Source organism: Pelophylax lessonae (assembly GCF_965119305.1).
Source record: "Pelophylax lessonae genome assembly, chromosome: 1".
Taxonomy (NCBI): Eukaryota; Metazoa; Chordata; class Amphibia; order Anura; family Ranidae; genus Pelophylax; species Pelophylax lessonae.
Genome location: NC_138768.1, coordinates 446681808 through 446753896, shown reverse-complemented (window position 1 = coordinate 446753896; position 72089 = coordinate 446681808). Strand labels below are relative to the sequence as shown.

At 43.2% G+C, this 72089-nt stretch overlaps 1 protein-coding gene across 1 annotated transcript; it reads right to left on the bottom strand.

The window, feature by feature from the left end:
• Positions 1–21053: 21053 nt before the first annotated feature.
• LOC309546507 (ciliary microtubule inner protein 2B-like) lies at positions 21054–53770 on the bottom strand. Its single transcript, XM_082246247.1, has 5 exons — positions 53645–53770; positions 37081–37298; positions 32702–32925; positions 24386–24572; positions 21054–21271 (listed from the first exon to the last, which is right to left on the bottom strand). The coding sequence occupies exons 1-5, from the start codon at positions 53710–53712 to the stop codon at positions 21174–21176; spliced, it is 795 nt and encodes a 264-aa protein (XP_082102373.1). The 5' UTR covers positions 53713–53770; the 3' UTR covers positions 21054–21173.
• Positions 53771–72089: the final 18319 nt, after the last annotated feature.

Sequence of the window (72089 nt, the reverse complement as noted above, 5' to 3'; positions counted from 1 at the left end):
TCCTGAGTTAGCTACTTGTACACTTTTGCTGCACTGCTGAACGATTCAGGGCCCACACTGGTGCCCCCTTTCACTCCCTTATCTTCAGGGCTTAACACTTGGCACCTCCTTTCTATGCCACAACTAGCTGGCTCCTGGATCCCTTTGACCTTCTGGAGTGGCCCCCTCTCTTAGGCAGACCCCTAGGCAGATTTAGAGTACTCACAACACTGTCTTTCCTGGAAGTTCCTACCCTGCAGCTCCACTCTGTCAGCAACACTCTGGATCCCTCTCTGCAGCCCAGCTCAACCTCCGGTCCTTCAGGCCGACTGCCCAGGACACCTTCATTTGCTCTGACAGGAGGAGATACAGCCGTCAGCCTCCTCCTGGGACTTTGCTTCCCGCCAAAGATGCTCTGTCACATGTTCCCCTCAGGTTTATACCCAATCCCAGGGTGCATTGCGGCGGACTCCGCCCACTGGGACAGCCATAAACCCTGGTGCGTTATTGGCCAGGTTTCCTCCACTGTCCAACTGATACAGTGGGGACACTCCCCAGACTCAACAGACTCTACCTGGAAACACATGACAGCCTAACTAACTGATCAGGCCCCCCTGATAAGCAGACAGGGCCACACACATACTTTTCCTAGCACCTACCTAGGAGGGTGCTACAAACGGAAAGCTCTATACAGAACAATCCCTGTCCTTTTATTCTGTACAGCTGAGGCTGCAGAGAAGATTGAGGGCTGTGTCCTTAATTTCCTTTCTCTGTCTCAAGGTGTTTAGTTTCCTGATATCTCACCAAAGCCCCCCAACAGGGCTCCTAAAAATTGTAAAAAACAATAAAAAAAATTGTACCAAAAAAATAAATAAATAAAATGGTAAACCAGTGGCGAAACTACTAGGGTCGCATTTGCGACCAGGCCCTGGAGCTCCGCCGCCACTGGGAGGCCCCCGGCTGGGGGTCAGAAAGGTCTTCTATGGTTTCTTCATTCAGGGCCCTGAATGCTCTAGTTACGCCTCTGGGTTGAAATATAGCAGACGTACTTCCTCAAAGAACATAGCCAGGTAATAGCCAGACCGTTGATCCTATTTTTCATGGACAGCTTAAGGACTGGAATGGTACCAACTAATTGGTGAAATGCAAATGTGGTACCAATAGTTTAAAAAGGACAAAGATATATACCTGGAAACTACAGGCCAGTCAGTCTAACACCAATAGTTTGTAAATTATTACAGGGGATGATAAGGAACTACAGTATATCCAAGAATTTGCACACGAAAACAGTATCATTAGTAGTAATCAGCATAGATCTAATACAGACCATTCATGCTAGACAAATTTACTAACATTCTACTAGGAAGTGAGCTGGCTTTTAGATATGGGAAGGCCTGTGGATGTGGTATACCTGGATATTGGAAAAGCATTCAAAACAGCTCCCCATAAATGCTTATTTTACAAATTGAGGTCTGTTGGCTTAGACCATAGTGTATATACCTGGATACAAAACTGGTTACAGGGGCGCATACAAAAGGCATGTACTCAGAATGGTCTGGAGTGGTAAGTGAGGTAACCCAAGGCTCTGTCCTGGGACCAATTCTGTGCAATTTATTCATTAATGATATAGAGGTTGGTATAAATACCTCAATCTCAGTATTTGCTGATAATACAAAGCTAAGCAGGGCAAAAACTTCACAGCAGGATATAGAAACCTTACAGGAGGACCTCAGTAAAATGAAGGGGTTGGCCAATACATGGCAATTTGGCAAATAAGGTTTAATGTTGAAAATTTTAAAGTAATGCACTTGGCGGCCAAAAATATGAATGGAAGAAGAGTCATTGGGGGATTCCAGGATGGAAAAACATCTGGGGGTCCTAGTAGATCACAGGCTCAGAAATAGAGATGAGCTCAGGCGTGTTTGAGTCTGTACGTGCCTGATCCCGCCAGGAAGCCAATACTGCATTCCACTAATCACAGGCAGTGATACATTTCCCGATCTGTGCAGCTGCAGATTGGGAAATTGCTCACTGCCTGTGAATAGCATCCCTTCTCAGCAATGGCATGCAATGCCAATCTGCAGTAAGCAAAGCTAGCAGAGTATTAGCATACAATAAAAAAGGGTATTTTACTCAAGAAATAAAAACTACAATTCTACCATTTTACAAGACTCAGGAAGGATGTACTGGAACTGGTGAGAGTCTGGAGAAGGGTGACAAAGCTAAAATGGGGGCTGGAGGACGTCAGTTATAAGAAATGACTACAAACGCTAAACTTATTCTCCCTGGAGAAAAGACACTTGGGAGCGATATACAAATCCCTCAATGATAATTCTAGCATAGCGAGAAAACTATACAGTTTCAGGGAAAAAGTCACGCAACCACTCAATGAAATTGGAGGAGAAGCGGTTTAACCTTAAACTGCGTTGGGGGTTCTTTACTGTTAGAGCAGTAAGGATGTGGAACTTCCTTCCACAATCAGTGATGTTAGCAGGAAATGCTATTAGTTTAAAAAAACTCTAGATGGGCATCTTAGCAAACGCAATATACAGAGATATGGGAAATTATTTTGACATAAACACACACATATACACACACAGGTTGAACTAGATGGACTGGTTTATTTTCTTTACTCAATCTAACCAACTATGTAACTATGTTCTGGCTGGACCACCAAGTGAAAGAGTGTCACAGCTAATCAGAACAAAACACACTGAATGAATCAGTTTCATTCAGTAAAAATGGTTAAAAGTAATATAAGTGGAGCGATAAAATAACTATTATAAGTATTAAAGTGAATCAAATGCAACTGTGAAAAAAAATCCTATATTGGGTTCAGTGCTCCCAGGACAGCCAAAAGTGGTGTTCAGAAGAGCAACCAATTTACAGGATAATCTGACACCTAATGTGGTTGAACCCCCAGTTAGAACTACCCTGTTTACTGACCTAAAAGGTTTTTTTCACATGCAACAAATGTCTTGCTTGTAGGGAAATTCACATAAGGTAAAGTAAAATATTCAATTTTATTTCCAATTCTACAGGGAGGGATTATGTCGTCAATTCCTTTATAACATGCGATACTACATCTGTAGTATACCTTTTGGAATGTCCCTGTCAAAAACAATATATTGGGAGAACCACCAGACGTTGAAGGGACCCACACAGGAATGCGTATATAATATCAAAAGGCGTTTTAGGGAACATAACCTATCAGCCCATTTTAGGAAATAGCATCATTAAGATTCCAGCTTATTGAAATTTGTAGGTATTGATGTTGCCAACCCACACAGGCTCTAATCAGAAAAGAGAGGTGTCAAAATTAGAAACCTGTTGGATCTATGAAATGGACACTTTTTTTTCTAGGATTGAACATCGATTTGGATATAAACTGTTTTATTTATAATAGCTAGTTGGATGTTCATGACTATTTTACTTTTCATTTTTGTACTTTTTTTTGTTTTGTTTTTTACTTTGGTTATCCTTTTATATTATTTGCCTATTACATTTTTGTATCTCCCACAAATGATCAGCTCCAATTATTATCACACTGAATATTTTAAATTCATCCATTTAGGTTTGATAGTTATATTTTCACATTTTTATATTAAGGACTATATATGCATGCTTTTTGATTGTCCACATCTGTCCCGAATATGTTTGGTACCTTATGCTCTTCACTAAATGGCGGTGTTGCTATTTCCGATTTTTGGTAGTAATACTTTTGACCTTTTTCAAAATAGAGGTATTGGGACTTCCACTTATGCTGCCCTTTACTAAAATGGTGACATTAACACTTCCAGTTACTGGTTTCCCAGTTTCCACCGGCAGAGCTGGCTATTTTGGGAGAAAGATACTGACGTCGGGTCCATGTGTTCGGAGCAGCGGCCGCCATTGTAAAGGGCCATACACACTATAAGATTTTCTGAAGACTTTTTCCTTTAGATTTACCTTTTCTATGTAGTGCAGGGGGTCTGCCAGATTGCATACAAATTGAAAGTGTTTAGGTTTGACCTCATATTATATGGTGTTGGTAAATCTAAAGGAAAAAGTCTTCAGAAAATCTTATAGTGTGTATGGCCCATTAGTCTAACTGACTTGCTTTTTAAGTGCTGCAGCATTTATGTATGTGTTTTAAAATGTTTATAATAAATACTACACCATATAAGCTTTCTTGGGCTCCTGGTTGGTGAGCTTTTTGTACTTAGTTCGTTGTTTCCTGGGAGAAGGAATCCACGTTGCCAACAGGAAAAGCTGAGGAGCACTTGGTAAGAAGTACTTATTGGAGCTTTTGTATGTCCTATTTCTGATGATTGCAGGATTTAGGTGAAGGCTTATGGCCCGTACACACGCACCGATTGTCGGCCGTAAATGTTCGGCCAACTTCCGTTCGGTGCAATTGTCGGCTTGTTAGTATGATGTTTCCGACAACCGACTGCGACTTTTCGGCCGAAAAAAATCTGGTGTGCAGGCTTTAAAATTTTTGTTGGCCAACAAAGAACGGCCGATTGTTCCTCAGTCAGTACAGATTTCGGCCGACAAAAATGTGATGATCAAGACTGGGCATGCTCAGCGAAGAAAAAACACACGGAAAGTAGACCAGAACATGACATCACTTCTGCAGTTGGTTGTTGTTGGTCGACAAAATTCGTGTGCAGTCTTGAGCACTTTTCAACCAACAAAACAGCACCGGACAAAAGACGGCCGAACGGTCGGCCGACAATCGGTACGTGTGTACGGGGCTTTACTTACACTGGAGTGCCTCACAGTTTTTGGTGAAATTCATTGGATATCACTCTCTGCCTGATACTTTGATGTCTTTGGTGAGCGCGTAGTACACCTAGAGTTTACATATCAGATGAACTCTTTACACATTGTAAACACTTTTTTCACAGTTGCATTTCATTCACGTTAATACTATTTGGACTTTTTATTAACTTACTACTTTTGGTATATAGTTAATTTATTACTTCTGTCAAGCACTGCACTTATATTACTTTTATCTATTTACAAAGTTTTATACAGTCACCTTGTGTGCCAGCTGCTATACTGATTGGTGCGCTCACTACAGCAATTTTTTTAGTAAAAAATGGTTGCTTATACCAATGAAATTCACTGGTATGAGCGATCATAGTGTATAAAAACGTGTTTAAAAAAAAAATAATCCTGGTCACATTTCTAGAGTAGTAGAGTGTTACTATGGTAATACTTTATTGTTCTGGTCCCAGTGTGTTAACCACTTTACCTCCGCTCACATGGAGGCTACTGCGGCAAAGTGCCGCGATCCCGTCCAGCGACGTAGACCTACGTCGCTGGACTCCGCCCCTTGTGGGCGGCGCTCGCGCGCCGCCAGTGGCTCGCTCCCGCTGTGTTCATTCACAGCGGGAGTCGGGCCAGCGGAGGAGCAGCGGCGATTGCCGCTGCTCTGCCCCGATCGTCGGGGATCTCCATAGTGACAGGGACTGACAGATCGGAGTGTTCAGCATAGCTGGACATCCGATCTGTCCTTCTGTCACACAGTCACCTCCCCCCCACACGTCAGTAAGCACCAGGCATACATTAACCCCTCCCTCTCCAATAAAATTAACCCCTTCCCTGCCAGTGTCATTTTTACAGTAACAGTGCATATATATAGCACTGATTACTGTAGAAATGTCACTGGTACCCCCAAAAGTGTCAAAAATGTCAGTCAAGGGTCCGATCTGTCCGCCGCAATGTCGCAGTCCCGCAAAAAAAATCGCAGATCACCGCCATTACGCGTTAAAAAAAAAACACCAAAAATGACAGAAATCTTTCCCTTAGTTAGTAAACGCAATAACTTTTGCGCAAACCAATCAAAATACGCTTATTGAAATTTTTTTTACTAAACATAGGTAGCAGAAAACAAATTGGCCAAAAATTTTAAAAAATTTGATTTTTACTTTTTTTGGGGGGGAATTTCATATAAAAAAATGTGAAAAATATTGTTATTTTTTCAAAATAAACGCTCTTTTTTTGTTTATAGCGCAAAAAGTAAAAATCGCACAGGTGATCAAATACCACCAGAAGAAAGCTCTGTTTGTGGGAAAAAAAGGACGTAAATTTCGTTTGGGTACGGCATCGCACGACCGCGCAATTGTCAGTTAAAGTCGCACAGCGCCGAATCGCAAAAAGTGGCCTGGACGGAAGACAGCAAAATCCTCCGGTGGTAAAGTGGTTAAAAATTAAAAAAAAAAAAAAAATGTTTTACAAAAGAGAAAAAAAAATGATATAGATTTATTTTGTTCTTTTTGTTACATTGTGTCCCTGATCACTGCCACACCCGTTATATGATATCGCTGTACTGCACTGTAAACATTTTAAAATTAAAATTGTGACAAGCAATTATAACTCAGTCACAAGGGAAAGAACAAGGGCTACATGAAGGCACTCCCTGTACAAGGTCTAAATTAAGGAAGGGCAACAGTCTCCTATACAAGATAGAATGGGCAGAAACCTGACCTTTAAGATCGCTGAAAACGAAACGCTGGTCCATACCCACCTGCAGCACTGAGGAATCGTCCCACAGAGAGAACGCCAAGGGTGTAAACACATTAGATGATAGACCATACAGAAGTAGCCCTCCAAGCTGCTAACATAGATTTAGATGCCCTTACTAAAGAAGAAAAAAACTGTCCCAGATCCAGGTGCTGCAGGCTGGGGAAGTCCTTAATTAAGGCCAAAAACTGAAAAATAAGGGAGTACTGCACACAAAAATTATAGAAAAAAGCTTAAAAAAAATTTTATTTGAAAAATTTTTCCATAAGACTTATTACATAGTTACATAGTAGGTGAGGTTGAATAAAGACAATAGTCCATCCAGTTCAACCTGTGTAGGTGTGTGTGGCTGTAATCATCTCACATAGCCCTGAATGTCCTGATCCTTGAGATGTACGTCTAAGAGTCTTTTGTAAGCCACCATACTTCCTGCAGAAACCACCTCTTGTGGTAGAGAATTCCACAATCTTGTAGCCCTAACAGTAAAGAACCCCCCACGTTGCCTGAGGTTAAAACGCTTCTCCTCCAATCGCATTGTATGCCCTCTTGTCCTCATGCAATCTCTTCGACTGAACAGCTTTTTTTCTAAGCTGAGATCCCCATTGAGATATTTATAAATTGCTATCATGTCCCTCCTCAGGCGTCTCTTCTCCAGGGAGAATAAACCGAGCGCTTGCAGACACTCTTCATAATTAAGGTCCTCCAATCCCCTAATCAGTTTAGTTGCCCTTCTCTGGACTCTCTCCAGCTCCAACACATCCCTCCTGAGGACTGGCGACCAGAACTGGACAGAATACTCCAGATGCGGTCGGACCAGAGTTTTATAAAGTGGCAGGATTATAGTTTTATCTCTGGAATACATCCCTTTCTTTATGCATGCTAATATTCTGCTGGCTTTGGCAGCTGCCGCTTGACATTGCATGCTGTTGCCTAATCTATCATCAACCAAGACTCCCAGATCTTTCTCCATTTTTGATTCCCCCAATGGTTCCCCTCCGAACGTGTATTGTGTTTTTATGTTTTTAGTCCCCAAGTGCAAAACCTTACACTTCTCCACATTAAACCTCATTTGCCATGTCATTGCCCACTCCGTTATTTTGTCCAGGTCATTCTGTAGGATATCTGCTTCATGCTGTGCAGTTATTGCCCTGGCCAATTTTGTGTCATCTGCAAAAACTGATAACGAACTACTGATCCCATCCTCAATGCTGTTTATGAATACATTGAACAAGGTTGGTCCCAGGACTGAGCCCTGGGGCACCACGCTTACTACCTCAGACCAGTCTGAGTATGCGCTGTTTATTACCACCCTTTGGACACGCCCTTTTAGCCAGTTCCGTATCTAAGAGCAAACCCTGCTGTCGATACCTGCAGACCTTAATTTATAAATTAAGCGCTTGTGGGGAACTGTATCAAACTCCTTAGCGAAATCTAAGTACACCACATCTACTGGTCTGCCCCTATCTAGCTCACAGCTCACCTCCTCGTAGAATGTTAGGAGATTGGTTTGACAAGAACGCCCATTTGTAAACCCGTGCTGATTACTGCTGATGATGTTGTTGTCTTTAGCAAACTTTACGATATAGTCCCTTATCATCCCCTCCAGAAGTTTGTATACTATTGATGTCAAACTGACAGGCCTATAATTTCCCGGGACATGCCTCTGACCCTTTTTTGAATATCGGAATCACGTTAGCTTTCCTCCAATCCCCTGGTACATCTCCTGTCCTAATACTCTCGGCAAAGATCAGGAACAGTGGTCTGGATATAACCTTACTGACTTCCCTGAGTACTCTCGGATGTACGCCTTCCGGGCCTGGTGATTTGTTTGTGTTAAGTTTATCCAGCCTTTCCTTGATTTCACCCTCTGTTAGCCATAGTGGCAAGTCCTGTGTATTACTACTAACCATACAGTCATGGTCAGTGTACTCCTCCGTTTCCTGTATAAAGACTGACGAGAAAAAAGCATTCAGCACGGTTGCTTTTTCAGTGTCCTCTGTAACCATCCTCCCATCATCGTTAATTATGTGTGCAATATGCTCTGCCCTAGTTTTTTTGCTGTTGATATATTTAAAGAATTTCTTTGTTTTTTTTTTACTATCCTCTGCTATTTGTCTCTCAAAGTTGATTTTAGCCATCTTGATTTTGTGTTTACTTTTCTTATTTGCCTCCTTGTATTGCTCAAAAGCCGATACTGTGCCCTCTGATTTATATTTCTTGAAGGCCAATTTTTTTCTCCTAATACGTTTTTTAACGCTACGGTTTAGCCAGCCAGGTTTGGCTTTGTCTCTTCTAAATTTATTTCCTATAGGAATGCACTGCAAGATGCATTTGCTTAATATGTTCCTAAAGCATTCCCATTTTTCCTCTGTGGTCAGTGATCCCAGGGTTTGGTCCCAGTTTACCTTTCCATCAAGGAGTATAATTTTGGAAAGTTTGCTCTTCTGAAGTTTAGGGTTCTTATGTTCCCCACTTGCTTTGTTATATTGTTATTTACACTAAATGTGATCATCCTGTGATCGCTAGAGCCCAGGTAGTCCTGGACTTCTACCTCCGAGATTATGTCTGGGTCATTAGTGATCAATAGATCCAGGACTGCGTTTTCCCTAGTCGGAGAGTCCACCAACTGTAACATGTAATTATCCTGTAAGGTTTCCGTGAATAGATGGGCCTTCTGTGAGTGTGTAGTCCCCTGTTCCCAGTCAATGTCAGGATAATTGAAGTCCCCCAATATGATGACTGATCCCAGTTTTGCCACTTTACCCAGTAGTGCTAAAAATTCCAGCTCTACCTCCTCTCCTTGTTTAGGTGGCCTATAGCAAACCCCCACAATTAATTCACCATTAAATAATGAGAGATCTGTAATTTAAAGCCACCCATTGAGTACCCCACATTCATACTGAAACCATATGCTACTAGGCTGTGATACTATTGCTATCTAGAATATTACAACTCACAATGGGCTATAAGATGCTTGTATCCTACAAGACAAAATCTTCCATAACACTATATCGATTTGTTGGATTTTACTTTTTTTGTCATTTGTGCACCACAATATCTCTTAAAGGGGACAGAACCCTAAAAAAGGGAAACAACCCTTCAATCAACACAAGCCTAACAGTTCTTATAACAATCAGGGTTATAACACCAACTGGCAGCATGGTAGTCGAGATCAACACAACGCTTCGAATTATCATCAGGGCGAATACACACAACCATCAGGCTATCCCAATACCCCACAGTGGAGAAGGGGACCTTATAATTATCCAGAGCCACCTTACTATTATCAAATGGATCAAGGTTCTGATTATGGCCATCAACGCCCAGTACATGGAAGATATGACCATAGTCCCTCCAGACCTGGCACACACTGGTATGATCCGCCTACAGGACCAATTAGAGGCCCTGATAGAGATCAACGTTGGCAAGGCAGACCAGATAGCAGACAAGAAAATCATCAATATAATGTTCCGGTAGAAAATAGATTTTATCCTCTAAAAGATAACGAGGGCCCTAATAATATCCAACCTCCTCCTAACCAAACTGTCTCTCAACGGTCTAGGGAGATAGTGTCTGAAAATACCATACCTCAAAATCCTAACAATCAAAGTTACCCAGGTTGGGGTTTTCCCAGGGCCACGCAAGGAACCAAACGTCCTGCCGAACCTCAAGGGGAAACAGAGGAGGTAGGCGCATCAAATTTAAAAAAAGTAAAAACTTAGCAGGGGCAGGTGTGTTCAATTTAAATAAGGTAACATTGACAGAACCTGAAAAACTTATCCTAGATAAAGGTTTGAAGTATGCTCCCCCCCAAACGTTTGGACAAATTCCAAACATATATGGATGTCCATAAGTTTGTAAGAAAACAAAATATCAAGAGATATATATTAAGCAATCCCATCAAAGAGAATCGCATTGTCAGCTCAGAAATTCAACACTCTGGACTTTCTAATGCGTCTTTATTTAATCCGCCAGGATCCCTAGCTCCATCGTTAAAAGTGTTTAGGGATGTGTTGCTTAGAGATCTGGATAAGATCAAACCACATAAAACCTCCTTGTCTGCTGATCTACAAAAGGGATTAGATTCCCTATGTGACAACAAAGATCTGGTCGTTAGGCCAGCAGACAAGGGGGGTGGCATTGTTGTACTTGACCGCAGCGACTACAACAATGAAATGCAACGTATTCTTGGGGACAACCAGACCTATGTCCCTCTGTCCAAGGACCCTAAATTTTCCTATAAAAGGACTTTGGAGGGTATAGTGGAAAGAGGATTTAACCAGAATATTATAATCAAAAAAGAAAAGGCATTTTTAATTCCTAAGTGCCCCCGCACTCCTGTCATTTATTATCTCCCTAAACTGCATAAGAGTCTGAGTCCCCCCCCGGGTCGTCCCATTGTCAGTGGCATCGACTCTGTGACGTCCCGGGTGGGGAAATACATCGACTCTTATTTGCAGCCATTGGTGCAGACCACACCATCATACATTAAAGACACGAGACACGTCATTGGCCTTTTGTCAGGTTTGATCCCTACCGATCATCTTTGGATGGTCACGGCATGTCTCTTCACTCTATACGGTCATTCCTCACAATGTGGGATTGAATGCGGTAAAAATGTTTCTCAACAGAGACTCAGATCTGCCGGCAGTACAAATATCTTTCATTATGGAGTTATTGGAGTTCGCAACTCATCATAACTATTTTTGGTTCTATCGCCAAGTCACTGGCGTGGCCATGGGCGCTAAATATGCCCCATCTCTCACCAACTTATTTATGGCCCAGTGGGAGGAGGACATCATCTATGCCCATCATAGGCCGCAGATACTGCTTTGGGCTAGATACATAGATGACGTGCTCCTCCTCTGGGATGGCCATTATAAAGATCTAATATCATTTCTAGACCAGCTGAATTCCAATGATCGGGGTATACAATTAAACTATAAATGTAGCCAGACCACCATCAACTTTTTGGACCTCACTATTGGTATTAAGGATGGATTGTTTACCACTTCTACATACTTCAAAGCAACCGACAGGAATTCTTACATTCCTGTCGATAGTTGCCATTATGCCCCTTGGCTGAGGGCAATACCCAAGGGCCAATACCTCCGCATTAGGCGTAATTGCACTAACTTTCAAGAATTCAAAACCCAAGCCCACATCCTTACGGAGAGGTGTCTTGATAAGGGGTATGATAGAAAATTTCTCCAAGACACCCTAACAAAGTTGGCCAATTAGACAGGGACCAGTTATTAAATAATGTGAGTAGAATGACCGTAGAGATTCTTCCTTTAGTCTGCCTTTTGTTACACCTTTCTCAAGCCAACACATGAGTATTAAAAATATTATCAGTCGTCATTGGTATATACTTGGTAATGACCCAGTTTTAGGAAGCACTTTGCCAGAAAGACCACGTGTGGTTTTTAAAGGGGCGCCCACCCTGAGAGATAGGGTGGCACCCAATATTTTGGAACCACCAGTGCCTAAACCCACATTTTTAATTCAAATGACCGGTTTTTATAGGTGTAACAGATGCCGAGTCTGTTCCCTAAGTTCCAATAGATGCAGAACGGTCAAAGAATTCACAGCTAACAGCACAGGTAAAGTTCACACCATTAGGCCTTTCATCTCCTGCATGAGCACTGGAATTGTCTATTTGCTCCAGTGCCCATGCGGGCTCCAATATATAGGAAGAACCAAACGACCCTTACAAGTAAGATTGAATGAACACGTGTCCAATATCCTTAAGGGATTTCCTAAACATTCTGTGTCCAAGCATTACGCTTTAGTTCATGACAAAAATCCCAAAAATACATTATTTTTAGGGATAGACAAATTTGTGCCTCATTGGAGGGGTGAGCCATTGGTTAGAGGTATCTCTAAATTAGAGATGACGTGGATCCATAGAGCTAAAACATATGTGCCTTTTGGACTCAACTTGACATTGAACTAAATGCTTTCATCGATAACGCTTAGTTTTAATGAGATCATATACAATTTATTTTGGCCTTGTCTTAATGAGATTTAGTTTAATGAGTGGTTCAAATATTTATTAATATTTCATGCTGAGACAGCATCTGCTATGGCCGACTAATTAGCAGGCTTTATTAATATTGTTTTTGTCTTAATCTTTAATTAAGTATAGTTATTTGGCAGTGTAGTACTGTCATTTAAAAGTCCACTTTTTAGTTGAATTTTTATTCAAATTGCATATTCCATTATATCAGTGGCCTCTAGTTGATGTTGTCTCGGTAATACTGTGAGCATTGGACCATACGATATTCTCATGTGCTTTTTAACCACTAGATGGTGCCATTATCAATTTATGTATGTACCGATGGTCACTCAAAGTGTATTCGTAATCATGTTTTTTATTTATCATATATGTAAAGAAATTATGGTGTCGGCGCGGCAGGTTTTTCCGTTTCTTGTCTTGTTTGGCACATATACAATATGCTGGGGTAATGATTTCCGGTCGTAGTGTGTGTCTATTCATTAAGCCCGCATTTCCCTCATCTAAGATGGCGGAGTGGTTCTCACCTATTTCCGGTTACCCAGCCCAACCTTTTTGTTTAAATAGATGGCGTCAGTACGCCGTCCGCACCTTTGAAAACGTCATCTCTGACGAAACATCGTAAGGACATGGCGTACTGACGTCATCTGACTGCGACCAGGAAGTGCGGACGATCGGAGTCGTCCGGCCGGCGGCTATACCATCAATGCTCTGTACTTCCTAACCAATTGTGAGTTTTATTCCTTTATTTTAAATAAAATTTAAAGCGTTTTACACTATGGAAGCTGTTCTCTTTTCATGGTGGTGATTACCTTGTGGCCATCCCTTGGAGTAATCTGGGTTAGAACTTACCTCAACACAAGTGTCCCTTTCCATGGAGCCTGGTTTATTTACAAGTGTATTTATCATCTACATTCGGTAAGAGGCGATTTTTACTGGTGAAGGCTTGCACTAGTTCTGAAGTGGTACACGTGACTGCCTTGATACACTTTGGTTTGTTTGAATTTTCATCTGGTAAGAGGCGATTTCAGCTGGTGAAGGATAACACTGATTTTTGATTGATTTATGCGATTGCCCTTACTCATATCGGTAAGGGGTACCTTTGGGTGTCCTATTGCACGGGATATCAATTCCTGTTCCTTTTTCTTTCAATACATTATTTCCTCCCCTTTTTTATTATTAGTTTGTGAGCATTCACATTGGTGGTGGTTATATCAACACAACTTTATTTTTGAGTTAACCATTGAATGATCACATTGGTGTCATTTGTCACTTCAAATCATTTGTTGGGTTTTACGCTATTGCGGTTTTTATTTCTTTTTATGATTCAACGACCACTGAATCACCACGAGCTTACTGGTTCCGGCCCTCCATCTAGGGGACAAGATTCACTACAGAGAAACTGCATTCATATTTGCCTTTTCTGGTAAGCATACATCCATAAGGAGCCCGGTCTGAAAACTGAGGAATACATCAATTTATGGACTTATATGGACTTTAATTTTCCATTATTCACTTTAGCGCGACTTGATATATACTGTAGATAATTTACTGGGGTGTGGTCACACTTGAAGTTGCAGCTCTCTATTTGACTTCCATTAGCGCGGTTATTATTTCTATTTTTTACTTTTAACATTAGGCCATTAGCCTTACAGTGCCTTGCGAAAGTATTCGGCCCCCTTTAACTTTGCAACCTTTTGCCACATTTCAGGCTTCAAACATAAAGATATAAAACTGTAATTTTTTGTGAAGAATCAACAACAAGTGGGACACAATCATGAAATGGAACGAAATTTATTGGATATTTCAAACTTTGTTAACAAATAAAAAAAATGAAAAATTGGGCGTGCAAAATTATTCAGCCCCTTTACTTTCAGTGCAGCAAACTCTCTCCAGAAGTTCAGTGAGGATCTCTGAATGATCCAATGTTGACCTAAATGACTAATGATGATAAATAGAATCCACCTGTGTGTAATCAAGTCTCCGTATAAATGCACCTGCACTGTGATAGTCTCAGAGGTCCGTTTAAAGCACAGAGAGCATCATGAAGAACAAGGAACACACCAGGTAGGTCCGAGATACTGTTGTGGAGAAGTTTAAAGCTGGATTTGGATACAAAAAGATTTTTCCTTAGCTTTAAACATCCCAAGGAGCACTGTGCAAGCGATAATATTGAAATGGAAGGAGTATCAGACCACTGCAAATCCACGAAGACCTGGCCGTCCCTCTAAACTTTCAGCTCATACAAGGAGAAGACTGATCAGAGATGCAGCCAAGAGGCCCATGATCACTCTGGATGAACTGCAGAGATCTACAGCTGAGGTGGGAGACTCTGTCCATAGGACAACAATCAGTTGTATACTGCACAAATCTGGCCTTTATGGAAGAGTGGCAAGAAGAAAGCCATTTCTTAAAGATATCCATAAAAAGTGTCGTTTAAAGTTTGCCACAAGCCACCTGTGGAAGAAGGTGCTCTGGTCAGATGAAACCAAAATCAAACTTTTTGGCAACAATGCAAAACGTTATGTTTGGAGTAAAAGCAACACAGCTCATCACCCTGAACACACCATCCCCACTGTCAAAAATGGTGGTGGCAGCATCATGGTTTGGGCCTGCTTTTCTTCAGCAGGGACAGGGAAGATGGTTAAACTTTATGGGAAGATGAATGGAGCCAAATACAGGACCATTCTGGAAGAAAACCTGATGGAGTCTGCAAAAGACCTGAGACTGGGACGGAAATTTGTCTTCCAACAAGACAATGATCTAAAACATAAAGCAAAATCTACAATGGAATGGTTCACAAATAAACATATCCAGGTGTTAGAATGGCCAAGTCAAAGTCCAGACCTGAATCCAATTGAGAATCTGTGGAAAGAACTGAAAACTGCTGTTCACAAACACTCTCCATCCAACCTCACTGAGCTCAAGCTGTTTTGTAAGGAGGAATGGGCATAAATTTGAGTCTCTCGATGTGCAAAACCGATAGAGACATACCCCAAGCGACTTACAGCTGTAATCGCAGCAAAAGGTGGCGCTACAAAGTATTAACTTAAGGGGGCTGAATAATTTTGCACGCCCAATTTTTCAGTTTTTTATTTGTTAAAAAAGTTTGAAATATCCAATAAGTTTCACTCCACTTCATGATTGTGTCCCACTTGTTGTTGTTTCTTCACAAAAAATTACAGTTTTATATCTTTATGTTTGAAGCTTGAAATGTGGCAAAAGGTCGCAAGTTCAGGGGGGCCGAATACTTTCGCAAGGCACTGTATCGGTTATCATGATCATCCATCCACATGCTCACACCTTGCATGTTATCTCCCATTAATATTGTGCAATATCTTACTATAGAGTGACTTATATGGAATGGATTTATAATATATAAAGCCTCTTTGTGCCTCCAGCTAACTTTTTTCCTATGCATCATTTTCAGCACGCCAGGTGTGAATGCACTGTGACCACAGATAATTGACTTCTTGTAGCAAAGCTCAAATGTCCATGTAAATCTTACTCAAGCTCTCAATTCTATGCATAATATGTTTATGCTCCTCACAAATTCAATACATATATACATAATAGATAGAAAGAGAAAAAGGTGCGTAAACAAATGATGAGGCTATCAGCTGCTACCGAAACTCCAACCTAGATGGAGTGATGTGAATGAGAAGAAAGATGTGAGGTGCACTTGATATATATTAACCACTTGCCAACCGCTGCAAGTACATTTACTGCGGCGGTCAGCCCCTCCTGGGCAAAGTGACGTATATATACGTCACTAGCACGTGAGCCAATAGGGGGCGAGCGCGCGCCGCCGGAGGCGCGCTCCCGCCCCCACTTGTTCCCTGACAGGTCCGCACGTGTGATCGTCTGCTGCAGAGGGAGAAAGGCAGGCGGCTGATGTAAACAAAGCCGCCTGTCATTCTCCCTGGTGTAACTGCAGAGATCATACGATCCTGCTATGTAGGATTGTATGTCTCTGTGGTTACATGAAAAGCCACACCCCTTTACAGTTAGAAGCACGCCCCTATGGACACATCTAACCCCTGCATCTCCAATAAAGTTAACCCCTTCCCTGCCAGTGTCATTTTTACAGTAACAGTGCATATGTATAGCACTGATTACTGTAGTAATGTCACTGGTACCCCCAAAAGTGTAAAAAATGTCAGTCAAGGGTCCGATCTGTCCGCCGCAATGTCGCAGTCCCGCAAAAAAAAAAAAAATTGCAGATTGCCGCTATTACTCGTTAAAAAAAAAAAAACAATAAAACTGACAAAAATCTTTCCCTTAGATAGTAAACGCAATAACTTTTGCGCAAACCAATCAAAATACGTTTATTGCGATTTTTTTTATCAAACATATGTAGCAGAAAAAAAATTGGCCTAAAATGTTAAAATATTTTGATTTTTACATTTTTTTTTGGGGGGGGGGGGAATTTCATATAAAAAAATTTGAAAAATATTGTTATTTTTTCTAAATTGTCACTCTTTTTTTGTTTATAGCGCAAAAAGTAAAAATCGCACAGGTGATCAAATACCACCAAAAGAAAGCCCTGTTTGTGGGAAAAAAGGAAGTCCATTTCATTTGGGTACAGCATCGCACGACCGCGCAATTGTCCGTTAAAGTCACACAGTGCCGAATCGCAAAATAGGCCCTGGTCTTTGAGCAGCCAAATCCTCCGGGGCTTAAGTGGTTAAAGGATCACTATGTGAGTTAAGCAAACTCTCGGTGAAATATAGTAAGTGTCTACAAAGGTATACACAAATATGACACAGCAAAATGTAACATAAATAATTACATAAATGATTAATAAAACAATCTCTGTGCAACAAAGAAGAGTGACAAATGCAAAAAGTCCCAAATGAAATCCAAAAACTTGTGCAGGTGAGTATTCTTGATGCAAATAAACCAAGGTGCAGATACCGAATACACAAATCTCTCGCAGCACCACCTGTAGATGAGGAAGAGGTACCCTTACCAACTGGCAACTTTAGCATGCACATGTGATGATGTTATAGTAGACCCATTAGGTACAGCAAAGAATCTTCCCACTGACCAATCCTTTACCCCGTGTAAAAGTATGGGTGGACTAACAAATGATCAATGATCAGATAAGGATTAGGGATGGGTATCTGGATTCCCCCGTTGTCCAATAATAAGTGTTCCTTAGATAATCCTGCCCTGTCTCCTTGGTGGTAGTAGGAATAAGCACTTCCTCCCTAGGGTCGATTCCAAAGGATATCCACAGAATTGCTCCCCATATAGCAAAAAAATGAAGGCAGGCAATAGTGCATTATCCTCTATATAGGACTTTTATTAAAGGAAACACGCTTACATTGGGTAGGATGAAAAAGGAACAGAAGTATCAGATGTTCGCGGCTGCTCTGGAGCGACAGCGCGGCTTCTCCACCAGACGCGTTTCCCCTTACAAAGACGTCCACTGGGATTGGAGTCAAGTCTGGTACTGACGGACACTGTTTTTCCCAGATGACTCTGCCAGCAGCTCCACTGTCAGCTTTACAGGATCCTTTGGGCTCAGCTCCACACCTGGTTCACCAGGCTGACTGCCTGTGACCACATTCCTCAGACAACAGGAGGCGAGACATGTGTCCCCTCAGTATTTATGGTCAATCCCAGGATGCACTGCGGTGGTGCCCTCCCACTGGGACTGCCACAAAACCTTGTGTGTCACTGGCTGGGTTTCCTCCACTGTCTAACAGGCCCCGCTATTAGCCCATTGGATACAATAGGGACACTCCCTCAGACCAAGTGACTCACACCTGGAAACATGTAACAGGCATAACTAACAGATCAGACTCCCCTGATATGCAGATAGCGCATAACAAGGCTTTTTCCAAGCACCTATCTAGGAGGGTGCTACATATCACATGTGTACATTTTCAGCAGAAAAGGTGGGAGGAAATCCATCATCCATTAGGAATGGCACAGTTACCTCACAGACAAAATTGCAGGGGGCACCACTATAAAGTGATTAACTACCAAATCCTCTGCCTGTAAAACCGCATAGCATGCTACACACTGTGAACTGTGATAATAAAAGACAGGAACCAGAGCTAACATACAGGGAAATCCTGTCTTACCTTACTCATGATGTTGGGCCTACTATAGGATCATGCTTCGCCTATTATTGTGGGCATACCCCCAAAGAGGTCCTCAGGGTCTGGGAATCATAGAAATGGACCACAGTTCTTGACCTGTATGGTAACCAGTGGGTAACTACACATGTTGCACTTCGTGCCAAGGTGAGCACCTAATGCAGCATCCAGTGCCTGAAGCAAACATAACAGGCCAACCCCACACAGTTGAGTCCATATATGGTCCCCAAGGCACACCCAGAATAACTGACCCGGAAACTGCAGGATATCCCAGGGCAATAAGCAGTCAGATCTTAATAGATGTCCAAAATAGAAACGTTTAAAAAGAAAAATATTTCTCCAGAAGAACACATGTCCATCACCTTTGGACACTAGAAACTGAAGTCGGCAGTATACAGTCACCAAAGGTAGCTACATGTAACCCATGAATGGGCCTTTGAATACCAGTCCTGTGCCTTGTACTGTCTGATTAAAATAACTGGATTTTTGCCAGCACATTGATTGATTGAAGTGAACACAGCTTCACTTTGTTCACTTTGCTGTTTACTGAGCTTACGAAATAGTTTATTAGTATAATAACCCCATTGGGTCAGTTCATAAATCAGTAATTAACCAGTTCTGGACCGGAAGGATTTGCCCCCTTTAATGCCCATGCCATTTTTTGCAATTCGGCACTGCGTTATTTTAACAGGAAATTGCGCAGTCGTGCGACACTGTACCAAATTAAAATGTATGTCCTTTTTTCCCCACAAATAGCGCTTTCTTTTGGTGGTATTTGATAACCTCTGCAATTTTTTTTTTCCGCTATAAACAAAAAAAGAGCGACAATTCTGAAAAAAAAATATATATATATTTTTCACTTTCTGCTATATAACATTGCCCCCCCCCCCCCCCCCCCCCCACACAAAAAAAAAAAAAATTACAAATCTAATTTTTCATCTTTTTAGGCCAATTTGTATTCTGCTACATATTTTTGGTAAAAAAAAAAAAAATCCCAATAGGTGTATATTGATTGGTTTGTGCAAAAGTTATCGCGTCTACAAACTAGGGGAAAGATGTCATTTTTATTTATGTATTTATTTTTTACTAGTAATGGCAGCGATCTGCAATTTTTAGTAGGACTGCGACATTGCAGCAGACAGATCGGACCCCTAACTGACATTTTTGACACTTTTGGGGGGACCAGTGACATTACTACAGTAATCAGTGCTAAAAATATGCACTGTTACTATAATAATGACACTGGCAGGGAAAGGGAAAACCTAGTGGGTGATCAAAGGGTTAATTGTAAGCCTAGGGGAGTGTTTACGAACTGTGGGGGGAGGGACTTGTGAAATGATCATAGAGACCTGTGATCCTATATAGAAGGGTCACATCACAGGCACTCTATGATCATTTCAGAGAGAAGAATGGTCGGCTATGTTTACAACAGCTGCCCGTCCTTCTCTCTCAGGGGGGAGCAATCGCGGCTGCCAGTCCCGTGCATCGACATCCCTGGTGCCAAGCGGCACAATTGCCCCCCAGCACCATGTGAGGGACCGACGTAGTACTACGTCGTTTTGCGCAGCCGAGCCAGCCTGCCGCAGTAAAACTGCAGGGGGCGGTCGGCAGGTGGTTAAGCATACCAATCACTAGATGTGGTGTCTGTATTAATTTTCTTTTTTTTTTTTTTCCCCTCTGTTTTCATCTTGTGATCTGGCCAATAACACACCCCCTGTTTTTGAGTACCCCCACTCTGGGTGAAGGAGCAACAGCAGCATTGTCAGTCTGGGGGAGGGGAGTGTTAGATGTAATAGCAGATTTAGATACACTTACAAATTGAAGCCAAACTCCAGCTAACCCTTTTTAAAGCAGTTTTGTTCCTTTTGGGATAAAGGTGTTACATAAATAAATAAAAGCTGACTATTGTAAGTAGCCCGGTCAGTGGTAATTGGTTTGTCTCAACCTCTTACTGCTACATGTGCAGGGCAGCTAATTCTGTTGAAAAACAATTGACTTAGTGTCGGTTCACACTATGGCGATCCGACTTCGGGGGTGACTAGTGAAGTCGACGTGCACCATGACTTTGCGCGACTTGCACGGACTTCACATAATGGAAGTCAATGCAAGTCGCTCCGACCTCAGTCAAAAGTAGTGCAGAAACTATTTTCTAAGTCGGAGCGACTTGAGTCGCTCCTATTAGAACGGTTCCCATAGCACTGACTGGACCGTGACTTGTCATGCGGCCAAGTCGCGGTAGTGTGAACCGGGACTTACTGGCATGATCAGCAGATGAAAATAAAGGAAAAAATGTCTAAAAAAGAAAACGAATGCAGCCATCACATCTAAGAATTTGTAAACTGCAATATAATAAATGTTTGCTTTTGAGTTTAATACTGCTTTAAGCTCAAATTGTAAAACAATGAATGCTTTATTTAAATGCTTGGTGATGCATGTATGATTTAAAATGTATGAGAAGTCTTAACAAAAACAATCCATTGCAGTAACAGTAAATCATTTCTGGAAGGCTTTATAAAGAACACTGGGTATTTTTTGACAAAACCATTTTGGAAACTTTAAAAGAGAGATGTCCACTGAAATTTCTGCTCTCTGAGCTTTCCTAGGGCATTCATGCTGCTCCTTCCCCATGTGTTTCCGATAAGAAACATTTGTCCTGTTGTAACAAAAAAAATATATATATTTATATTAGATATAGCTAATTTATATATGTGTGTGATAAATTATATTTTACAGTTACAGTGCGGGGCACAGATTTAGGGTAAGGCACTTCAAACCTAGAGCTAAAGCAGCAAAGTTACAGGATATCAAGAAAGTTAGGCTGGATACACACTATGCAACTTTTGTTGGTAGATTTCCTTTAGATTTACCTTCAACTATGTAGTGAAAGGGCCTGTCTGACTGCATACAAATTGAAATTGTTTAGGTCTGACCTCGTATTAAATGGTTTTGGTAAATCTAAACGAAAAAATCGAAAGAAAATTGTATAGTGTGTATCCAGCTTTAGATTCTGCGTCACCTTATAAAAAAAAAAAAAAAATGGCATGCATGTTTAAAGCAGAGTTCCAGTCCCCATAACTTTTTTTTTTTTTTTTTACCACTTCCATACAGAGCAGTTACACCCCATTCCTGACCAGACCAATTTTCAGGTTTCGGCGCTCTCACTCTTTGAATGATAATTACTCAGTCATGCAACGCTGTACCCAATCAAATTTTTTATAATTTTTTTCACACAAATAGAGGTTTCTTTTGGTAGTATTTAATCACCACTGGGTTTTTTATTTTTTGCAATATAAGTGAAAAAAGAGCGAAAATTTTGAAAAAAACACATTTTGTTTTAGTTTCTATTATAACATTTTGCAAATAAGTAATTTTTTTCATAAATTTGGGTCAAAATTTATACTTCTACATATCTTTGGTAAAAATAATCCAAACTAGTGGTTATTATTTAGTCTGTGTGAAAGTTAAGGCCCGTACACACGATAAGAAAATCTGAAGGGAAATTTCGTCCGACGACCGGATTGTTAGTATGGTGCTTTCGACAGCCGACTCCGACTTTTCGGCTAACAAAATCCTGATGTGCAGGCTATAAAATTTTTGTTGTCCGTAATACAACATCCGATTTCCATCTCATTAGTACAGATTTCTACGGAAAAAAATCTTAAGAGCAAGACTAGGCATGCTCAGAGACGAAAGAACACATACAAAGCAATCCAACACATGACATCACTTCTGAAGTAGAATTCTGTCGTACAGGAAAATTCGTATGAAAATAACCTCTTCACTTTCCACATCAGACTAGCATGCCACAAAAAACTGACGACAGATCGTTCGATAATCTGAACGTGTGTACGGGGCTTTAGAGTCTACAAGCTATGGTGCCAATCATTGAAAATTGATCACACCTGATGTACTGACGGACTATCTCATTTCTCGAGGCCCTGAAATGTCAGGACAGTACAAATGCCCCCCAAATTACCCCTTTTTGGAAAGTAGACATTCCAGGGTATTTAGTAAGAGGCATGGTGAGTTTTTTGAAATTGTAATTTTTTCCCACAATTCTTGGGAAAATTAAGAAATCATTTTTTTTTTTTACACAAAATTGTCATAATAACAAGTTATTTCTCACACAGTATATGCATACTTGCAATTACACCCCAAAATACATTCTGCTACTCCTCCTGAGTATGGCGATACCACATGTGTGAGACTTTTACACAGCCTGGCCACATATAGAGGCCCAACATTCAAGGAGCACCGTCAGGTGTTCTAGGAGCATAAATTACACATATACAAAGTGAAATTCATTTTTAAAGGAATAGACTGTTCACTGAGCTTATTAAATAAGGCTGCATTCACTTAAATGTCCTTGCAATATTATTTCACTTGTTCATGAGTAAGTTCTAAAAGCTCACCTTTTTTATACCTACATTCATTTAATAAAGTAGACAATCACTTTGCTTGGTGAACAGCCTCAGCTTCTTTAGTAAAACAACACCAACATTCTAAACTACATGTGCTCAATTTTTTATACCATGAAGAAAAGGTTTTCTTTTTTTTTTTTTCTCCATTTTTATATTTGAGCTGTCTTTGAATGTGGACTGAAATATCCAAAGTAATTGACAGAAATTGACAGTGGCTGGAAGAGGAGAAGTGAATAGGAAGACTACAGACTCTTTACCGCTGTTCATCTGTCAATGATTTTGTTCAGAGAACAGAGAGGCAAGAATAAGGGATTTAGAAGGAAAGTTGGATGCATCTTTTGGCAGAAATGAGTGAAATACCTGCAATAAAACTTTTTTTTTTTTTTTTTTTAGCTTGTAGGAATACAGTTTTGTGATTTAGCGCTTTTAAATAAAGAGATACTAAAAAGTGAGAACCGAGGAGGATATATATATAGGAATACAATACCAGATTGCTCACGCAGGATTCAGTTGAATAGGGTAGGCCATGGCCACAAGAACATATTTCATTACATTTTTTTTTTCTTTACTTCTCGCCAGGCCCCCCATTACATCTCTCTTTTGTGTCATGGAATCCTAGAGACATTAGGGGTTTACTATATGATATTGCCTCGATAGTCCAAAAACTGTTCTGCACTTCTTTGGCATCTTCTAGTGTATATATATGTCTCTACAACCCTTGCAGTCTTAAGGCCCGTACACACGTAGCGATTGTCGGCCGTAAATATTCGGCCGCCGAACGATCGGCCAATTGTCGGCTTGTTAGTATGATGCTTCCGACAACCGACAGCGACTTTTCGGCCGAACAGAATCGGGTGTGCAGGCTATAAAATTTTTGTTGGCCGTCACCAGAACGGCCGATTGTTCGCAAGTCAGTACAGAATTCCGCCGACAAACAGCAGATTAGCAAGACTGGGCATGCTCTGAGAAAAAAAAAAGACACGGAAAGTTAACCATCACATGACATCACTTCTGCAGTCGGCTGTTGTTGGCCGACAAAATTTGTGTGCAGTCTTTAGCACTTTTCAGCCGACAGGACAGCACCGGACAAAAGACGGCTGATCGTTCGGCCGACATTCGGTACGTGTGTACGGGGCTTTACTCTCACAAATCGATATCCTATGAGTTTTATACCTCTTATATTTTATTTCAGTATCTTGACTGTTGTCTCTTCCACTTAACGCTTGGGTAGAAAACCAAGTACAACCTCTATTGTCATTCTAAACGCACTTATTGTTACTGTACTGTTCTATTTTCTATGTTATACTGGAAAATTGTAATAAAAATTCAGAAAAAGAATACAATACCAGGAATATATCCTGAGTAGTTGGGAAGAAGACCACTATTAGTTCTGTAAATAATTTTTCCTTGTGTTCTTGGAAGAAACTCATTTTTCGTGTGTATGGTTGAAGAGTGTTCTTTTCCTATAAAATCATTTTGGTGGGTCTTCATCTTTTCGTTTCTGCTTGTAAGGGTATATGAAGGCTCAGCTATCTGTATAGGGCAGAAATAAATGCATTATGTGGGTGTCAGACAATTTGCTATCAATTAGCTGTACAACTATTAAAGGCATTTTACACTTTTTTTGTTGTTTTAATAAGGTATTAGTGTAGCTAATGTGTGTTTTTTTTTTTTGCCTTACCTTGTAATGATGGGATCACATGTGGCTGTAGTGTGTAGTGTCATGGCTAATCAACTCCTATAAGTCCATGTATTCATTCACCTAGATTGTCCCTATTCGCTGAAGAAGCAGGCAACTTCTTGTTTCTTGCTCTGTTTCCTTTTTCCTCTGTGTTGAATCACAAATGTTGGAGTGCTAATGTGATGAAAACACATCTCTTCCAGCATGGTGACATCTTTGTGAATGCTCTGCCAGTTTGTGGCTCTGTCCGATCCTATTACTACATTTGTGCTAGGCTGGGAGACCCAGGGATTATGGGATATATATAGTTTCTTCATTGGCATACTATGGATTTATAGATGCGGTTTTTGTGTCTGTTTTTAAAATGTATTATAAATAAACTTATATATTTTTTATTTTACCCATGTGCCTACAAAGTCCATGTGTGTTTTCTGATTCGATTTTCCAATCTTCATAGGAAGTGTCAGTTCTCACACCACAGGCAGTGGTGATTAGGCTGTGCATTGTCATGTCGTATGAACCCATCAGAAACATCTGACACAGGACTGTGAAACTACATAATCAAAGCACATCTTATGCAGATGAAATACTCATGGTACAGGTAGAGAGGTTTATGATACCTTTTATATTTTTTTCACTCAAAGAGAGAAATACAGTATGTTTCTTCAGATCCCCCAGCTGCTGGCTTGTGCAAGTCTACAAGTTCTGAGCATCAGCCAATCAACTCCTTGAATTAGCAAGGCCCAGCTCAGAAAACATTGCACTCCATTGTCAAAGAGCTGATCAGCAGGAATTTTAAACCAAGCCTTAATAACCAACAGAGAGCATCTGAAAACATTTGCACTGTTTTTCTAAAAGTGAAGGAGTGTTTTATAGTGAGATTAAGGTGGACTGCTGGTTTGGGATACTCAGTTGGTCACTGGGGCCTAAAAAAAAAAGAATATGCGTAGCTTCAGCCATGTAATTTATTAGTGGGATAAGCCAACTGTGTTTTACATATGTAATACGAGCAATAGGTTATAAATACCTTGTGTTTTACCTGTAAGGGCTTATTCATCCTGTCCCATGCAGGTTTATACATGCTTTTGGTGTGAAATGTCCAAAAAACATATCTGACCTAATTACTTTGAAGGCACCACAAGCCAGCACATGTGTTTTTCATTGAATGCATTGTGGTGTTCTAAGGGTCAGGTGCATTTGTATGGCTGTCATGTATACAGTATCCCACAAAAGTGAGTACACCCCTCACATTTTTGTAAATATTTTATTATGTCTTTTCATGTGACAACACTGAAGAAATTACACTTTGCTACAATGTAAAGTATTGAGTGTACAGCTTGTATAACAGTGTAAATTTGCTGTCCCCTCAAAATAACAAAACATACAGCCAGTGGCGTACCAACAGGGGGTGCCGGCCGCCCTGGGTGCCACACACTGGGGGGTGTCAGGCCGGTGCAGCCAGGCCGGCCCGCATCTCCGTGTGAAGGCAGCTCTTTCAGTCCGCGCTGCTCCCGGGGGAGGCAGGAGGAAAGTGAGTGCCGGTGCCCGAGCAGCCTCGTGTGTGTGACTGGATAGGAGGAGCAGTTGGGCGACTGCATATAGAGGAATTGATCTTTCCATATTCCTCCTGCAGCTGCTGAATGCCTGATTCTCCTCCTCTCCTTCCTGCAGGCATTCAGCGGCTGCAGGAGGAATATGGAAGGATCAACTCCTCTATCCGCAGCTGCCCCACCGCTCCTCCTATCCAACTTCTTTTGATGGCCCCCCCAGTGCTGTCCAGCCCCCCCAGTGCTCTTTAGCCCCCCCAGTGCTCTTTAGCCCCCCCACTGCTTTTTAGCCCCCCCACTGCTCTTTAGCCCTCCCCCCCAGTGCTTTTCAGCCTCCCCCCATGCTTTCTGGCTCCCCCAGTGCTCTCCACCCCCTGTGCTCCCTGGCTCCCTCCCTCAGTGATTTTCAGTTCCCCCATTGCTCTCAAGTACCCCCCCCCTGCTCTCCGTCCCCCTGGTTTTCCCTGCCCCCCCCCAGTGCTCCCTGCCCCCCCGTGCTATCCACCCCCCACGCCCTCCAACTCCCTGCAATGCTTTTCAAACCCTCCTTAATTCTCTCCAGTCCCCCCTAATACTCTCTAGTCCCCCCCCTGTGCCCTTCAGCTCCTCCAGTGCTCTCTGCGTCCCCTGTGTTCTCCAGACCCCCTAGTACTTTTCTATCTTCTATCATGTTTGCAGTCTCTGACCATCTCTTGTATCATGTCCGCAGTCTCTGACCATCTCTTGTATCATGTCTGCCATCTCTGACCATCTCTTGTATCATGTCTGCAGTCTCTGACCATCTCCTGTATCATGTTCTCAGTCTCTAACCATCTCTTGTATCATGTTTGCAGTCTCTGACCATCTCCTGTATCATCTCTGTAGTCTCTGACTATCTCCTGTATCATGTCTGCAGTCTCTGACCAGGTGGGGGGGGGGGGGGTCAGACTGCAAGGGCCACTGTGATGGGGGGTTTTGAAATATGTGCAATAAATATTCTTGAAAACATTACACATTTTTGTGGGTGTCTTAAGAATTTTAAAGTGTGGGGGGTGCCAGATATAGGATCCGCCCCGGGTGCCAAATGCTCTAGGTTTGCCACTGCATACAGCCAATAATGTCTAAACCCCTGGCAACAAAAGTGAGTACACCCCTAAGTGAAAATGTCCAAATTGGGCCCAATTAGCCATTTTCCCTCCCCGGTGTCATGTGACTTGTTAGTGTTACAAGGTCTCTGGTGTGAATGGGGAGCAGGTGTTTTTAATTTGGTGTTATCACTCTCTCACACTGGTCACTGGAAGTACAACATGGCACCTCATGGCAAAGAACTCTCTGAGGATCTGAAAAAAATTATTTTTGCTCTACATAAAGATGGCCTAGGCTATAAGAAGATTGCCAAGACCCTGAAACTGAGCTGCAGCATGGTGGCCAAGACCATATAGCGGTTTAATAAGACAGGTTCCACTCAGAACAGGCCTCGCCATGGTCGACCAAAGAAGTTGAGTGCACGTGCTCAGCGTCATATCCAGAGGTTGTCTTTGGGAAATAGAGGTATGAGTGCTGCCAGCATTGCTGCAGAGGTTGAAGGGGTGGGGGGTCATCCTGTCAGTGCTCAGACCATACGCCACACACTGCATCAAATTGGTCTGCATGGATGTCATCCCAGAAGGAAGCCTCTTTTAAAGATGATGCAAAAGAAAGCCCACAAACAGTTTGCTGAAGACAAGCAGACTAAAGACATGGATTACTGGAACCATGTCTTGTAGTCTGATGAGACCAAGATAAACTTATTTGGTTCAGATGGTGTTAAGTGTGTGTGGCGGCAACCTGGTGAGGAGTACAAAGACAAGTGTGTCTTGCCTACAGTCAAGCATGGTGGTGGGAGTGTCATGGTCTGGTGCTCCATGAGTGCTGCCGACACTGGGAAGCTACAGTTCATTGAGGGAACCATGAATGCCAACATGTACTGTGACATACTGAAGCAGAGCATGATCCCCTCCCTTCGGAGATGGGGCCGCTGGGCAGTATTCCAACATAATGACCCCAAACACACCTCCAAGACAACCGCTGCCTTGCTTATGAAGCTAAAGGTAAAGGTAATGGATTGGCCAAGCATGTCTCCAGACCTAAACCCTATTTAGCATCTGTGGTAAATCCTCAAACGGAAGGTGGAAGAGTGAAAGGTCTCTAACATCCACCAGCTCCGTGATGTCGTCATGGGGGAGTGGAAGAGCACTCCAGTGGCAACCTGTGAAGCTCTGGTGAACTCCATGCCCAAGAGGGTTAAGGTAGTGCTGCAAAATAATGGTGGCAACACAAAATATTGACACTTTGGGCCCAATTTGGACATTTTAACTTAGGGGTGTACTCACTTTTGTTTCCAGCAGTTTAAACAGTGTGTTGAGTTATTTTGAGGGGACAGAAAACTGACACTGTTATACAAGCTGTACACACCCTACTTTGCACTGTAGCAAAGTGTGATTTCTTCAGTGTCGTCACATGAAAAGTTATAATAAAATATTTACAAAAATGTGAGGGGTGTGCTCACTTTTGTCAGATACTGTATGTGTCAGGTCCCATTAGAAAGTAATGGGCACAAACTCTGTAGAACAAACATCATCAGTGTTCATTAAAACATGCATGATTGCTCAAAAAAAAGGATATGGAACAGTATGACAGGGTTCCTAAAGATTAAGAGCCATGCCCCAAGTTGTACTGTAGTGCATTACCTAGCTGACACATTCATTTATGCTGTTACTTACACTGCATTTTATGTACTAACAGCACAGTGTACATTTTTTTGAGCTTGGTTAATGCATGCTTCCATATTTTAGTAACCATTTTTGGTGCTTCGTGGTGATCCTTCAAAATAGGTCCAACTCCAGCCAAGACCTTTTTTTATTTTTTATTTCTAATTTTATTTTGTTTTGAACAGACCTGGGAGAGAACTTCTGACACCCAGCACCTTTACAAGTCATAAAAAAAAACCTTATGAGACAAAAAACAACAATAAATCCTGACATAGGTTCTAAAATGTACTTATTCTACTAGTAAATTTGGTTTTTGATCTGCTACAGTCCCCACTGGGGAGGATTCCCTCTTACTACATGTCCAACACTTATGAAGTACACAAGAAATGTCTCTCACACAGGGACAGAGACAGCAATTATAACAGACAGGTTTTTAGACTAAATATTCAGATCCATAAATAAAATTAATTATGACAGTTTCCCTTTCACTTGTTACTTATTATCTTGACACTTTTGGCCTTACATGTAAGAGAGCTAACACTATCTTTCACTGGCAGGAAACATTTTTTTGCAGCCATACCATAAAATGTGCATTATTAGTAGCAACAAATAACAGATATTAAAATCATGCAGACTTTACTGGTACTAGAGAAGGACAGTACTAGAGAAGGACAGTAAAGCAACATTTTATAAAAAGTTTTTAAATTACAAAAAGTAAAAAAATCATATTGACTTATATTCATAAAACCATGAAGTAGGTGCATATTTGAATGATATAGGCCATATATTGAAAATTTCAACAATATTTCTTTGCTAGTAATTCAAGAGGTCGACGCATTTCACAAACATTGCTTCCTTATGACCTCAATATCTTGACTATACTGACTTGATTATAAGTAAAGAACATGCAATATCATATATAGCAAACATACTGTATCCATCTTGGACAACTTATGTGCAAGAAATAAAGCCCAGCTTGTTTAGTGCTTATTCTTTTGTTTCGGGGATTATCTTCTAAGTGTTATACCCTCTGTGATTTGTTTGAATATACACTAAGCCTTACTGCTAGGCCTGTATCAAATGTGGGAACAACAAAATGTATAATGAAGGTATACTGGACAGCCACTGAAATATCTGGTGAATATTTCAAATGAACAGACACACCAAGAGCAGTTTTGATAAAAAGCATAAAACAAAACTTTACTGGACATCAAAATACATAAAGTTCCTTACACATAAAATTTACCATAAACATTACACAAAATACCATGACTTAAACATACACTCCTATTCCCAATATCCCAAAATATCAAATAATGCTTAGTGCTGGTAGTTGAATGTCAACAGCTTACACTGGATAGCTGGAGTAACAAGACAGTAAGAAATCCTGGCTGCATGCTTGGTCTTTCCACAGCTCCAACTTGTTTATGAGGGCTGCACACCGCTCATTCAAATCTTCAGCTCTGCCTACAGAGGTTTGAAGACACTTGAAAACCACTGCAGGTTTAACTTTAAATGAGCTATTTCCTAAGTCATTTGCCTTGCTTGCAGTGTCTTCCAAACACTTGGTCACCTCTGCAAGCTGTTCCTTGAGCTCTGTTTGGGTATACCATTTTACCACTTAATTTAATTTATCAGGAGCACTATCCCGCAAACCATTCTCTCCACCATGCTCACTAGTTATTTCCTTTTTCTCTGCTGTGTGATTATTGGACGTGCCTGACACTCATCCAGATCATCATTATCATCAGAATAGGACACTCATCAGAAGACTGTAGCGTGTCTTCAGGATTCCATGTGGAATCCACAATCATCTTTCTCACTTTACACTTCTCCTCTAGGGCAGCTAGTCGACTTGCATTACTTTGCATATATCCTTTGGTCATAACCAACATCTCTTTCAATTCCTGCAACTTTTTCTCAAGCGTTTCATTCTTCTGCACCTCGTGGCAAAGGGCCTGCACAACTACCCACCCTGTAATGGCAGTGGCTTTCCGCTCCTTCTTAGAATATATGCTCAAATCAAAACGCAAAACCCGCGTACCAAGTTTAGTACCAAGGTCTGGATAGATTGGAGCAGCATATTTAATCAATTCCTCTGCAATAGGTTTCCATTACCCAGAACAGGCCCATGTTGGAATCACTCCATACTTAGAAGATGATGCTTGGTCTTGGGTGAGAGATAGTATTACACATGTATGGGAACATTTGTCATGAATCGGTTAAAAAAAATATCCACAACTGATACAAGCCAGTCACCTAATTTTCTGTGCTCCTTTATGTAGGATAATTTAACCGCATTTTTTGTATTTGGCCTTCTTGTTCTGTGCCACACAGCATACCACCTTTTTGCGCCATATGGCACACCACCGACATTGCTGGGCTTTATTTGGCACACGTAAGTTGTCCAAGATGGATACAGTATGTTTGCTATATATGATAAAAGATATAAAACTCTGCGCTAATGTTCTAATTGGATAAAAAGGAGGATATATAAAAAAATATATATATAAAAATATATAAATATATAGGAAGTGTATAATACGTTGGTAAATAGTGAATGATAAAATATAGGCTGCAGCCTCCCTAAATTATAGTCCGGAGACTATACTATAATTATAGCGAGGATACTAGGATCTCTCCTGCCGCAAGGATACACTTACATACCCGCTCTATACCCCTGTGTGGGGTGGGTATTTCTGGTGAGTGAGCTTTTTGTCAGAGGAATCACCCATCACCTCACCGCCCACCACGGGGTCACTCCTCATAGTTCACCATAAGAGCATTGGTACCTGCTATTTATACTTGCTATTTATATTTGAACTCTGTCTATTCCTGGCCACCACACTGGTTATACAGACTTGAATTACCCATATTGGACATTTTTTTTCCGTCGTTGTTGGATATTATAGATTTGGTTTCACTTGTTTTCACTCACCTCTATACCACAGTGTGCTGTATTAATGGGGTATTTTGTTATGCACAGAGCACTTTAATTTATTCATTAGTCTATATTGCACGAATAAGATTGTATTCAGTTTATGTTATATATTCGATACACTTTTTGCATATACTCCTTTGATCTAGATAATATTCCAGATCTTTCTCATCACCAACTATTTTCTATTAACACCTATCACTTTCATTGTCCACCGACATTTATACCTCATATTTCTTATAGTGTGGTTATTCCTTTATATATTTTCATATTTTTACACTGCACATATAGTTTTTGGTCATATCACTTACCAACATTTTTTGCACACTCATATTATTAGGCAGCGCCAACACCCTACCCTTTCATCGCCATTGCTATATATGATGTTGCATGTTATTTACTTAGAATTGATTATTGTACTTTTTTCCTCTTGGAGATATTGAGGTCCTGAGGAAGCATTGTTTGTGAAATGCGTTGACCTCTTGTATTACTTGCAAAGAGATATTGTGAAGGTCTTTAATTAATTTCCTGTATCATCCAAATAAGCACCTACTTCATGGTTTTATGAATATAAGTCAATGTGATTTTTTTAACTTTTTGATAAAAACATTTTTCATGAAATTTTGCTTCACTGTCCTCCTCTGGTACCAGTAAAGTCTGCAAGGTTTTAATATCTATTTTTTGACTGTTAATTATGGATGAGGTACCAATATATAGCCTATACTCAATTTTATATCTAACAACAAATAAGATAAACAATCACAAACCTGGCCAGCTCTTTTGATACACCTTGCTGCCTGTTTTGGAGTTTCCAAACTGCTTTGTAATGTGGCACTTCTGGCTGTTCCCAAAGGCATTGATTTAGCTGGATTGGTCATTTCATATTTTGTTTCCTCAATTACATTTATTGCTGTTGAAGTTTTAGGGTCACCATCAAGCGTATGGTTCATTCGGATAGTATGATACTTTTCACTAGCTGGGTGGAAATATCCTAGATCGGAGAACAAGAAATTGGACACATTTATGAGTTTAAGATTTATATGATGATGTTGCTACCTATAATGAGCAAATTAGCTAAAGTGATCCTATGTAAAGGCTATGCACACCAAATATTTACATATACTGTAGACTCCCACACCCTCCGACTGATATTGTGAAATGGAATAGTACTTCTTGGTTGTGGTTATTAACTGTCCTTATTGAAAGGCATAAAATGAAAATGTGTGACAACTTTAATTATATGTGAAAATGATGATCAGGTGCGCTAGCCCTAGAAATACAGATAACACAACATAAAAATATATGTGTTGGTGAAATAAAATATAAACAAATAATCAAATATAAATGAGACCAATTGTCCAAAGATAAATCTGTTCGGTGTGATTCAATAAACAATCCAGTGAAACACCAATGAATCTCAAACAATAGTGTCCATATAAAGGTGATAAACAGTCCAAATGAAAATGAATCTAAAGTCGGTGATGTAAATACAATTTCAGTCTGGAAAGTGCAAGCCTTGTGATAGATTAGGTTCAGAGACCCACCACCAGCTTAGCCTCTTACCAAAAGATGGAAGTTTAAGGGCATGTAGAAATATCACTGCTCCAGAGATCACGCAGTTTCAGAAAGATTACGAGTCACCCAAGTGACACACTTAGACACAGGTAATGCCTAAACTCTTACCAGACAGAGCTTGAAAGAAAGCCTGGAACTATCCTGTGTTAAGGTCCTGCTTGGGAACACTGCGCGTTTGCCAGGTGTTATGATCTCGGGTGTCTTTTACCTCAATAGTATGGGGACACAAGAGAGGGGACCGCCATGGTGCATTATCGACAAACGGTTTTATTAATAAAGAAAAAAATGCACTTACAACATTGCAGACAATATTCGTGGGGTCCCTCAAAATGAAGCAGAGTGGCGGTGGCCGCCTGCAGCGCGGACCGCCGTCTCGGTCTACTGGTGATGACGCGGCGCCTCCTCTCTGACGCGTTTCCCCCGACAGGGCATCCACTATCTCAGTGAGGCATTACCTGTGTGCAAGTGTGGGTGACTCGTAATCTTTCTGCAACTGCTTGATCTCTGGAGCAGTGATATTTCTACATGCCCTTAAACTTCCATCTTTTGGTAAGAGGCTAAGCTGGTGGTGGGTCTCTGTACCTAATCTATCACAAGGCTTGCACTTTCCAGACTGAAATTGTATTTACATCACCGACTTTAGATTCATTTTCATTTGGACTGTTTATCACCTTTATATGGACACTATTGTTTGAGATTCATTGGTGTTTCACTGGATTGTTTATTGAATCACACCGAACAGATTTATCTTTGGACAATTGGTCTAATTTATATTTGATTATTTGTTTATATTTTATTTCACCAACACATATATTTTTATGTTGTGTTATCTGTATTTCTAGGGCTAGCGCACCTGATCATCATTTTCACATTACATATTTTCATTCTAAGGTAGCAGCACCCCTTATTTGAATCAGCACACTTTTTCTCACATATTTAACTTTAATTATATGTATGTTCTAGGGTGGCCTGTCGCTAACTGTAACACATGTCAAACAATGATATTTATATACGTACATGTACTAAAAACTTTTTTTTTTAATAAAACTTCTTTAAAAAAAAAAAACAAAAATAGGGGGAAATGGGTTGTAAATAAAATACGTAAAATATTTTTGTATTTGATTGTATGCATTGAGTTGAAAATTATTAAAATTTAAATAAAAAAATAAAAAAATATTTACATATACTGAACAAACAGTAAAATCACTTAAAAATAAGCCATCACTTTTGTATCAGTAGATATTGTGGAGGCCCGTCTTTTCTAATTTCACAACAGTGGCGCTGAAATCTAAGCTTTTTTCTATGAGAGCAAAATCTTGGCAAGACAGCCCTCTATTATAAACAACCAGCAGACATTTGTAAGCTGTTAGAAAGCAACTTAAAACAAACCTTACTTCAGTCTTTAGCCCCATACACACTATGAGAAAATGGGGCGATTGATTGGCTGGTTTCTCTCGATGCAAGTTGGAACCGAGGATAGAAACAATGTATGAAAATTCTCATACGACAAAGGCTTTCTTTTTGTTATTTGCTGTTTCTGATCATGGGCAGTCTTTTGGACCTAATATTTCTCATATGAAAATCGTACGAAAACAGTACACATTAAACGAAAATCGTTAGTTTTGTTCCCGCACGAGAAAAATTCGGAAATTTCCTTTTTGGAATCGGCTGTCAAAAGTTGTGTACACGCTATTAGAAAATCGTACAATCGTTCCTCAGGCGAAAATGTTCACCTGATTTTCTTATAGTGTGTACGGCCATTTGTTGCGAACTTGGAGGATTTTTTAGCTACTTGCTGCTATTCTCTAAATATTATCTAAAGATATGCCGTGCCAGGATGGACAGGCAGGCTCAGTCATTTATATATACTTGATCGGACCTCTTCCAGGTTGGGAGTGCACAGCCTGCCCGCTCAGGCGTGCAGTGTGACCCTCCTGTGAGTGTTATGTCCACTAGTCAGAGAGGAATACTGTTACTGGGATCGGTAACTGGGCTATAATGTGATCCCTATGATTGGTCATAGCGATCACATCATAACAATGTAAGCAACCTGTCATGAATGACTTTCCATTCATGAATAGCTTGCTTACTGTTGTGATTTGTGATTGGCCCATGTGATTAGCTTAGCCAATCACAGATCACAACAAAAAGCAAGCTGTTCATGAATGGTTAACCCATTCAGAACAGCTAAAACTATTGCTTATACAGTGATCATCATGGCATAAGCAATAACAGCATAAAAAAAAAATACCAGAGTTTAACCACTTGCCAACCAGCCGCCGCAGTTGTACTGCGGCAGGTCGGCAGGTTCCCACGAATTGCTGTAAATGTACAGTGGTTCGTAGGAGCGCTCCTGTGGGCGCAGGCAACGCCGAAAGGCACGTTCCCCCGTCCTGCCTGCGCCCACTTGACAGCGGGAAAACCGAGGTGCGAGGTCAGCGGCCGTGATTGCCGCTGGGCACCCGCGATCGCTCCCCGTGGAGAGAGATTGGCGGTCTGCCGTTGTAAACACAGCAGACTGTTGTTCTCTCTGCTATCAACACAGAGCCCCTGTGTTCCTGCTATTTAGGACACAGGTCTCTGTGTTGATGTTACAAGCCCACCCCCTAGGCACCCTAGGCTCACACTTAACCCTTTGATCGTCCCTGGGTTAACCTCTTCCCTGCCAGTGTCATTATTACAGTAACAGTATTATACCAGTGGATATACCAGCAAAAGCAAAATGGGTGGAGGATATTGGGACCATATCAGATGCTCAATGGGCAGAGGCATTGTCAATGTTATCTATGGTCTCCCTATCCCCTACACATAGTTTGAATTATTTATAGAGCATAGATCTTATCATAACCCAGAAAAGTTGTTTAAGTGGCGAAGGCGGGACAAAGCAATATGCCCAAAATGCAATCAGGACCCTGAAAATTGAATACATATGCTATGGTGGTGCCCTAATCTGCATCGCTATTGGCAGGAAGCAATCTCTATTATTAATTTGGTTTTTGGGGTGGGTTTATTAGCGGAACACAGGTTAGGCTTGCTGACTCTATTGGATAGAACAAGAATAATACTTTTGTTGCGATAGCACGGTGTCTTTTTATTGCCCGTAAACTTATTGCAGGAAAGTCGCTCATACCTCATCCCCCAACAGTTGAAGGGTGGATAACACAAATTGAGGAGAATATACTTAAAGAAAAATTGACTTTCTTGCATAGAGGTTGTCCAGAGGAATTTGTTAAAATCTGGAAGAAATGGTTGATCATTGATCATTGATGTGAACTGAGCAGGGGATGATGAAGGGGGGAGTGTTGGGAGCAGAAAATGTGTGTGTATATATATATATATATATATATATATATATATATATATATATATATATATGTAAAAAAAAAAATTTTCTTTTCTTCTTTTCCTGTTTGGGTTTGTGGGGTACTGTGTATATGAGGAAATGTTTATGTGTTGTATAAAAGAAAATGTTCAATAAAAAATTACGTGATTAAAAAAAAAAAAACAATTATAAAAGAAAATTTGGCCATTTATTAGGAAATTGAATATTTAAGTATAAATACAGATGTACCATTTTTATTGTTCCAGTTTTCAGCATTTTCTCTTGGTATGTTAGTAATTACTCCCCCGAGATGTAAATCAGAGGAAGATCTGTAGTTTTCTCTCCATGCAGACACAGGAAACTGTGAAGGTCTTTGGAGGCCTGGTTCATAGTCACGAGACTGCAGAGTTGCATTGCCATAAATATTACCCCTATCACTTCGCAGTTTTGAAGTATAACCTGTGTAACTAAGAAAACATACCAGTAAATTAAAAACATTGCATTGATAAAGTCTGTTTTAGCTTTATATGTTATTTATAAAGTTCTTATACCTTAGTCAAAAACATTTGCTGCAATCGACCCCCTTCTGAAGCACTCACACCATTGCTCGTCATTGCTATACCATTGTATAGTATAGTATATACATATTGTAAATGGCGCACCTTTAATGACTGTGGTAAATCATGCATGGCACAGGGACACACAGAAAAACTCCCAAGCAGGTTTGTCCTGCACTTTTAGGCCTCATGCACAATGGACATTATAAAAACGCCAGTAGCTTTGTAGTGAGTTTTTCAGCGTTTTTTAACTTTTTTGCATTGGCGTTTTTGAGCGTTTTTTGGCGTTTTTAGCTAAAAATCACCTCTGCTATTTTAGTAACTCCACAATTCCCCACAATGCAATGCTTGCCAGAACTGCATCGCATGGGTGTTCACATCCATGCGATAAGATTTAGGTGCGGGGAAAAAAAGGGTCCTACAACATTTTGGTGAAAATGTGGACCCTTTTTTCCCCGCATCAAAATCGCATTGCATGGGTGTGAACACCCATACGATGCGATTCTGTCAAGCTCACTGCATTTTGCAATCTGTTTCGGGGATGTCGTTCATGGAACATTAAGCCCCCGTTCACATCAGACAGATTTGACATGCGATTTGACATGTCAAATCGCATGCCAAATCAGAGCCTATTGCCGGTCACGTCACTATGCAAATTGGTGCAACCCTTACATAGTTTCTGAGGTTGAAAAAAGACATCAGTCAATCCAGTCAACCCTGACTTTGCGGTGCCGCACCAATTCCCAGAAGTAGTTTCTGCACTACTTTTGGCGACTTCAGGGCGAATTCCATAGACATCTGTGCATGAACCCGTACAGATGTCTGTCCAATCGCCCCCTAAGTCACATTGAAATGCGAATTTGAAATGGTGCGCGTTCAGCTAAATTATTTCAAACCCTCCCTCAGTGTGAATCGTTGCCGTTGCCAGCAATAGGCTCCGATTTGACATGCAATTCGACATGACAAATCGCATGCCAAATTGGCACAATGTCAACAGGGCTTCATGTTCCATGAACAATACCCTGAAACAGATTGCAAAATGTAGTGTGCTTGCCAGAATTGCATCGCATGGGTGTTCACACACATGTAATGCAATTAGGTGTGAAGAAATAAAGGGTCCTACAACATTTTGGTGCAAATGTGATGCAATTTGAGTCATACAAAATATACGTTTCAAATCGCATCGCACAGACATCACATGTGATGTGCACAGGAATGCGGTGCGTTTTTGGTGCAAACCACATGCGGTGTTCAGCATGCACCAGTGTGAACCCAGGCTATGTTCCATGAACGACACCTCCAAACAGAACCCAGGCTTAAAAAAGCGATGGAACCAAAAACATCAAAAAACACCAGTTAGCGTTTATCTGCGTTTTTTTGGCATTTATCAGCGTTTATTGACGTTAGAGCATTTTTACAGTTGAAAAACGCCACTCAAAACCCACCAGTTTTGAATTTTCTTTTTAAAGCCAGAAACGCCCCCGTCAAAAACTGCTGATAACAGCCTATGTGTGCATGGACACATAGGATAACATGCTGGAGAGTTTACTGGCTGCAGAAAAAAACATCTGACGCCAAAAACAGCCGCTGTAAAAATGCCCAGTGTGCATGAGGCCTTATTTAGCAGTGCAGCTAACACATGTTCTATGCAGGAGGGCTTTATACAGCAAGTCTTTAGCATAAAACATCTGCTTGTCTGAACCACTAACTAAACATAGGTCACTTCCTAACTCATAATGCTAATAGTATTAACCCAAATTGGTTCTCCGAAATAAACAGGCAGCATTTGTACCTTTGGTGTTCTATTGTTATCAGTCTTTCCAGCCAGCAGCAGGCTCTAACAGCAGAGAAGGTGATAAAAGAGGAAGCCCTGAGCACCAGCCAGTTCAGATATAAAAGTGCCTGTGGACAACTGAGACTTATTAATAAGGTCTGGTCAACGGGTAAGTAATGGACCAAGGCAAGGCTTTTTTTCTCAGAGGTGCAGGTACTCCTTCCCTCTGAGTCACCCTTGTCTCGGCCCCCTACCCACCTCCGAGCAACGTTCCATGGTTCCACCCCCTATGCACCTCCCAGCATCGCCCTTTTAAAGGAATACAGAATCAAGTATCATTTTATGGTGCTTTGTATTGAATTTGTTAACCACTTCAGGACCGGAAGGTTTTACCCCCTTAATGACCAATCGCCATTTTTTGCGATTTGGCACTGCGTTACTTTAATGGACAATTGCGCAGTCGTGCGATGCTGTACCCAAAAAAAATTGATGTCCTTTTTTTCCCCACAAATAGAGATTTCCTTTGGTGGTATTTGATTACCTGTGCAATTGTTATTTTTTGTGCTATAAACAAAAAAAGAGTGACAATTCTGAAAAAAAACGAAAAAAAAAAAAACAATATTTTTCACATTTCCAATAAAAAAAAAAAAATTAAATCTAATTTTTTCATCATTTTAGGCCAATTTGCATTCTGCTACATACTTTTGGTAAAAAAAATCCCAATAGGCGTATTTTGATTGGTTTGCGGAAAAGTTATCGTGGCTACTAGGGGAAAGATTTATGTAATTTTTATTTGTTTCATTTTTTTTACTAGTAATGGCGGCGATCAGCGATTTTTAGCAGGACTACGGCATTGCAGCAGACAGATCAGACCCCTAACTGACATTTTTGACATTTTTGGGGGGACCAGTGACATTACTACAGTAATCAGTGCTAAAAATATGTACTGTTACTGTAATAATGACACTGGCAGGGAAGGGGTTAACTTAGGGGCGATCAAAGGGTTAAGTGTGAGCCTAGGGGGTGTTTTCTAACTGTGAGGGGGATGGGCTTGTGGAATCAACACAATAGGAGGATCACTGGTGCTCTGTGCGGATTCCAGAGAGAACAATGGTCTACTGTGTTTACAACACCTCTCTTCATGGGGAGCAATCGCGGGTGCCCTGGCCTCATGAATCAGCTTCCCCGCTGGCTAATGGGGGCACACACGCCCCCTCAGGATCTCTCCCGCGGATCGCTGTACAGGTATGGCGATTCACGCAGCTGAGCCAGCCTGCCGCAGTATATCTGCGGCGGGAAGTCAGCAAGTGGTTAATGATAACAAGACAAACAGTAAAATAGATCCCCTGTAGCCAACAACAATAGCCTTCCCCCAGCAACAATGGCCCCCCGCAACCAATTACCCCCCAGCAACATTAGCCCCCCCCGCAACAAATACCCCCCAGAAACAATAGTCCCCCCAGCAACATTAGATCCACCCCAGAAAAAATACAACCCGAGAGGGTTTGTCCGCCAGTGGCAATAGATTCATCTAAGCAACAATAGACCCCCCGCAACAGAATAACCCCCAGCAACAATAAACCCCCCTGCAACAAAATAATCCCCAGCAACCAAAAGATACACCCCAGCATCACTAGACCCCCCCTGCAAACAAAATAACCTGCAGCAACAATAGTTCCACCCCAGCAACAATAGAGCCCCTCCCCCAGCAAAAATACACCCCAAGAGGATTTGTCCACCAGCAACATTACATCACTGAGCAGCCAGCGTTAATGGACTCTCAGATAGCCAGAAAAAACAGACCTCTCCCTCAACAGTAGATCCCCCCTAGCAAAAATGAACCCCCACCAACAATAGATTCCCCACACCAGCAAAAATAGACTCCCCCCAGCAACTACAGATCCCCTAGCATCAATAGACCATCTAGCACACTTCAGCACCTCTTGCCATTACATACATGTAATGCTAGAGGTGCTGGAACTGCGTTCCCCCACGTTCCTGCTGAAAAAAAGCCCTGGACATAGGAATGGAGGTTTATTCCCACCCATAGCTCTACAAAGCCTTTAGAACCCAGGCCAGAAGGTATTAATATTCTGAGAAAACAACATGCTACTGTCTCCATAGGAGACACAAACTCGGGAGCCCCTGACCATGTGTGTGAGAGATTTGTAGATGGCATATATACACCGTCCACAATCCTGACACCCAGTGCCTCACAATCATACAGTATCTCAAAAAAGTGAGTACACCTAGTGATGTATTTAGGTTTTGTGCTGCCCTAGACCTGACTAAACTCGCGCACCCCCTAATTTAAAGATGACCACCCCTTCCTGCCAAGGCCACACCCCTTCCTGTTTAAGACCCCCCCCCTGTCATCTGCAAACCATGCCTTCCTCTTAAGGCTTCACCAAGGCAGCGGCTGGTGTGAATGGACCCTAACCTGTGTTGAGAGGCTTTTGCCTGCTTCAAGTTGGTTTTCCATACCTATGCAATTCTTTTGGAATGCAAAATCTGCATCAAGCACAGGTAAATGCAGGTCAGAAAGGAGGTCAAGTGCACCTGTCAATGAATTCTGAATGATCACTGAAACATCCCAAACTGATGTCAGAACAAATGCCATTGCCAAGTGATAACAAAAGCACTTCCAGTGGTGGAAGTGCTCATATTCACCTGATAAAATACCCCTAAATGACATCACATTGGGCCAGCAGATAGGGTTGGGCTAAATACATATTTGTGGATTATTGGACATACAATGCTGATCTGGCAACAGATAGCTGTCAGTGCCATTTTTCCAAGGAGGAACACTGAGGATGGGGACCTGCCCAACTACAGTTCCATTTGAAGGTGGTCATGTGACATTCACAAATCAGTTTAATAGTCAAAGCATTAGCAGTCAATCAGGCCAAAAATTACCCCAAAATTTGTCAACACACAGACTGAAAGATCTTTTACTTGTGTATGTTTAATTACAATACATATTGCTAAATAAAACAGGATTAACTGGCATTAAGATTTTCCTATAGAGAAAAACCTAAGACAAATAAGCAGGTTGCAAAAGCCATGAACAAAATAGTATATGTTCCAGCTTTACTTCTCATCCAGAAGACTACAAAAGCCCGGTATGCCGCAGAGGAGGGTAGGCGGAGCATTAGGCTGCTAAGACCCGTTGCCAGAGCCACACTTACTAGTATTGGCGGCCGCCAGTTTTATTGAGTGCAGCCGCCAGTCATTGGCCGCCGGCCAGTATTATCATACTGACAGCAGAGCTGCCGCTTTATGGGGGCGCCAGACCGATTTGCCTCCTAGGCCCTGCCACTCGGCCCAGTCCGGCCCATAAGACTGACAAGTGGTGGGGACTCTTTTCGTGCAGGAGCCAGGAGGAGGATGTTTTTTTCATGCGGGGGCAGCTTTTTTGACGCCCCCCACCCTGCAAAGTGCCGCCCTAGGCCTGGGCCTTGTTGGCCTAGGCCAAGATACAGCGTTGAGTACACCCTTCACATTTTTGTAAAAATTTTATTATATCTTTTCATGCGACGACACTGAAAAAATGACACTTTGCTACAATGTAAAGTAGTGAGTGTACAGCTTGTATAACAGTGTAAATTTGCTGTCCCCTCAAAATAACTCAACACACAGCCATTAATGTCTAAACTGCTGCCAACAAAAGTGAAAATGTGCAAATTGGGCTCAAAGTGTCATTATTTTGTGTGTCCACCATTATTTTCCAGCACTGCCCTAACCCTCTTGGGCATGGAGTTCACCAGAGCTTCACAGGTTGCCACTGGAGTCCTCTTCTACTCCTCCAGGATGACATCACAAAGCTGGTGGATGTTAAAGACCTTGCACTCCTCCACCTTCCGTTTGAGGATGCCCCACAGATGCTCAATAGGGTTTAGGTCTGGAGACATGCTTGGCCAGTCCATCACCTTTACCCTCAGCTTCTTTAGCAATGCAGTGGTTGTCTTGGAAGGGTGTTTGAGGTCGTTATCATGTTGGAATACTGCCCTGCTTCCCAGTCTCCGAAGGGAGGGGATCATGCTCTGTCTCAGTATGTCACAGTACATGTTGGCATTCATAGTTCCCTCAATGAACTGTAGCTCCCCAGTGTCGGCAGCACTCATGTAGCCCCAGACCATGACACTCCCAAAACCATGTTTGCCTGTAGGCAAGAAACACTTGTCTTTGTCTACAGTGCCTTGAAAAAGTATTTATGCCCTTTGAAATTTCCCTCATTTTGTCATGTTGTAACCAAAAACGTAAATGTATTTTATTGGCATTTTATGTGATAGACCAACACAAAGTGGCACATAATTGTAAAGTGGAAGGAAAATGATAAAATTGTTTTCAACATTTTTTACAAAACAATATGTGAAAAGTGTGGCGTGCCTTTGTATTCAGACCCCCTGAGTCAATATTTTGTAGAACCACCTTTCGCTGCAATTACAGCTGCAAGTCTTTTTGGGTGTCTCTCTACCAGCTTTGCACATCTAGAGAGTGAAATTGTTGCCCATTCTTCTTTGCAAAATAGCTCAAGCTCTGTCAGATTGTATGGAGAGCGTCTGTGAACAGCAATTTTCAAGTCTTGCCACAGATTATCATTTGGATTTAAGTCTGGACTTTGACTGGGCCATTCTAACACATGAATATTATTTAACCACTTTACCACCGGAGGATTTTCCTGCTAAAAGACCAGGGGTTATTTTGCGATTTTTTACTGCGTGACTTTAACGGACAATCGCGCGGTCGTGCGACGCTGTACCTAAACGAATTTCACGTCCTTTTTTTCCCACAAACAGAGCTTTCTTTTGGTGGTATTTGATCACCTGTGCGATTTTTTGATCACGCGCTATAAACAAAAAAAGAGCGTAATTTTTGCAAAAACAACAATATTTTTCACTTTTTTTTATATGAAATTCCCCCAAAAAAAAATGTAAAAATCAAAATTTTTTAAAATTTTCGGCCAATTTGTTTTACGCTACCTATGTTTGGTAAAAAAAATCGCAAAAAGCGTATTTTGATTGGTTTGCGCAAAAGTTATCGCGTTTACTAACAAAGGGAAAGATTTTTGTCATTTTTGGTGTTTTTTTTTTTAACGAGTAATGGCGGCGATCTGCGATTTTTTTTGCGGTACTGCGACATTGCGGCGGACAGATCGGACCCTTGACTGACATTTTTGACACTTTTGGGGGTACCAGTGACATTACTGCAGTAATCAGTGCTATATATATGCACTGTTACTGCAAAAATGACACTGGCAGGGAAGGGGTTAACAGTATTGGACAGGGAGGGGTTAAGTGTGTCCTAGGGGCGTGATTCTAACTGTGTAGGGACATGTCTACTAGTGTAAAAACAAAGATCAACAGTTCTACATAGTAGAACTGTTTGATCTTCACTTTTACACAGGGAGAACTGACAGGTGGCTTGTTTACACAAGCCGCTCTGTCTTTCTCCCGCTGTAGCGGCGATCGTAGTGTGACCGGCGGACATCGGGTCCGCCAGTCACACTCCCGCACTCCTCCGTGAACGAGCCGAGGCGGGCGCGCGCCTCGGCGGGCGCGCGCCCGCCCGCTATTGGCTCTGGAAGGAGTGACAGGCGAGCGACGTAGACCTACGTCACTCTGCCTGGCCGGGGCCGACTGCCGCAGTAAATATACTGTGCGCAGTCGGCAAGCGGTTAATCTAAACCATTCCATTGTAGCTCTTGCTGTATGTTCAGGGTCGTTGTCCTACTGGAAGGTGAACCTCTGCCCCAGTCTCAAGTCTTTTGCAGACTCCAACAGGTTTTTTTGAAAGACGGCCCTGTATTTGGCTCCATCCATCTTCCTATCAACTCTGACCAGCTTCTCTGTCCCTGCTGAGGAAAAGCATCCCCACAACACAATGCTGCTGCCACCATCGTAGTTCACGGTGGGGATGGTGTGTTCAGGGTGATGTGCAGTGTTAGTTTTTTGCCACGCATAGCGTTTTGCTTTTAGGCCGAAAAGTTCAATTTTGGTCTCATCTGACCAGAGCACCTTCTTCCACATGTTTGCTGTGTCTCCCACGAGGCTTCTCGCAAACTGCAAACGGGACTTCCTATGGCTTTCTTTCAACAATGGCTTTCTTCTTGTCTCTCTTTCATTAAGACCAGATTTGTGGAGTGCATGACTAATTGTTGTCTTGTTGACAGATTTTCCCGACCCGAGCTGTGGATCTCTGCAGCTCCCCCAGAGTTACCATGTGTGTCGCTCTCTCTTCTCTCTCCCCCCCCCCCAGGGTGTTGCCAGCCAATAGGAGCACTAGGTTGTGTGTCCTCCAGCCGGCCTTTCTCCTCTTCCTTCCTTGCTATGCCACTGGAGCTCTGGTATCTACTTGATCCCCCTTTGACCCCCCCACTGCTGGCTGTGTGTGGGCAGCTGGTGACAGGGGAAGCTGCATGTGTGAGCACTCTGCCCCCTCCCACTTGGATGTGCCTTTCACTAAGGATCATGGGATATATAGTCCATAAAGGGGCGCAGTGCAATGTAAGTGAATGGCTACAACCAGTGGCGTAGCGTGGGGGGTGCAGGGGGGCCGGGCCGCACCGGGCACAACATCTGGGGGGGGCGCATCCGCAGTGTTACTCTTGTCTGTCTGACTTTGACATACACAGTTCACACACTGTCTGCGGCTGCCTCCATCTTTAGGCTGGGATATGTCCAGCGCAGCCGCCTTATGGCTGAAAATGGCGGGTCGGGGCGGGGCTGGACTGTGCCTCCCCTGTCCATTGGCGTAGGGTGGGGTGGCATTGCAAGCCAAGCCCCGCCTATGCCGCCTCTCTTCACTGCTCAGTCAGTTTAGCAGCGAGTGAGTCAGCAGCCTGGTGCTGTCACAGAGTGTTTTTTTTTTCTAATCACCTGATTAGAGCCAGAGGCTCTAATAGGCTTCAAAAAAAGGTGGACCTGGGGCGCAGAGCAGTGCGCCCGGAGGCCACCCATTGTGTGACAATAGCGAATGAAAATTCGCTGTTGTCACACGGATCCTCCTCCTGGCCAATCAGGAAGCGGGTCTGAGACCTGCTTCCTGATTGGCCGAAAGGTGATCGCATGCCATTGGCCGAGGAGTAGGCAGGAGGACTCTGAGACGCGGGGAACTAAGGAAAAGCCGCCGCTGCAGGTAAGTCTCTCTGCATTGAAGGGGGCATGCTGGTCTGTCTGCATTAAAAGGCGGCACGATGATCTCTCTGCATTGAAGGGGGGCACGCTGGTAATTCTGCATTGAAAGGGAGCACGCTGGTCTCTCTGCATTGAAAGGGGGCACACTGGTCATTCTGCATTGAAAGGGGGCACGCTGGTCATTCTGCATTGAAAGGGGGCACACTGGTCTCTCTGCATTGAAAGGGGGCACGCTGGTCTCTCTGCATTGAATGGGGGCACGCTGGTCATTCTGCATTGAAAGGGGGAACGCTGGTCTCTCTGCATTGAAAGGGGGCATGCTGGTCATTCTGCATTGAAAGGGGGCACGCTGTTCATTCTGCATTGAAAGGGGGTACGCTGGTCATTCTGCATTGAAAGGGGGCACACTGGTCTCTCTGCATTGAAAGGGGGCACGCTGGTCCTTCTGCATTGAAAGGGGGCACGCTGATCATTCTGCATTGAAAGGGGGCACGCTGGTCATTCTGCATTGAAAGGGGGCACGCTGGTCTCTCTGCATTGAAAGGGGGCACGCTGGTCATTCTGCATTGAAAGGGGGCACGCTGGTCTCTCTGCGTTGAAAGGGGGCACGCTGGTCATTCAAACTTGTATTTAGATGCATTTTACTTTAATTACATTAGTATTTTCATAACAAACAATACATGTGCTTAGGGGGTAAGGGTTTATTTAACTAATCTAGTGGAAGAGACTCGAGTGCTAAAATCCCGCGGGTTAGGGGGCGCAAATTACTTGCCTTGCCCCGGGTGATGACAACCCACGCTACGCCACTGGCTACAACACCCAGGATTCTCTGCAAATAGGAAGAGGAAAGGGACAGCATTTTCCCAGGCAACCTACGCGAGATCAGGGCTGACAGTGCAGGGTAACTAGTGCATGAGTGCCTGTTGCTGTGAATGCCTACACAGAGAGCAGAGCCTGGTGTGCAGGGACAGGAGCTGAGCATACTTGCTGTGTCCTTAGAGCCCAAGGATGGAGCCCGTGAGGACCAGAGCGAGAGTCTGAGTCACAGACATTCACTGTATCCTCGGACCGGAGCTGGGGAAACCCATCACAGCGTGTGCCTACAGCATTGAGGACCTGATTGGTGAGTACTTGATTGGGAGGACATGATAGTGAGGAATGAGACTTCTGGGACAGCAGGCTGCCAAATGATTTGGACTAGACCTGTGATGAGCAGAACTACACAGCCCAACCCCTCCTGCATACAGTTAATGCCTATAAAGACTGTTCCTTGCCTAGCAGCCCACCAGCCATGCATGGTACAGTGTTAAAGGGACAGCTAAAAATGAAAGCGCCCCGTCCCTCTGAGTTTGCGCGCAGAATCGAACGCATACCTAAGTCAAGCCCACATATGTAAACGGTGTACAAACCACACATGTGAGGTATCGCCACGATCGTTACAGTGAAAACAATAATTCTAGCACTAGAACTCCTCTGTAATTCTAAACAGGAAACCTGTAAAAAAATGTAAAATGTCCCCTATGGAGATTTTTAAGTACCGTAGTTTGTCACCGTTCCACAAGGATGCGCAAATTTGAAGCATGATGAGTTAGGTATCTATTTACTCAGCGTAACATCATCTTTCACATTATACAAAAAAATTGGGCTAACTTTACTGTCCTTTTTTTAAATTTAATTCATGAAAGTGTATTTTTTTCCAAAAAACTTGCGTTTGAAACACCGCTGCGCAAATACAGTGTGACAAACTATTGCAACGACTGCCATTTTATTCTTTAGGGTCTCTGCTAAAATACACATATATATATATATATATATATATATATATATATAAAATGTTTAGTATTTACTAGCAAAAAATACTATTTTAAACTTATAAACAACAAATTTCAGAAAAAAGCCTGGTCCATAAGTGGTTAAAAGAGGCGGTGAGGAGGACGTCGACTATCTTCCTGTCAGTAGCCTCTGGAGAGCGATCCAAACACTGACTTCAAAGGCATGGGAGATTTAGGCACATTTAGGCACATGTCTAAAACTATCCTTAACCACTTAAGCCCCGGAGGATTTGGCTGCTCAAAGACCAGGGCCTATTTTGAGATTCGGCACTGCGTGACTTTAACGGACAATTGCGCGGTCGTGCGATGCTGTACCCAAATGAAATTGATGTCCTTTTTTTCCCACAAACAGGGATTTCTTTTGGTGGTATTTGATCACCTGTGCGATTATTATTTTTTGCGCTATAAACAAAAAAAGAGCGTCAATTTTGAAAAAATAACAATATTTTTCTAATTTTTTTTATATGAAATTCCCCCAAAAAATGTAAAAAATCAAATTTTTTTTTAACATTTTAGGCCAATTTGTTTTCTGCTACATATTTTTGGTGAAAATCGCAATAAGCGTATTTTGATTGGTTTGCGCAAAAGTTATTGCGTTTACTAACTAAGGGAAAGATTTATGTCATTTTTATTGTTTTTTCTTTTAACTAGTAATGGCGGCGATCTGCAATTTTTTTTTGCGGGACTGCGACATTGCGTCAGACAGATTGGACCTCTGACTAACATTTTAGACACTTTTGGGGGTACCAGTGACATTACTACAGTAATCAGTGCTATACATATGCACTGTTACTGTAAAAATGACACTGGCAGGGAAGGGGTTAACTTTATTAGAGATCCAGGGGATAAGTGTGTCCCTAGGGGCGTGCCTCTAACTGTCAAGGGGCGTGGCTTTTGATGTAATCACAGAGACATACGATCCTACATAGCAGGGTCATATAGTCTCTGCAGTTACATCAGGGAGAATGACAGGTGGCTTTGTTTACATCAGCCGCCTGCCTTTCTCCCTCTCCAGCGGGAGATCGCGAATGGCCGGCGGACATCGGAGCCGCCGGTCACTCGCACGGGGTTGCCCGTGAACGACGCGCGCTCGCCCCCTACAGGCTCCTGGGCAAGCGATGTAGTACTATGTCGCTTTGCCCAGGAGGGGCTGACTGCCGCAGTAAATGTACTTGCGGCAGTCGGCAAGTGGTTCCAAAAATTGTTTTTTAAAATGAATGGCTCATTGACATGGGTTCTCTAGCCCCCACAATGTGAATGAGCAGTTTGTTTGTGCGGTTGAGGTGGTCTATTACTCAATGGGTACGCAGTGGCTGTATTAATGTAGCCTCAGGTTCTGATTTGACATGTGTTAGTGATTGGCTCTGCATGCACACTGTCTGTGTTCAGGCCGTACATGCGCATCCACACGTCTGTCAGATTAGGACCTGCAGCTGTGTTCATACAGTTGCTGCGTCCCCATAGCATAACATAGGCTGCCTGCACACAGCTTCAGCCACATAAAAAAAAACACTGATTCACACTGTACAAGCCTCATGGCCCATGTGACCTCATTCACACACAGCTTTATTTATTACCTCAATACAGTTTTATCTTTTAGATTTAGCAGGAATTTTAGTATTTTCGGGTAGTAGCTACTATCCTCCTGCTACTTGTTAAGGGCGGTTGATAGAAGAGCTCTCCTGGAGAATGGGAGAGACTATGATGAGGGGAGACTGGTGACAGTGAGGGGGGCACTGATGTGTGGGAAGCAATGGGGGGGGATCACTGACAATAGGGCTCTGATGAAGGGGAAACTGATGAGGAGGACTTTGATTGGGGGACGCTAATGAGGGAACTTCAATGTGGGGGCTCTGATGGCGAGGCTCCAATGATATATACTATATTATACACTGAGCCCATAAGCAGTGGCGGCCCGTGCATAGGGGGCGCCAGGGCGCCACCCCCCCTAAAAAAAAGGAAAAAAAAATGCCAAAAAGAACAATAAAGTTATGGAAAAAAAAATCGGTTCGCCGGCCTATGTGGTGGCTAAAGGGGGGATGGGGTTTACGACCCAGAAGAGGCAGCGATTGGCTGCCTTCTGGGGGCGTAACCTGGGCACAGGAAAGAGCGCTTGGCCACCCCCACCTTCGTGATATCCTGGCTGTGATTGGTCCAGTCTCCAGCCTGGACCAATCATCAACCAGGACATCCGATCGCTGACGTCACAATGGGGGCGGTGCCGGTGCGTGCATCAGTCACTCACCGTCACCGCCGCTCACCTTCCCGCCGGTTCCCGCCGCAGAGAAGAGGAGAGGCCGAGATGAGGGAGAAGCCACTCACCTTCCCGCCGCCGCAGAAGAGGACGAAGTATCGAGGAGGGGAGAAGCCAGTGCCGGGAGCCGAGCCGCCGCAAGGTAAGTGCATTGGATTGAAGGGAGCACGCACGCTGGTCTCTGCATTGATTGGGGTACAATGCTGTGGCACTCTGCAATCATTGGGGTACAATGCTGTGGCACTCTGCAATCATTGGGGTACAATGCTGTGGCACTCTGCAATCATTGGGGACAATGCTGTGGCACTCTGCAATCATTGGGGTACAATGCTGTGGGCACTCTGCAATCATTGGGGTACAATGCTGTGGCGCTCTGAAATCATTGGGGTACAATGCTGTGGGCACTCTGCAATCATTGGGGTACAATGCTGTGGCACTCTGCAATCATTGGGTACAATGCTGTGGGCACTCTGCAATCATTGGGGTACAATGCTGTGGCACTCTGCAATCATTGGGGTACAATGCTGTGGCACTCTGCAATCATTGGGGTACAATGCTGTGGCACTCTGCAATCATTGGGGACAATGCTGTGGCACTCTGCAATCATTGAGGTACAATGCTGTGGGCACTCTGCAATCATTGGGGTACAATGCTGTGGCACTCTGCAATCATTGGGGACAATGCTGTGGCACTCTGCAATCATTGGGGTACAATGCTGTGGGCACTCTGCAATCATTGGAGTACAATGCTGTGGCACTCTGCAATCATTGGGTACAATGCTGTGGCACTCTGCAATCATTGGGGTACAATGCTGTGGCACTCTGCAATCATTGGGATACAATGCTGTGGCACTCTGCAATCATTGGGGTACAATGCTGTGGCACTCTGCAATCATTGGGGACAATGCTGTGGCACTCTGCAATCATTGGGGTACAATGCTGTGGGCACTCTGCAATCATTGGGGTACAATGCTGTGGCACTATGCAATCATTGGGGTACAATGCTGTGGGCACTCTGCAATCATTGGGGTACAATGCTGTGGCACTCTGCAATCATTGGGTACAATGCTGTGGGCACTCTGCAATCATTGGGGTACAATGCTGTGGCACTCTGCAATCATTGGGGGACAATGCTGTGGCACTCTGCAATCATTGGGGTACAATGCTGTGGGCACTCTGCAATCATTGGGGTACAATGCTATGGGCACTCTGCAATCATTGGGGGACAATGCTGTGGGCACTCTGCAATCATTGGGGACAATGCTGTGGCACTCTGCAATCATTGGGGACAATGCTGTGGCACTCTGCAATCATTGGGGGACAATGCTGTGGGCACTCTGCAATCATTGGGGACAATGCGGGGACAATGCTGTGGCGCTCTGCAATCATTGGGGACAATGCTGTGGCGCTCTGCAATCATTGGGGACAATGCTGTGGTGCTCTGCAGTGATTGGGGACAATGCTGTGGCGCTCTGCAGTGATTGGGGACATTGCTGTGGCGCTCTGCAGTGATTGGGGACAATGCTGTGGCGCTCTGCATTGAAAGGGGCTCGCACGCTGAACTCTGCATTGATGGGGGCATGGAACAGTGTTCATTGCATTGAAGGGGGCACAGCACAGTTGCATTGAAGGGGACACGCACGCTGAACTCTGCATTGTGGGGGCACAGCACAGTGTTCATTGCATTGAAGGGGGCGCAGAACAGTGTTTATTGCATTGAAGCGGGCACAGCACAGTGTTTATTGCATTGAAGGGGGCACAGCACATTGTTCATTGCATTGAAGGGGGCACAGCACAGTTGCATTGAAAGGGGCATGCACGCTGAACTCTGCATTGTGGGGGCACAGCACAGTGTTCATTGCATTGAAGGGGTCACAGCACAGTGTTTATTGCATTGAAGGGGGCACAGCACATTGTTCATTGCATTGAAGGGGGCACAGCACAGTTGCATTGAAGGGGGCATGCACGTTGAACTCTGCATTGTGGAGGCACAGCACAGTGTTCATTGCATTGAAGGGGGCACAGTGTTTATTGCATTGAAGGGGGCACAGCACAGTGTTTATTGCATTGAAGGGGGCATAGCACAGTGTTCATTGCATTTAAGGGGGCACAGCACAATGTTCATTGCATTGAAGGGGGCACGCACGCTAATCTCTGCATTAAAGGGGGCACGCACGCTGGTCTCTGCATTGAAAGGGGTCATGTATGCTGGTCTCTGCATTGAAAGGGGGCATGTACGCTGGTCACTGCATTGAAAGGGGGCATGTACGCTGGTCTCTGCATTGAAAGGGGGCATATACCATCTCCTGTACCATGACCTGTGACATGCCTATACCATATCTGTGCCATGCCTATACCATCTCCTGTACCATCACCTGTGCCATGCCTGTACCATCACCTATGCCATGCCTATACCATCACCTGTGCCATGCCTGTACCATGACTTCAAAGTCACGCAATTTTTTACTGCGTTTTTTGACGCGAAGCAATACCTATTACATTTTTCTTTTTGCGCCCCCCCCAAAAATTTTGAGCACCAGCCGCCACTGCCCATAAGTTTATATTTAGTGTATTCAGAGAAGCCTATGCCGCCTCCACCTATAAACTGTACATCAGCCACCTCCATCAGCCCATTCCCCACAGCTATTACTTTTTGTACAACCCCCCCCCCTCCCTTTTAGATTGTAAGCTCCATAAGCAGGGCTCTCCTAATTCTTCTGTATTGTACTGTATTGTAATTGTACTGTCTCTCTTTATATTATAAGAATGGGTTCCCACTATTCCAGTGCGGGTTCCCACATCGCATCTCTCTCCCAGGCAGTTCACACTGCCCTCTACGAACAACTGCCGGTGTCAATACAAAAATAAGGTCACCCCCAGATCGGTTGGCAGATCGCAGTGCGAATTGTGAATTCGGACAAGAATCAGATTGCATTGAGTGTGAACACCCATGTGATCCGATTCCAGTGCGGGGGAAATAAAGGGGAAAAAAAGGTTCCTGCAGCATTTTTGGTGAGTTTTAGCTATGCAAACTATGGCTAAAATTGGCATCGCACAGACATTGCATGTGATCTGCACAGCAATGCGGCGCAAATCACATGCGATGAATGTCTGTGTTCACAATAGTGTGAACCCAGGCTAAAGCACTGTACAAACTGTTGGCTCTTTATAAACCCTGAATAATAATAAATGAATAGCAGTTCCAACATCCAACAAGAGAAAGGAAATATAAAGGATGTATGCATGTAAAGAAGCACTTACCCTGGTATATATCTGGGGTCATAACTAGAAAACATTGACGCAGATAGCTGTGGTAAAATGACTGGCATTTTCCGAGTCGGTGCAGACACAGACACAGAGCTTGCTATGTGCACCGTGGATGGATACTTCTTCTGCCTGGTAACAGTAACCGCACACACAAAACTCTTTGTTATCACAACCAGATACAATAATAACCCATTTCTTTACAGGACTTGAAATTGCGCTTTTGAGTACCGAATAATTCATAACATTCAATTAGCAGCTATAATTAATTTAAAATGTTTCAGATTTAATTGTATAATATTCAATTACCCTTTTTCTTCTTACAACAAAATAGCCTGAAATAAACATGAAAGTACTGCCAATTATAGCTGCAGCAACATGATAGTATTTTTATACACTGCTATAATTTGTGTCTGAACAAGATTTAGATATTCCTCTGTTTATTCTGTGTGTTTGGAGTTGCCATAGATACTGGATTTTACAGGCAAATATGCATAATCACTGCCCCCTAGTGGCTTAGGACTGTATATTTATACATTTTTGTTTTTCTGTATTTTCATCTTCTGGTATAGGGCTCATTACATGTGGGGGGTGGTAAAATAAAAAATCTTGAAATTTCAGGGCCTCTGAAACTGTGACAGGTAGCGCAGTGGTAAAATCAGCAATTTACGCCATTAGAAAACCTGAAGATGGGGATTGGTTTTCGGGGTCGCGTACACAGCTAGGCTCCCAAAAAGTCTCACACATGGGGTATCCCTGTACTCAGGAGAAGCAGCAGAATGTATTTTGGGGTGTCATTTCACATATACCCATGGCATGTGTGAGCAATATATCATTTAGTGACAACTTTGTGTAAAAAAACAAAAAAAAAAGAAATAATAATTTTCCCGACACTTGTGGGAAAATATAAACTATTCCATGGACTTATCATGCCTCTCAGCTAATAGCTTGGAGTGTCTACTTTGCAAAATGGGGTCATTTGGGGGGTTTTTGTGCTATCTTGAAATTTCAGGGCCTCTGAAACTGTGACAGGTAGCGCAGTGGTAAAATCAGCAATTTACACCATTAGAAAACCTGAAGATGGGGATTGGTTTTTGGGGCGTACACAGCTAGGCTCCCAAAAAATCTCACACATGTGGTATCCCTGTACTCAGGAGAAGCAGCAGAATGTATTTTGGGGTGTCATTTCACATATACCCATGGCATGTGTGAGCATTATATCATTTAGTGACAACTTTGTGTAAAAAAACAACAAAAAACAAAAAAAAAAGAAATAATAATTTTCCCGACACTTGTGGGAAAATATAAAATATTCCATGGACTTATGCCTCTCAGCTAATAGCTTGGAGTGTCTACTTTGCAAAATGGGGTCATTTGGGGGGTTTTTGTGCTATCTTGAAATTTCAGGGCCTCTGAAACTGTGACAGGTAGCGCAGTGGTAAAATCAGCAATTTACGCCATTAGAAAACATGAAGATGTGGATTGGTTTTCGGGGTCGCGTACACAGCTAGGCTCCCAAAAAATCTCACACATGTGGTATCCCTGTACTCAGGAGAAGCAACACAATGTATTTTGGGGTATCATTTCACATATTTCCATGGCATGCGTGAGCAATATATAATTTAGTGACAACTTTCTGTAAAAAAAAAAACAAAAAAAAAACAAATTGTCATTTTCCCGAAACTTAGGGCAAAATATAAAATACTCCATGGACTCAATATGCCTATCAGCAAATAGCTTTGGGTGTCTACTTTTCAAAAAGGGGTCATTTGGGGGTTGTTTGAACTGTCCCGGCATTTTATGCTCAATGTTATCCACACATCACCCACTCTTCTAACCACTTGAAAACCCAGCCTTTTCTGTGACTTTTTATTTACATGAAAAAATATTTATTTATTTTTTTACTAGAAAATTACTTTGAACCCCCAAACATTATATATTTCTTTAAAGCAGAGGCCCTATAGAATAGAATGGTGGATGTTGCACATTTTTTTTGTCACACGGTATTTGCGCACAGATTTTCCAAACGCAATTTCTGCAAAAAAAATACATTTTTTTTTTAATTTATTGCACAAATACACTATATAATTCCAATTTGTTTGGTAAAATTTAAAAGATGATCTTATGCCGAGTACATAGATACCAAACATGACATGCTTTAAAAATTGCGCACGCCTGTGCAGCGGCAACAAACTACGTACATTTTTAAAAGCCTTTAAAAGTCTTTACAGGTTACCACTTTAGACTTACAGAGGAGGTCTACTGCAAGAATTACTGCACTCGACCTGGCGTTCGTGGCGATACCTCACATGCATGCTGCAATTGCGGTTTACATATGACACTAGACCAACGCTTGCATGCGCCATTGCGCGCAAGCACGGGGGGACAGGGGGGGGCTTGATTTTTTTTTTTTATTTATTTTGCTTTTTTATGTTATTTTGACACCTTTCCTTTCATTTTTTTTTTCTTTATAATTTTTATTGTTATCACAGTGAATTTAAATATCCCCTATGATAGCAATCTGTAGTGACAGGTACTCTTTTTTAAAAAATATTGGGGTCTTTTAGACTCTAGATCTCTCCTCTGACCTTAACGCATCTGACCACACCAAAATTGGTGTGATAAAATACTTTCCCAATTTCCCAATGGCCCTGTTTATTTCTGGCGAAACAGAAGTCATGAAATGCCACGGAAGGCGGCGGAAGGCGGCGGTGGGGGGGGGGGAGTCCCCTCCCACTGCATGTAAAAGCAGTCTAGCGGCCAATTATCCGCTAGGATTGCTTTTACATGTAAGCCGACCGCTGGCTGTAAAAAACGATACCAAGATGATGCCTAAATCTGCAGGCATCATCCTGGTATAACCACTCAAGTCCAGCAACGACGTACCAGTACATTGCTGGTCCTTGTTTGGCATATAGTGTAGGTGTGGGCTGAACGAAAAAAAAAAGAGAACCTATCAGAAATCAGCACAGGAATAATGTGTAGTATTACCGATCATTAACCGCCCAAACATCCACCCACTTAATTTAATGACGGGTATACACGACACTATTCCACATATACCTAAATAGGATTTTAACTGCATCGCTGAAATCAGAAAATCACCACAGCTGCTGCCAGCAAAGGTATCCATATATGCTGAGCGCAAACGCTGTTTGTGTCAGAATATATAAAATCAATGTGGCAGCCGACGAGTACCTGCAAGAGAAACAGGTCACAAAAGAATGAAAAACAAACAAAGTACAGTAAAAGTACAGTAGGAAGAGTAGAAGAACATATAAAATGACTGACACAACAACTGTTTTTGGATTCTTTTATTTTTCTAACTGTTGTTTCTCGATTTGCGAATGCGATTTTCCAGCTTGGGACTCTCAAAATGTCGATAGCCATCGAACATCTTTCAATACCCTGTGTTTGTGTGCCCTACACTATGTCATGCTTTACCCTACACTAAAACTCCACTAGTGTATGGTAGCGCTTGAAACATTCCCCGATGCAGAGACCAGGTTGGTCAGGACATTTGGGACAATAATAGCGGGTGTCACGCCTAAATCCGCGCCTGCTACAGACACGACATCTTCTTTGGGGGTATCTTTGGGTAGGGGTACTCGGGAGGACATGTGAAAAATGCCTCTCATGCAGCCGGCTCACTGCATCTGGAAGGGGAAGTTGGGCAGGCATGCCTCCTGGGTACAGGTAGGCAAGGATGATCGCTTCCTGGAATTCCCGGAAGGATCCAGTTCGTCCTGAGGACAGGACAAAGGCGTTCAGCATAGCCAATTGGAATAAATAAACAGACACTTTTTTGTACCAGCGTCTGGCTTTACGGGCAACTAAATACGGCGCCAAAAGCTGGTCGTTAAGGTCCACCCCTCCCATATTAAGGTTGTAGTCGTGGACACAGAGGGGTTCCTCCATAACGCCAGTTGCCGTAGGAATTTGGATCGTCATGTCTGGGTGAAGGGAGGACAGAACGAAAACATCCCGTGTATCCCTCCACTTCACCGCAAGCAATTTGTCCGTTTTCAAGCAGGCTCTCTCCCCCCGACTAAGACGGGATGCTACAAGCCGTTGGGGGAAGCCCCGGCGATTAGGTCGCACGGTGCCACATGCGCCAATTTGTAATTCGAGCAGGTGGCTAAATAGTGGCACGCTTGTGTAAAAGTTGTCCACGTACAAATGGTACCCCTTTCCGGATAAGGGTGACACCAAGTCCCAAACAATCTTGCCGCTGCTCCCTATGTAGTCTGGGCAGTTGGGGGGCTCCACACAGCTATCTTTTCCCTCATAGACCCGGAAACTAACTGTATAGCCTGTGGCCCTGTCACACAGTTTATACAGCTTGACCCCGTACTTGGCACGCTTGCTGGGGAGGTACTGTTTCATAGCAAGGCGGCCAGTAAATTTAATCAGGGACTCGTCAACGCAGACAACTTGTTCGGGGGTGAACAAGGCTGCAAACCGCTGATTGAAGTGGTCTATGAGGGGGCCGAATTTTGTGGAGCCGATCATATGCAGGGTCTCCCCGAGGATGACAGATTTCATTGTCGCTGAAATGCATAAATCGCAGAATTTGCTCATATCTCGCCCTGGACATGGAGGCAGAGTACATGCGCATATGGTGAAGTGGGCTAGTGGACCAATATAGCCGCAATTCACTCTGTTTGGTTATGCCCATGTTGAGGGAAAGATTTTAAATTCGGAAACCGTTATTGATTTCCAGCCGAATGGTCTGGCAAGGGGCGAATTTGGGTCGGCGGCGATAAATTGTTGTGCATATAAATTTGATTGATCCACAATAGATCTGAAAAGATCTTCCGTGAAGAACAGCTCAAAAAAGTTCAGGGCGTAAAACCAACTGTCTCCACGTGGATGCCAGGTTGGGCAGTGAATGGGGGAAGTACTGGCACTGTAGAATCAGTGGGTTGCCAATTGGGATATGCCAGCGCATCAGGGAGGGCACTATGGGCTCTACGGGCCTGTCTTCGAATACGCGGTGGCTGCGGGCCACTACTCGTGCTAGCCACCGCACCAGCTTCAACTGCCATGTCACCAAGTGATACTGCAGTGCTGGTTGTACTAGGTCCAGGGTGTACTAGGCCGCTGGCGCTTGCCAGGTCATCAGAAAGATGAGCGGCACTAGTAACCACACTCTGCTCCATACGAGCACCCTGCGATTCCTGCATCTCAACAACTCCAGAATGGGGTCAGGTACGCCTGGGTCTAACAGGGACCCATCCGTCGTCGGAGCTATCTGTCAGGGAGCCGCTGCCATCATCAGGTTCGTATACTGACCCTGATTCTGCCAGTGTAGCTTCCCCATCGCTATCATCTGACATGGCCAGTATACTACATACCTCTTCACCACTGTACCAACGTTTGGTCATTTTGGTAACTAAATTTACCGGAACAGTAGTGCGACTCACAGGTAATAAAAGCACCTGGTTGTCAAGGAATATTTCAAGCGCTAACAAAAAAAAACTGCTAATGCTAGCAGGGATCAGGCCTGACTCTGCTAACACAGCAGTTTTGTGTGTTGTGTTTTTTTGTAAGTGACAGTAATCTATTGATTACTACACTTACCTGGGTGGGGTTAAACGCAGGTGCTGGCCGGAATCAGTGCTGATCGTGCAAACACCGCGTTTTGGGAACCCTAAACTATGGGGGGCGCTAGTATAATTCTGATCAGATCAGATATTGATCTGTTCAAACACTATACTAGTAATGGAAGTGTATGTGCGTGTGTGTGTGTGTGTGGTAATCAAGGAGTTAATTTTAATATCTGAGCTTTTTTAGACTGACACTAACACTAGCTATTGTCACCTGTGTCACTAATAATAGTGATCAGAAAAAAACTGTACACTATAAAAGTGACACTGTGACAGGGCATGGAAGGGGTTAACTGGGGGTGATCAGGGGGTTAAATCTTTATGGGGGGGGGTGGCGGGACCCTAAACCTCCTTTGGGATAGAAACGAACTCGCTAGCGCAAACTAAAGTCACAATCACACTAATACAAAATACAGTAAAACAGTATATTACGTGTGTATTAGTGTGCAATGTGACAAGGGGGAAGGGGTTAACTGGATGTGATCAGGGGGGATCAGGGGGTTAAATCTTTATTGGGAGGGGGTGTCGGTTATCCTAAGGCTAAAAGGAACGGTGGCAAGTGCTAAACCTGGTCACAAGTCACACTTATACGGGTATATAGAAAATGCTATATACTGTATACAGTGTGTGTCGTGACAGGGGGTGTAGGGGTGATCAGGGGGTTAAATCTTTATTGGGGGGGTGGCGGGGACCCTAAACCTCCTTTGGGACAGAAACTAACTCGCTAGCGCTAATTCAGGTCACAAACACACTAATACAAAATACAAAAACACAGTATATTACCTTTGTATTAGTGTGCAATGTGACAGGGGGGAAGGGGTTAACTGGGGGTGATCAGGGGAGATCAGAGGGGATCAGGGGGTTAAATCTTTATTGGGGAGGGTGGCGGGTATTTTAAGTGAAAAAGGGAGGGCCGAAAGTGCTACACCTGGTCACAAATCACACTTATACGGGTATATAGGAAAATGCTATATACTGTATACAGTGTGTGTTGTGACAGGGGGTGTAGGGGTGATCAGGGGGGATCAGGGGGTTAAATCTTTATTGGGGAGGTGGCGGGGACCCTAAACCTCCTTTGGACCAGAAACTAACTCGCTAGCGCTAATTCAGGTCACAAACACACTAATACAAAATACAAAAACACAGTATATTACCTTTGTATTTGTGTGCAATGTGACAGGGGGGGGAAGGGGTTAACTCGGGGTGATCAGGGGGGATCAGGGGTTAAATCTTTATGGGGGGTGGCGGGTATTTTAAGTGAAAAAGGGGGGTCGCAAGCGCTACACCTGGTCACAAATCACACTTATACAGGTATGTAGGAAAATGCTATATGCTGTATACAGTGTGTGTTGTGACAGGGGGTGTAGGGGTTAACTGGGGGGGCGATCGGGGGTTGATTGTGCCTATCTAAATGTAAAAGTGTGTGCTTGTGCAGTTACTTGCAATTAGATGTGCTCTCCTCTCACGCTGGATCCAAAAAGGATCATGGGAGGGGAGAGCACGTCTTTTCTGAGCCTGTGTTTACATTTCACAGGCTCAGCATGGATTCTGATTGGGCAGGACCGATCTACAGGTCCAGGCCAAAAATGATTGGCCTGGACCTGATGACTGATCGGTTCTGAACCCAATCAAGCCATCGTCGGTGGAGGGGGGGCGCAGGAGCGTGCACAGGATCGGCGGGAAGTGCTGAGCCGACGTAGACCTACGTTACTTTGCCTGGCCGGGGCTGACTGCCGACGTAGATAGTCGTGCAGCGGTCGGCAAGTGGTTAATATAATAATTCCATTGGCAGGGAAGGGGTTAATGCTGTTGGTGATCAAGGGGTTAAATGTGACCCTAGGGGAGTGATTCTAACTGTGGGGGGGTTGGGCTTTTGAAATGATCATAGAGACATGTGATCCTATATAGCAGGATCGCATGGTCTCTGTGATCACTTCAGGGAGATTGACAGACGGCTGTGTTTAAATCAGCCATCTGTCCTTCTCTGTCAGCGGGGGGAGATCGCCGGTGTCAGACGGCAATCAGAGCCGTCTGACACCCGCACTGGCTTCCCCGCTGACAATCGGGGCGGGAGCGCACCTCCGGCGGAACGCACTCGCCCCCTAATGGCCTCCAAAGCAAATGACGTTTATTAACGTGATTTTGCCTGGGAGAGCCACACTGCCGACGTAAAAAGGCAGTGCAGCGATGGCAAGTGGTTAAAGGTTTGTTGTATTGTCTTCCCTTCATGACACTTTGTTCCCATATGATGTGTCTGGGGGTGTTGGGCAATAATCCCTACCTTAGGTTTAGCCCTCGGAATAGATTACATTGCTCACGCATGTTTCTCATTACTGTGTTGTAATTTGTACCCATTCATGCGATCCTATTTCCTATGTCCTAATGTATGGCAAACGCTGTTCACCTTCTCGATTGTTCTTTCTGAAAAACTTTAATAAAAAATTTAAACAGGAAAACAGTCAGTTGCCATGGAGGGGGGGTTCAAATTCTTTATTTCGACAAAAAAGTATCCAACAAACCACATCTAGGCATGTTCAACAGAAAGATCATACAACAGAAGGTGAGCAAGTAGAAAAATGTCCCAACAACCTGTAATAGATATGACAATGCATTAGGCTGGGTTCACATATGTGCAGCTGCGGGTCCGGTGCATTTATGTTCACCGGTTCAGGTGCGATTCAGATCCAAATTTGTGCCTGAATTTGCATCTGATCCTGGCCCAAAAACACACAGGACCCTTTTGGAATCTGAGCCGGTCACACTCACATGTCATGCGAATTGGATGTGGTGAAAACCACATCCAATTCACACATATGTGAAACCGGCCTTAGCCTAGGTTCACATTGAGGCAGGTTGAAATCGTGCGAGTTCAGCTGAACTCGTACGATTTCAAACCGGCGTTTTCAGTCCGACTTTGGGGGCGATATGACAGACATCTGTGCGGGTTCATGCACAGATGTCTATTGAAATCTCCCCCGAAAATGCCAAAAGTAGTGCAGAAATGACTTTTGGGAATTGGTGCGACGTCGCACCAATTCAGACGGTGTCATTGTCGGCAATTGGCATGTCAAATTGGACATGTGAATGTGGGCTTAGGGTAGAAAGTACAAATCATCCAATCAATGACAGTTAGTAGGGAAGTTTAAATCAAGAACACCCCTCCACTTAAAGAAGGGGGCCTTGAAATGATAATATTACGGATGGTGACATAGGTCCTCTGGAAAAAAGACATGATGGAAACTGTGTAATATAATAGAAAACATCTTCAACCTACTGCTCACCCCAGAGTAAGGTCGAGAGCTAGGTGTTGGAAGGACACAAAGTTTTTGTTTTAAACAGAGAGCAGGAGACAGTTCGGAATAGGAAGAGAGAGCGAATGGGCCACAGTTTTACTGCTCCCTGGCCACCCACCTATGCACAGAAATCCAGCTGCTTAGGGATGTACCCATGCTGCGGCAAAAATTGAACAGCTTATTATTCTCCCTTGATGTTTTGACCCATGGTTTTTTGGTCTCTTGTTTTCTCTGTACTTTTTTTGTTTTTTTTTATTTGTTCTTCTACCAGTCATTTAGTTCCTACATGCATCATCAAGGTCCCTAGAAGGGCTCATGCTGTGTAGATACACTCTAGCTACATGTGTTTCATAGTTGAACTCTTTAGCAATGTGATAGTTGGAGACAGCTTGCATCTTCACCCGTCTTGCTTCAGAGTTTGCGGACTCAGGCTCTGTGACTGGCTTGCGTTGGAGCCGCCGGGAACGGCACGAGTGGCTGGTCCTTCAGAGCGCCTGCGCCAGTGATGTCACTGGCTGCATGTACAGTAAATATCTCCTAAACAGTGCACGTTTAGGAGATATTTACATTACCTATAGGTAAACCTATTTATAGGTGTAACATAAATGTAAGGGTAGGGTAGTTGTGCATTAGCGAGATATGAAGTGATCTGTAGAAATAGTATAATTGTGGATGTAGTGTCATTTTGAGTTATTAAGAATTTTAGTATTCATTATCAGTCATACACATATGTCCTGTTATTAGCATCTGAAAGGGACAGGACCATTCTCGAGGAGAGAGGTGACACCTACATGCCAATAAAGTCTCCCATACAAATGGACAGGAATTGTCACCTTCCTGGAGCTTCAAAGGAAAATGCTAGACATCTTGGCTACGAGGGGACAGGGAGAGGCTCCAAATGGTCTACAAGCTGTGATTGGTATCATCAGATCTAAGGAATGTATTTTATCTCTCATAAAAGCTAAAATATTAGTGGCAGAGAGATGAAAATAATTCCTTCTTATGGCTCACGTGTTGGGCTACAAGTACATGTAAATCTGTAATTGTAGCGTGTGTGGAATCCTAGAGGTACGCACAAAACCATTATATGGCGCCTGATTGCGGCAGGCAAGCAGTGTTTGGTACTGTCGCAATCAGACCGATGCGCTGGTGTCAGAATTCCTATCCCTGACTCGGTGATCGGCGCCTTTTTGGGTCAATTCGACTCTGGTCAGTTCAGAACACAAAACATTGTGTGGGCTGAGATGGGGACAACCCCCTGGGGTTGATAGGTCAAGGGCTAAAGTCCAGCCCACATTCATATTCCAATAAATTGGGAAACCTGAGATTTGCACATGGTTCTTCCTTGAAGCCACTTCTAAACTGGGGAGTCCCCACACGGTTTCCAGTATGCTTCTACCAAGGGATAAGCTTCGGTAAAGTTTATTTCTGTTTTTATTCCTTTTTATTTTCATAGCAAATTGTCAATTGTGTGTCTTCTTATCTTTTTGTGTATTTGTTGTAACTTCTTTTGCTTTGTATATATTTCTTATGCACTGCCCACTTTCGGGATATTAAATTATAAAATTAGTAAGTGACTTCTGTGTATTAAGCTAGTATCTCTGGAGAGATTGTTGCATTTTAGTGCCTAAATTGCTTGGTCTAAGCTACATGCCAATCTCTATGCAATTGCACTGTGTGTTGGCAGATTGCATGCAGATTGTAAACCAGACAGAGTCTGCGGACAAACTGTTGGGTGGTGGCAGGCTATCGTTTGTGGTGTGTGGGTGTGGGGACAGTGGGAAGAGTGATTAACACCAGGGTTCTAGCTTGTAGGATAGCTGGAGGAATCCTAGTAGGGTGTGATAATTTCTAGACTGCTCCCCAACCCTTAGAGTGCACCAGATTCTATGTAAGATTTGTATCTGCCTGTGTGTGGTCAGCCAGCTAGATTGGAGTGGAGTCTCCCTCTAGTGGTAACCAAAGGCAGTGGGGGCTGTGAAAGTGTCACAGCCAGTGTTATTACTCAGTAGGAATTTCCCTTATTCCCTTATACTCCCCAGTCACGAAACCACGTCACAGTTAGCTAGTCCCATGGGCGTGGTTGAATCGTGACAATAGGCCTAGCTATAGGTAAGATTTAAAGATGGAAGTTTACTTCCTCTAAGTTTGGATAGCATTTATTGGGTACAGTATATCTATTTCTGATGATGTGATGTCATTGCTTTGGGTTTATCTTTTCGGCTGTCTGTAACACTTAGGTCTGTGCTCTTGAGAGTCGGTTCACACTTTGGCGACACGACTTCGGGGGCGACTAGTGAAGTCGCCGTGCGCCACGACTTCGGCACGACTTGCACGGACTTCACATAATGGAAGTCAATGCAAGTCGCTCCGACTTCGGTCAAAAGTAGTGCAGGAACTATTTTCTAAGTCAGAGCGACTTGAGTTGCTCCTATTAGAACGGTTCCCATAGCACTGAATGGACCGCGACTTGTCAGGCGGCCAAGTCGCCTGACAAGTCGCGGTAGTGTGAACCGGGGACTAAGAGTGTTTTAATCACATCTTTATGACTTCATAATTATAAATAAACAATTTTTAAAAAAATTGAACAGCATGTCACATTCGGCAGATGGTACTGCCGAATAAACGTGATGTTTTCAAGTAAATGGGGCCACGTCACAACTGCCCTGCAACTGCATGCCAAGCATGCAGCTGAGGTGTGTTGGGTTAACATTTTAAGGGTTAAAACAGGTGGAGAGAAGGTGATATATTGCCTCCTCACCACCTGGTAAACTCAGGTAGGCGCCGGCCAGGAGCGCTGCCAGGGCTGAAACTAGGGGGCAGACAGTTGCCCGTCTATTCTGCCACTGTGGGATGGGGAGGGGCTGCTGCCTGCTCACTCTCCTCTAGGGAGGCTGGGCACTGCCACTGCCTATCCTCTCCAGAGTACAGCCATGTAAGGGGGGGGGAATAGGGATGAGACCTGTGGTGGTGGTTGGGGGGGGATTGCACTGCCACTTATCTTATCCCTAGTCCCCCTATCACCTCTGCCACTCATCCTATCTCATCCCATACCCACTGATCCCATTCCCCCTCCCCCATTCCTGCTGCCACTCATCCCATCCCTGCTGCCACTCATTCCGTCCCATCCCATTCCTGCTGCCCTTCATCCCATCCCCCCCACCAATGCTGCCACTCATCCCATCTCCCTACCACCGCTGCCACTCATACCATCCTATCCCTGCTGCTAAGTACCAATAAGTAGCACTGATGGCCGGCACTGATAGACAATACTGGTGAGCACTGATAGGTGGCATTGATAGGTGGCATTGATGAGCACTGATAGGTGGCATTGATGAGCACTGATAGGTGGCACTGATCGGCAGCATTGATGAGCACTGATCGGCAGCATTGATGAGCACTGATCGGCAGCATGGATGAGCACTGATAGGCGGGATTAATGAGCACTGATAGGTGGCACTGATATGCAGAACTGATGGGCACTGATAGGCAGCATTGATGAGCACTGATGGGCATTGATGAGCACTGATAGGTGGCACTGATGGACAGCACTGATGAGCATTGATGAGCACTGATAGGCGGCACTGATAGGCGGTATTGATGAGCACTGATTGGTGGCACTGATCGGCAGCACTGATAGGTGGCACTGATAGGTGGCATTGGTGAACACTGATAGGCAGCACTAATGGGCACTGATAGGCGGCATAGATGAGCACTGATAGGCGGCATTCATGAGCACTGATAGGCAGCACTGATAGGCAGCACTGATGGGACTGCACTGATAATCAGTGTAAACAATGTACTGACAGTCTTACTGGTTAACCGCTCTCCTTTCCTTACACAGACACAGCGCGGGAAGAAAGAAGTGCCGATAACCGACAAGTCTGTTTACATGTGATCAGCTGATCACATGGTAAAGGGCCACTGTGATTGTAAGAAAAACACAACAGTCACAGAGCATGTTGGATGCGCACCCCAGGGGACACGTGGGAGGCAGGATTCTGGGGGGATATCCATGGACGCCCTCCCAGAACTGGAAGCCCGAAGCTCGGATGGAAGGGGGGGGGTTCAGGGAGGCCCTTCATGGTTTCTTGCATCAGGGCCCTGAAGGTTCTAGTTACACCTGTACATCTATCAGTTTCTTTTTCAAAGCTTGAAGGAGGATCAAGGACCCCTGACCCTCTGTCTGGACAGTGCTGGTTGGCCTTGTGTTGATCACATACATTCTCCCAAGAAAAAAGAAAACTCTCTAGCAATACACATCAAATAAAGCTTTGCAACCTGACTCCAGTAACTCTGCCTTCTCAGGACATGTTCTGGATCCAGTGGAAGAAGAGGAGGATCTGTGCATACAGGATCAAGCAGCCTTTTAACGCAATGAGAATGATTAACCCCTTTGGTTCCACAGTGAGTATAACAAGCATGCTTTACTGCAGCATATACACACTGTTCTGTTGTGGGTTTAGTAACACTTAAGAGGTGAGACAGATGCTAAGGTTCGTGGTTTTCTTTTCTGGATTTTGCAGTTGTCCTGACTGTCAAATCTAGTCACCTCTTCAAGGCCTTCATGGGCAACATGCATTTTTGATAAAGTTTCACTGGCTAGACTTTAAGCATACACGTTCTGTATTGGTTTTGTTGTATGCAGTTTGATCATTTGACCAGTGGCCTACATATATACACTGCTCAAAAAAATTAAAGGAACACTTTTCAATTAGAGTATAGCATCAAGTCAAGTAAACTCCTGGGATATTGATCTGGTCAGTTAAGTAGCAGAGGGGGTTGGTAATCAGTTTCAGCTGCTTTGGTGTTAATGAAATTAACAACAGGTACACTGGATGGGCAACAATGAGACGACCATTAATAAATGAATGGTTTTACAGGTGGAGGCCAATGACATTTTTTTCCCTACTCATCTTTCTGACTGTTTTTCACTAGTTTTGCATTTGGCTAGGGTCAGTGTTACTACTGGTAGCCAGACTTGTATAAAGTACTCGAAATTTCTACTTGAGTAAAAGTACAAGTGCTCGATCAAAAAATTACTTGAGTAGAAGTGGAAGTGCTCGCAGAAAAAGTTACTTAAGTAGAAGTACTAAAGTATTCAACATTTTTTTTACTTAAGTATTGCAAGTAGTTTTTTCAAAAAATTTGCTACTTAAGTACTAAAAGTAAAAAGTACCAGTAGTTTTGAAAAAAAATTTCTACTCAAGTACTGAAAGTAGAAGTACAAGTACTGTGTTATGTAGTTATTAAAGAAAGAAGTCAAAAGTATGAACATCATATTGTTTTTATTATTTCAAATGATTTATTCAAATGATTAACCGGTGTTTGTTAGTAGTTTCTTGATGCACTTTAAGCGCTGTAGCATCATTTATTTGTTTGTTTCATATTTTCTTTTTATTGGAAAGATTTGGTATAGCAGCTTTTATTATACACAGCCTTTATTTTCGTATGCGCTGATTTACAAATGACATTATACACATTTTTTTGAGCTTTATGCAACCTGCCATCTACTGTTCTGGCAGTGGTAATTTTTTTAAAAGTAACGAGTAACTATGCAGCACAAAAAAAAAAATACTTGAGTAGAAGTATCGAAATCATCGAAAAAATGTAGTGAAGTAAAAGTAGAAGTAGGAGAAAAAAATTCTACTCTAGGAAAGTACAGATACCGCATTTCGGTACTTAAGTACAGTACTTAAGTAGTTCTACTTCGTTACTATACATCTCTGCTGGTAGCATGAGGCAATACCTGGGCTATATAGAGGTTACACAGGCAGTCCAACTCCTCCAGGATGGTACATCAATATGTGCCATTGCCAGAAGGTTTGCGGTGTCTGCCAGCACAGTCTGAAGAGCTTAGAGGAGATTGCGAGAGACAAGCAGTTACACTAGGAGAGCTGGACAGGGCCATAGAAGGTCTTTAACCCATCAACAGGACAAGTATCGCCTCCTTTGTGCAAGGAGGAACAGGATGAGCACTGCCAGAGCCCTACAAAGTGAACTCCAGCAGGCCACTGGTGTGAATGTCTCTGACCAAACCATCAGAAACAGACTTTATGAGGGTGGCCTGAGGGCCCGGCGTCCTATAGTGGGCCCTTTGCTCTCTTCCCAGCTCCATGGAGCTCGATTGGCATTTGCCATTGAACATCAGAATTGGTGCCCTGTGGTTTTCACAGATGAGAGCAGGTTCACATGTGACAGAAGTGAAAGGGTCTGGAGAAGCCCTGGAGAATGGTATGCTGTCTGTAATATCGTTCAGCGTGACCGGTTTAGTGGTGGGTCAGTGACAATCTGAGGAGCCATATCCATAAAGGGACGCACAGACATATACAGGCTAGACAATGGCACCCCGACTGCCATTAGGTATCGGGTTGAAATCTTTGGACCCATTGTCAGATCCTACGCTGGTGCAGTGGGTCCTGGGTTCCTCCTGGTGCTCAAAATGCCTGGCCTCATGTGGCAAGAGTATGCAGCCAGTTCCCGGATAATGAAGGAATTGATATTATTCGTCTGGCCTGAATCCAATAGAACACTTCTGGGACATTATGATTCGGTCCATCTGATGCCCCCAGGTTGCACCTCAGTCTGCTCAGGAGCTCAGTTATGCCCTGGTCCAGATCTGGGAGGAAATTCCCCAGGACACCATCCAACATCTCATTAGGAGCATGCCCTGTCGTTTACAGGCACATCTGATGTGTTTTCAAAGTGTTCCTTTAATTTTTTTGAGCAGTGCATTTGCAAATACTTGCAACTAAGACCAACCTTCTTTTATTCAAAAGCAAAGTGGACAATTCTTGTTACTGAGTGCTGTAAGGTTGAGTGTTTTTGCATTGTATTGTGCACATAATAACTACTCTCCCGCTGCACTGCTCAGACTGGTTTTGAAATGACTGAACAGCTAGGAGTTTTCCTACTCATAAAAGAAGTTGACTCTCTACAGACTGAAATTTAGTCACACTGGAACATTGCAGCCCAACCCTTGGAGATCAGTGTTCTGTCTTTTTTTTTGTAGAATTTTTATTTAAACTAGACAGCAAGGGAATGTGAGTGCCATTGTCTCATGATAGACAGTCACTCTCATTACAGCATTTTAGTTGCGTGACACACACACACTCAGTATCATGGCAATGTTACAGATCAATACAATACTTTGTAGTTCATAGATCGATCAACATCATATCTATAATAACCTTTTTTTATACTATTACAGGTAGTGAAAAAAACAAGGAAAAATAACCCAGAACAAACTAAAGCATAAGTCTTTGCCTATTCCTATCATACTGGATCGTTTTAGGGTTATTGGGCTGTACAATAAAGGGGTGGGGAATAAAGGATAGAGTTGGGGTGGGGAGACTAAATGAGATTGTATGAAGGTATCACAAACAGGAAACGGGGGGGGGGGGGGGGTAGAGGTACTAGAAGAGGAGGAAATCACTCTTCAGTCTTTGCATAAATACTTTGTTGGCTGCATAAGTCTGGTTAATGTAACATGTTTTATATTTAGCAATTGTAGGTTTCCCTTAAGCCCCCGTTCACACTGGCGTAGGTCGCCTCCCATACAGAAGCTATGGACCCGTTCTAATAGGAGCGACACAAGTCGCTCCGACTTAGAAAAAGAGTCCGGAGCTTTTTTGGGGCGACCCGGAGCGACCTGCATAGACTTCAATGTTATGAAGTCCGTGCCGGCCGCTCCGAGGTCGCGGTGCGAGCAGCCGCCTGGGGAAGTTGGATCGCCCCAGTGTGAACGGGGGCTAATGCAATGACAGGGTCAATATGTTTGCTATTTTTATTGATACATGACCAATTGAAGAGCGTGAAGACAAAACAAGCAGGTGATTTGCAGAAGTATACATGCAGGTTATTTGCCTACTATGTGTATGCTTTTAGTCTGGCTCCTCAGGTGCAGCACAGCATGGAGCTTCTTTAGATTTACACATACAGGAGACAAGCATTTACTGACCATGTTACTGCTGGAGACAGGGAACACACCTGTGTGGGAAACTTGAAGGAAAATGTAAGATATTTTATAACTACCTACCAGAAACCAAGTTAACGCAGTGAGCCAGATGTAGCACCCTACAGGTATACTAGGTAAAGTATAGTGGGCCTTAGCTGCTTAACAGCAGGGCCATGATTTCAGATGGACTGTCATGTCTCCCAGGTGAGTTTACTGAGAGGGGAGTCTCCCCACTGGCTCTGTGAGAGGATTCTCATAGGGCAGTGAAGTAAATCCAATCAGTGGCTCAGTCAGGCTTGTATCTACCCCAGAAGGCAGATTCTGCTGCAGAGGATTCTGGGAGTGGGTATAAGTTTGATGGGAATACATGACACAGCGTCTTTGGCGGGAAGCAGAGTCCCAGGAGGGGGAGTACGGCTGTCTCTCCTCCTGTCAGAGGAAGCGGGTGTCCCGGGTGGCGGCCTGGGAATCCAAAGAGTGTGAAGCTGAGCTGCAGAGGGGATCCAGTGTGCCAAGAACCAGCGGAGAGAGAGAGGGGTCCAGTTTAGGAAAGCCTACAATGGCCATGAGTACCGTGGCCTGCCCCTGGGGGTCTACCTAGAGTCAGAGGGGACCACTCCGGAGAAGGTTCTAGAGATCCAGGAGTCAGCTAGCTGTTAAAGGGGGTGCCTGTTCAGAGGACCCTGAAGTATTAGAGGGGGTACCTAGGTAGAGGACCCTGAAGCGTTAAAGGGGACGCCTGTAGTTTGGGCCCTGAAGAGTCAGTGTACAGTGGGAAGTGTACAAGGTTAAGAGTTGCAGCAGCACAAGTATCTACACAGAGCTACCTCAGCCAGTGCAGGGCTGGAGGGAGCTGTTCAGTAACTTTTGAGTTAAAGCAGTGTCAGGAGTCAAGTGTTCTACAGTCCTGGATCTTCTGAGGTAAAGTTGAGGTTCCAGCACAGTTTCAATACTACAGTATCTCTAGGCGTCAGGAAGCACTGGTCGGCATTCAGCTGGCGTCAAGACAGCGCCAAAAGGCATTTTTCTTCAAGTTTCCCAAAGTGTACCTAGTTGAGCCAGAGGAGTATCCCACTCATTCCCTTCTCTCATCCCCTAAATACAATAAAAAAAAAAAACAAACCAAAGATACCGGAATGGTCATTGTCTCAGTTCTCACACCTGGGTTCACAAGTGTTGGAGGTGTTGCCGGTAACAATGGCAGACCCATATCAGGCACAAGGCCTGGAAAAACTGCTACACAAAGAAGAAGATTCATAACCACTGCTACAGGTGTCACTAATGACATGCACATGGCTGCAAAACAATAGGTCCATGTTTAAAACTGACACTATCAAAATGTAAGACAGTTTTTAGAGGAAACCTGTTGGTCCAATGCTCCCCTTTGGGGCCAACCTCAACCTAAAGGTTTTCCAAAATAACTTTCAGTTGCCAAACAAGTGCAACACCAAGAGCATCTTGGCCATATAAGTGTTTAGGTAGCACAGCTTTTTTTAACCAGAGCGCCGTGGCACCCTGAGGTGCCTTATGAGTTCTTTAGGGGAGCCTTATGATACGACCTAAAAATTGCCACAAATTGCCTG

What these genes read in the sequence shown, in the direction of transcription:
- LOC309546507 (XM_082246247.1), bottom strand. Translation starts at nt 53,712, where the DNA reads ATGCCAGTCATTTTACCACAGCTATCTGCGTCAATGTTTTCTAGTTAT. An exon ending in GACCCCAGATATATACCAGG is followed by an intron (nt 37,299 to 53,644) that starts GTAAGTGCTTCT and finishes ATGTTTTCTTAG; the next exon opens with TTACACAGGTTATACTTCAA. An exon ending in CTACTCAGGATATATTCCTG is followed by an intron (nt 21,272 to 24,385) that starts GTATTGTATTCT and finishes TTGTTACAACAG; the next exon opens with GACAAATGTTTCTTATCGGA.